Genomic DNA, 72,089 nt, shown 5'->3' with positions numbered 1-72,089 from the left:
CTTCCTCATCTGTAATGTCTCCTTTCTTTGACTCAATTTATGTTTAAGGCACAAATGTTTAAAAGCATTATGTCTTCTTAATGAATTGACCCCATTTATCATTACGAAATGATATTTATCCATTCTTTGCTCTGAAATCTACTTTGTAGACTAATGTAGATATGACAGCATCCTTTTGATTAGTTTTAATACAGTATATTATCTTTCCTTTCTGTTTGTGTCTTTATACTTAAAGTGAGTTTCTTGTAGGCAACTTATATTTGGGTCTTGCCTACCACTCCAAATCTAATAATCTTTGTCTTTTAATTGTGATGTTTATGCCATTTACATTTAATGTGATAATTGATAATTGGCTTAAATCCATTATCTTGCCATTTGTTTTCTATTTTTCCTCTCTTTTTTGTTTCCTTCTTCCTCTTTTTCTGCCTTCTCTTGCATTAACCGAGTGTTTTTTACGTTTCCTTTTTTAATCTTTCTTGTTACAAACATTCTTTTCAAGTATACACAGAATATTTACCAAGATAGACCATATTCTGGACCATAAAGCAAGTTTCAGTAAATTTAAAAGGAGTCAAGTCATACAAAATATGTTAGTAGTGTTTGATTTCTACTTATATTGGTACTATAATTATATATTATACTACCATCTTATAGCATCAAAATCAGATCCTTATGGTCCATTCAATGAAGTTGACATCTATATGTGTGGCAGATGCTTAGGGCCCCTTTGGTCTTGACACAGAAATGAGAAGCTAACAGAAGGTGGAGGGGATTAGGAAGAGTTACTGAAGGGAGACATTAGAGGATATGGGTTTCTTTGATCTTGGATTTCTTTGATCCTCTGAAACACTGCTTCTGCAATGATTTTCTGCCAGTTAAGTATCAGGTGATTCAGATAGCTTCCAGGGAAGAATATAAAGGAGATTAGAATTATATGGAAAAGCCAAAGGAAACATTATTCAAGTCTATAAAATCCCCATGGATATGAAAAGGGTTACTGGGATTGCCCCACAGACCCCTGAAAACTAGAACTATTTCTGCATTCTGCCTGTCTTTTCAATGTAAATACCGCAGGATAAAGGATTAGAACAAATGAGATGAGATTTAGTTTTACATTTCACTCAGTTCAAATTATAAGCTTTTTTGAATAAATGTATGGATGAAAAGTTGTCTGGCCAGGTAGATAGGATAGCACAGATCCAAAGTATAGAATTGTCTATGGAGTGACTGGTGAAATTAGGGGTGATTGATAACTGATTCAGAACTGGATTTCTATTGGTGTGACCTAATGAGACAGGTGTGATGTAAAAATAGACAATGCAGTTCTGGGTATGTTTTTGTAACTCATCACGAACCTTTGTGGCCAGTTCACCTCTAGGGAAGGCAAATGTAATCTATGAAAATTTTTGATTTCAGTGATTAGATTTAGATTTGGTCATTTAGCAGAAGTTAGGAAATACAAATATTTCTTCTGGGAAGTTGATAATAGCATACACCTTGGCTTAAAACAGGCAACAGTACCCAGTAACACAATCATTAAGCACAAAGGCCTGCCTACTTCTTTTGCTGGTGCTTTCAGCTCTCCAACCCAGCTCTTAGGAGGTAGGAAACGTGACAACAGGAATGCATCCACATTTTATGCAGCTGGCAGCACAAGGACATTTTATACACATGCTACCAGTTTCCATTCAGTGGAGATCTAATCTCAGTATCTTTGGATTCTTTTCCATAGTTCATTACGTTCTAATCAGTTATGGCTCTTATGAAAAAGAACTCCTCTGAGACTCTCAGAGTAGAACAAATCCATAAATCAAACACAATGGAATTTTATTATTGTTTTCTTTTTGTTTTTCTCTCCTGTCTGCACATCTCCACTGGCTTGGAAAAGAGATGAGCTATAAAACATCTAGGCTAGTGCAAACCACCTGCTTGGGAACATTTTCAGCCAATATTATGGAGAAGCATTGGGACCAGAGAACTATGCCCCATCCAATGCAATCTGTTATCTCATTTATTCTTAGAGAGAACTTCTCATAGATATTTTATCAACAACACCTTCGGCTACCCCGTAAATTCAGGCATCAGAGGCCAATTACATAAAGTAGATGTAAAAGATATGGAACACAGAATTTCTGAATCGGATACAACCTGTCTCCCCTCGTTAACGTCCCTATTTCTAGATAAAACTTATTGGCCTACAAAAACAAAAAAAGTGTTTCTAAGTAAATTAATTGTATAAACACAAGTCCCTGGAGAATGATTAAACTATTTAGGAGACAACTCTTCAAGATTTGCAGAAGTACTGCTTCTTTAAAAAAAGAGTCATGCTTATCACAGATGTCTCATCTCTTCATTAAAGCAGATCCCCTAAGGATCTTTGCTAGCAATGTTTTGTTGACCCAATTCCAATGACTCTATGCATTTGAAAAAGAATTCCATTTATTTTGAAATATTCGGCAATCCATAATCCCAGAATAATGATTTTATTGAGTTGGTTTGACATTACAGCTTCAACTTTTACTGACAGGATCGAAGAAATAGCTTTATTATTATAAAATCCAAGATTTTCTTCAGAACACCTTCCACTTATTTCTCAGTGTCATAGAGATGATAAATTTACTTCAGAATTAATTGATGGCAAACATTTAGTTCTCCTGAAGGATTTATATCAAACTTCCTTGTGAACAGTGAAAGGTATATAAGGAGCATGTTTTCTTTTTGCTCTGGTCACAAGTGATTTGAGAACCAATTTCACAGCTAAACTTATGTTTAAATAGTCTCTCCAGGAGATTCCTGTGCATGGGAAAGTTTGAAAAAGCATTGCTCTGCATTATTTATGACAACATCTTTACTAGGGTGTTTTCTTCACTCTTCTTAGGGGACAAAATTTGACAATTCAAATCTGATGCTGTCATGCCACTATCTTTTAAAGCTACTTGTTATGGACTGAATGTGTCCCCTCATAATTCATATATTGAAGTCCTAACACTCTGTCCTTGGAGATTGGACCTCTAAGGAATTAATTAAGGTTAGATGAGGTCATAAGGGTGGAACCCTGATCCTATAGGATTAGTGTCACTTTAAGAAGAGACACTAGAGAACTCCCACCCCAACACCCCATCTCCTCCATCTCTTTCTCTATTTCTTTCCCTTCCTGCACACAAAGAAGAGGTCGTGTGACCACACAGTGAGATGGGTGGCTGCCTACAAGCTAAGAGAAGAGACCTCAGGATGAAACTTACCTTGCTGGCACTCTGGTACCTTGATCTTGGACATTTCAGCCTGCAGGACTGTGAAAAATAAATTTCTGTTGTGTAAGCCACTCAGTCTGTGGTATTTTGTTATGGCAGCCCAAGCAAACTAATGCACTACAGTACTTTAAATCCATTTCATGCTGGACAGTAACAAGTTAAAAGAGTTAGAATATGAGGATTTTATTTTTAGTTCAATTATTGTCTTATCATTTAACCTTAAATTCGCTTTTCCACTTCATTCACCTCAGTGATTTGCAAGATATCTGAATTAGACAATAAGTTTAATGAGCTTTATTTCTTTTGTGTGTATAGATTCTTCAGGGTTGGAAGAGAGCTTAATAATCACCCAGGAAAAACATTTCATTTTATAAATGAGAAAACTCAAGTCTAGAGAGCTGATTGATCATAGGAACGAGAGCAAAGCCCATATCCCTGGACACTCAATCCTGTTGATCGTTTCCTGATGCCAACACATGGCACCAGCTCCACGTTCTTGATTGCCTACAAGCTAGCTGGTTAGAAGACAGCTATATTCAATCCCATGCCATTATTCAGTGTGACTTGTCTTACGCGGAACCCTAGCCACAATGTAATTACACTGTGATTTACATTTTAAAAAGGAAGTCCAACAGACCTGAGTTCACATTTGGCATTGTCCCATAATAACCATGTGACCAGGGCAGGTGCCCAGCTTTTATGAAGTTCAGATTCTTGTCTGTAATAGAGAGGAAGCAATACCTGTGTCATGAGTTGCTTGTGGGAATTCAGTGGACCATTCTCATGAAGCACCCAGCATAGAGTCTGGGGTGTTCAATAGATGTTGGTTGCCTGGACCACGTATTTTCTTTTCCTATACAATCAACTATTAGCAAGGGGTAAACTTTTACTTGAGTTCCTGTCTGGTCACTTTCTTTCCTATCAGTATGGTTTTAAAGAGCGTTACCTGACTGGCCTTGGAAGAAGTAAAAGAAGGACAGAGAATCTGAGATAGACCTGCTAGTGACTGCAGCAGTCGAGATTGGAAATCAGGGGATAATTGCCAGAAGCAGGAAGGAGGGGAATTAAAACTCAGATTGGGAAGTCCCTGTATGAGATGAACTCATAAGCAATCTGAAGGTCAGTCACTTACATGGAAAAAGAACAGTTGCAGGAAAATGAATTTCTCCTGTGTGATGTGGCTCTGGATGTGATTTATGAGGGAGCTCCAACCGAGGATTATTTGATAAGCTGACTGCATGGTGCCTTGGACCTTTGATGAGGCAATTGCATAAAGGCATGTGATGCGAACATGCCATGAGACAGAAGTTAAACGTAAAGCACAAGAGCAGCTGCTGCTTTTTTATTAATTTACAAAAGTTCAAGTCGTGTGCAAGTTCTCAGATTTGGTTCGAAGCAAATAAATCTGTTATCTTGAGGTGAGTTGCAATTTCCCAGGAGAGAAGGTAACCCTTGAATTAATATTTTTTCATATGCTAGAAAGATATTTTTTCATTTAAATTTTGATCAAAATACTAGATGCATATGTTTTTAAAAAATCAAATAGTTCAAAAGTTATTTAACAAAAAAGGAACAGGCTTCACCTTCTGATCCCCAGTTCCTAACCAGAGAGGCTACAACTTTTTCAGTCCTCCTTTTATTGTTTCTCTTCCAGATAATATGTTTATAGTAATACATATATATGGAATCTAAGAAAAAAAATATCATGAAGAACATAGGGATAAGATGGGAATAAAGACACAGACGTACTAGAGAATGGACTTGAGGACATGGGGAGGGGGAAGGGTAAGCTGGGACAAAGTGAGAGAGTGGCATGGACATATATACACTACCAAACGTAAAATAGATAGCTAGTGGGAAGCAGCTGCATAGCACAGGGAGATCAGCTTAGTGCTTTGTGACCACCTAGAGGGGTGGGATAGGGAGGGAGGGAGGGAGGGTGGGAGGGAGGGAGATGCAAGAGGGAAGAGATAGGGGGACATATGTATATGTATAACTGATTCACTCTGTTATAAAGCAAAAACTAACACACCATTGTAAAGCAATTATACTCCAATAAAGATGTAAAAAAAATAGGTCATAACTTATCAGTTGTAAAGCATATATGCTGACTTGCTAATATAAAAGAGGAAAATCTTGGTCACTTTTTCTTCCCTCTCCTTCCAGGGTCACTGTACATAGAATGCAGCAGGAACTCCATAAGTCCTAATTTTTGATAATTATAGTTTGTGTTTTTATCTTGGTTCTGCTTATAATTTTAAATGATATATTTAAACCTCTCTTTCTTCTTGCATCAACATTAGCAGATGACTGAATTTATACCATCAAAGTTGGGCCCTTTAGCAATCACATCCTTTTCTGTATTTCCTCTCCATCTTGCCCTCCATACTCCAATTTCTATAACCTAAAACATCACTTTCATATGGTGAAGATCAAGAACTCAATCATGGTGTTCGCTAACCAAAGTGAGGGCTTCTTTACTTTTTTCTATAGGTTAATTCTAAAACTTGGAGTTTTGTAAATTAATATATTATGTGTGTACACACACATAATATATTATATATATTATTATATTACTATATATTATATATATATATATATACACATATGTCCTATCCTATCACGACTATGTACCATTTTCAGCCTGCAGAGCCCTATAGTATACTAAGGTTTTGTTTCCTTCTTGGGAATAATGCCACTAAAGAGAAAAGATTCCTTGAATGTAGATTAACTAGGTTTCTCTCTCTCTCTCTTTCTTGATGACTCTATTAATGGCTCAGAAACACTCGCATTTTATTCTGCCTCATATTTGGGTCCTGAGTTTCTTCCCCCGACTTGGATTTCCTTCCTTCCTTCTTTCTTTCCTTCCTTCCTTCCTTTTTTCCTTCCTTTCTTCTTCCTGGTGATAAAACAATAATATGTCTTGGGGCTTCCCTGGTGGCGCAGTGGTGGAGAGTCCGCCTGCCGATGCAGGGAACACGGGTTCGTGCTCCGGTCTGGGAGGATCCCACATGCCGCGGAGCAGCTGGGCCCGTGAGCCATGGCCGCTGAGCCTGCGCTTCCAGAGCCTGTGCTCCGCAACGGGAGAGGCCACAACAGTGAGAGGCCCGCGTACCGCAAAAAAAAAAAAATTAAAAAAAAAAAAAATAATAATATGTCTTTACCATACCCTCAGGCTTGTCCAGTCCATCAACAATTCCATCTATTAGAGCATCTAGTTCCGCTACTGGAAACTTGCTTCCTTGGATCCTTTCAAACTCCCTTTCCGATATCATTCCAGCTGCCTCCTGGCTTCCATCCTGGAACTTCTGTTTTTTCTACCCTACAAACAAAAGCATGGAGGGGAGAGTTAAATGGCATATCTGTTCCAAGGACAAGTAAATGCTCAACTAAGTTCTTTGCTCTGTTCCTCCTCTCACTGCCTACTTTTATTCTTCCGGACCTCTAGTATAGAGTCTGTCCTGGGTTATTCTCAGAAGGCCAGCTTCTCCACCACTGTATCCCTTCCTTAGCATATTGTGAGCTGAGGCTTTCTCGGTTTTATCCATCAATGTACCTTTTATCTGACTTTCATCTACTCATAATGTATTGAGACCTCTCAGCCTCTAACGATAGCGTTCCACTCACACGCCCCTTGCCTCAGTTTCATGGGGATTCTTTATATTTTATTTGGATTTCTCTGGTGTCTCACGGGCAGAGTTGGTGGCAGTCAGTTTGTCTCCCTGATGGGGAGAAAACAGAAGCTGGTGACAGGTGTTGAGTAGAGATTAATGAGCTTGTCAGGTGAGGAGCTGGTCAGGTCCTGCTTGTTTTGTTGATTCCAGACTCTTTTTACCATTCTGTCTTGTTCCCAGCCTTCATCTGGCCATTTTTCTAATCACTTGTTCATGGAGCACACAGAACGTGAAGTGAGCAAACGTTGGGGGAATTCCTCTTGCCACGATTGCTATTATTATTTTTTTTATTTTATTGGGGTATAATTGTTTTACAATGTTGTGTTAGTTTCTACTGTACAGCGAATGGAGTTCCCTGCGCTATACAGCAGGTTCTTATTAGTTATCTATTTTCTACATATTGGTGTATATATGTCCACGATTGTTGTTATTTTGTTCTATCGTCAAAGTTAACATTCCACTGACAACGGGAAACTGGTGATTAATAAAAATCATGCCTGCCTCCTGAAAGTACAGTTAAACATTTGTATTAATTAAAACAGTCACTTGGAGACACTTGAAAAAGTGGGCAAGTGTGTTGCTTTGCATGGCAATGAGTAGAGCATGGGTTTTTAAATAGTTGTTCAACAAGAAATATAAATGTGTATGAAGATTGTCCTTTTTTGTTGGGTGGGGTGGGGAGGGGTGGGCGAGTTGCCAGGGCTGCTTTTGGTGCAGAATTCTGAGAATCAAAGTGGAGATTCACCTGTGGTGGAGACACCAAGAGAACCAGAAGGTATACATGGTGGGAAATACAGTCATCTGGGGTGCCAGTTTGTGTGGCTCCCTTACACGGGCATGTTATGAAAATAAAAGGGTTCAGTGTAGAGTAGTAAGTCCCAGGGTCCTTGAGTCACTGACTATTTTCTTCTTTGGTGCCTCCCTGCCTCTACTGTGCCTAGGACTCCAAGGAGGGAAGCATCTTACAGTGAACAGAGTTCAGGCTTTGGACTCTAGACCTTCAATGTCTTCATTAGCTGTTTCATCTTGGGCGACTTTCATAAGTTCTCTGTTCTGCCGTCCCTCATCTGTGAAACACGAAGTGAGGATAAAATGATGAGGGAGGAGGGAAAGTGATCACCATTAAAAATGGCCACTAACACTCAATGCGTGTTTTAGGGTGGGAAACAGAAAAATAGAAGAAAAAGCATTGTCTAGATCCAAAAATCACTCAGAAAAAACTCTACACCTCATCTTTTAAGTTTCCTAGAATGATGAGTGATACCTGGGACTGGATTGGCTCTGGACACTGGATCTGTGAGACCTGTTCTAGAGCTATTAGCTTGGGGAGGTCTTGGTTAGTTGTTCCTTCAGAACAGCAGGGTTACATCTTTTTGACCTTTCAGGGTCTCTCTCCCTCACGTGGCTGGGGGTAGTGTGAGGTGAATGAGATGTGCAGAGGGTAAAATATAAGGAGGGGCTTACGTCTCAAGGTGACACCTAGTCCAGGACCGGTATCACCTAGCTAGGACGCCCACATCCCTCCTGTCCTCAGCACGCACAGGTCTGTGTTCTCGTCATTTGTATGAGCTTCCGCTCGTAACAAAAGGAAGGACCTTTGCACAAACAGGTCCTAGTGTCCAACAAGGACGGAGCTCTTTCTATTTATTTGAAGCTTTTAAACAACTTAAAAACAAATTTCTGGGACTTCCCTGGAGGTCCAGTTGTTAAGACTCCACGCTTCCAATGCCGGAGGTCCAGGTAGAATCCCTGGTCGGGGAGCTAAGATCCCACATGCCGCGTGGCACGGCCAAAACCAAAAACAAAACACCAGATTTCAGGTTCAACATTGACTCATGCTGTGATGACTCTGGGCAAGTTGCTTAACTCTTCTGTGCCTTGGTTGGGGATAAAATGGGGCTAACAGGGCTGTGGTGAGGCTTGCATGAGTGAACGGCTGTGACGTGTTTAGCATCGTGCCTGGCACTCCAAAAACGCTCAGAGTGGCAGCTGCCTAATAAAGGCAACTAACAATTCAACCTCCTTCTAGAGAATTAGATTTCCAACCCCGACCCTTAAGATCGCTGGGTGATTCCCTATAATATTATAGAAAATTCCACTTCAAGGTAGGAAGGAGCTGACTGTTATTGTCCACGTGCTATGTGACTGGGGATATCTAGAGGCTTTGCCTGTGCCCACTTCTTTCCTCCCATAAGAGGTAAGACTGATTTTTCTAAGGAGGAGCCCAGATGTTGAGAAGTTAATCAAACCCTCCAGACCTCATTTTACAGAACGGGAGGCACCAAAAGGCAAAGGAGCCACCCTAGGTACGCGTGCCCGCCCGCGCATGTGGTCTTGCTGGTCACACCAATTTCCTGAGTCACATTTTGGAAAATGGATCTATTGAAAGAGTTTGGGTAGGGGGGATGCCCCTTGGAGGAATGAGGGAGAATAGTTCCCAACTTCACCATTAAATGACATCCCTTGTTGCCAACTGCTACCGTCCAGGACAGATGGCCTGCCTTTCCTATAGGACCCAGGCAAGGTCTCCAGCCCAAGCAAAAATTTAGACACTTGTAGGCACAACTCTGTGTGTGTGTGTGTGTGTGTGTGTGTGTGTGTGTGTTGGGGGGAGAGAGAGAGAGAAGGGGAGGGAGAGGGAGAGAGAGGGAGAGGGAGAGAGGGGGAGAGGGAGAGAGAGAGAGAGAGAGGGAGGGAGAGAGAGAGAGAGAGAGGGGGAGAGGGAGAGAGAGAGAGAGAGGAAGAGAGGGTGAGAGGGAGAGAGAGAGAGGGAGAGAGGGGGAGAGGGAGATAGAGAGAGAGGGAGGGAGAGAGAGAGGGAGAGAAAGATAGAGAGGGAGAGAGGGGGGAGAGAGAGAGGGAGGGAGGGAGAGAGAGAGAGAGGGAGAGAGGGGGAGAGGGAGGGAGAGAGAGAGGGAGGGAGGGAGAGAGAGAGAGGGAGGGAGAGAGAGAGAGGGAGGGACGGAGAGAGGGAGAGAGAGAGAGAGAGGGAGGGAGGGAGAGAGGGAGAGAGAGAGAGAGAGAGAGAGAGGGAGGGAGGGAGAGGTAGGTAAGTCGTTAAAGAAGTGGCTCAGCTAAATAAAGGGTCTCATTTTGTGCGTTATTTTTATTCCTCAAATGTCTGCCTTTCCTCTCCCGCCTCGAGGTTCCTACTGAAATCTGACAATCAGAGTTGAACTTCTCTGTCAGCTTCCATTAGGCAAATCAAGCAGGAAAAAAGAGAGCGGGAGTCTGGCCTTGGCAGGGAGCTGATTCAGCAGTGCTAATCTGCTGGGGCTGGTGGGGGCCAGCTACCGAAGAGTTTAATTAGTCGGCGAGGTGCTGTCTCCGCCCCTGGCCTCTCCTTCCTCTTCCCTCCACCCTCCAGCCTCTGAGATGAATCTCTTTCCCTGCCTTCTCTGCCTCTAATTTCTGGGAATGTAGCTGGAGCAGCACATAGTGGGGGGTGTCCTTCAAGGGCGTTTCCTCCAGGGGAACGGATGCGCTTGCATTGGCGGTCTCCCTCCCTCCAGCTCTTGGCTCACCTACTGTGAGCAGAGTTGACCCCTCCTGGAAAAACGAGGCTGCAGTGGGGCTAAAGCCACCGCAATTTCTTTCGCAGGGGACTAAAAAACACCCCATCTCCCTCTCTGATCCTGCCTTCACCTTGCCTCCTATATTGGTCATGCAATCATTCATTCAAAAACAAAATTACTGTGTCCATACTGGGTGAAGCATTCTGGCTGAGATGGGGGTAGGATTCAGAGATGAGGTCTCTTCCCTCAAGGAGCGTAGGATCTAGAAGGGGATGCTGAATGGAAAGAGGGGAGAGGAACAGGAGACAGGTGGTCGTGGTCTAGAAAAGTTAATTGGGGCCAATGGACCACAGCCAGCCAAAGGACAAGATGGAAAATAATATGTGAAATGAGGTTAAGAGATCTGGGAGCTCTGGGAGTTTGGAGGAGGATGACCCACTTCTAGAAAAGAACACTTCAGGAAGTGTCCTTGGAACTGGGTTTTCAAGGTTGAGTAAGATGTAATCAGGTAGAGAGGGGCAGCAGCTGATCCCCCATGGGAAGCTGGTAACATCGCAGAGCATCTCACACTCCATCTTGGAGGTCACTAAAGTTCTTCAGCTATAACTGCTCCCCTGAGCTCTGCCCCACCTCCTAGCCTCAGCCACTCCTGCCTCTTCAACTGCTCCAGCGTCACAGCTGGACACAGCCATGGTGCCCCTTCTCCCATCCCCATCCTTGCCAACGTTAGGTCACCGAGTTGATGTCACTTCTGCAGGCTTCTTGCAGCTCCTCCATGCCAGTTATCCACACTGAGGCTGGGCATGGTCCTCTCCACAGCTGTGATGCTGTGATGCTGTGATGCACATCTTCTTTCCATTCTCTTCATTCGGTCCTCAGTTTCTTACAGCACCGAGAGTTTCCTAGAATCTTACAGTCACTGTCTTTAGGATTTTGGATCAGTTCTCCTAAGATGAGGTTCAAAGATGGTAAGAGCTACACCAGCCTGAAAAACGCTTCTGTTTGCTACCAAAAAGCCGTCATCTCGGGTCTGCATCCCACGCTGGCATCTCTATGATGTGGTCTGGGGGAGGAGGCTCGGGGAGGCGCTCTGCTTTCCAATCGTGTTTGAATAATCTCAGTCTCGAGTGGTCATAGACCCAAGGACTCTTATCAGTCTCTACCCACCAAGCCTATAAAATCTTCAGGCAAACTGTGCCATTGGTGGGCGGTTGCTTTGTCAGGTACTACCAGTTCTTGTGATATGTCCTACTCAGGGCTACTATCTCTCTATTTAATTGAATCAAACTAAGCTGGGGGGTGACCAGGATTCATTGGAGACCTAGCCACAGAGGCTGGGTTCTCTCACTTCTCATATGCCTTCTGGAAATGCACCCAAACGTGCACGTGCGCACACACACACATGCACACACACATACACAAGACAAGGCTGCTGCTTCTTCCTCATGGCAACTTTCAACTTTTCAAAGGCGACAATCATTTGTTTCTAGTTCCATCTCATTAATTCCAGGCTACACATTCCAATTTCTGCTGGGTGAAACCATGCATCGATGCACACAGGTGGAAAGGTGAGCCCCCGCCCCGTACCTCTTGTCTCTTCCAAATCCCTTCCCTACACACCATGCTACTGCTTATTCTCTGGGGTGTTCAATCCCTTTCTCCAAACAACTGTGGATATTAACCTAGCTCTGCAGGTCTTATGATATATTTTTAAGCATAAACGAGATAAGATGTGATAAGGCGTTCAAAAAGCACAAAGCACTAACAAATATGAAAGATCAACGTCATCATTAAAAACTTGGCAGTCTTCAGGGTAGAGATGGTTATTCCAAGACAATACTGTTTCAAGGTACCTGGATGGTGCCTCCTAGAGGATTCTGACCTTGAATTAACGTCACTAACAATGCAGAGGAAAGAGCAGGGTCTTGATGCAACCCCAACTATGGAACCAGCAAGCTGCTAGCCTCAGTGCCCCTGTCTGTAAACTGGGAACAAGTGGAGCATCTTGCGGTGTGTTCATGATGGACTGCAAGAAAAAAATAGGTGAACCTGCCTGGTCAGAGCAGTTGAGCAGCTGCCAGGCTTCAATGGAGAATGAGTTCCATTCATAGCAACCCAACGATGAAAGGAGGGAAAGAATGAGATTCCAAATAAAGCCCTGCCTGTATCCTGAGAATAATCACTGAACTTGGGGCACTCATTAGACAAGCCAGGGTCTGTTTGGTCTTTCATCTCAAATAAAAGTCTGAGACACAGGGATATCATTATCATGTGTAGCTCATCAGAAGTCAATTCCGGATTTGCAGGTAAATAGAATAAACCTCAGTGAGGGTCCCTTGGAGGAGGATGCCCCAGCAGCACAGACAGTATACACGAGGTGGTGGAGGTGGGTCGTTCGTCTGAGAGGGCAGCCTCGGCAGCCTGTGACTGGGCAGAGTGGGACATTTCCATTTTCTTTCTCTGCATGAATCCGGATTTTGGCTGCCCTGGGCAAGCATGCCGAGGGAGACAGAGGAGAGGGATGGGCGGCAACACAGCAGCGTGCTAGCAAGAGCCGGGGACATTTTTACCCTGCCATCCCCTCATCCACTCTGGCTACACAAAATGAGTGTGAATTATGGGGGCCCGCTGAGCTTTTGATTTCCCTAGGCTGCCATCCCAGCAGCCACTTTCCTGGAAATTAAGTGCATGTTTCATCTGCTTGCAGAGGGAATAACAGTTACATGTTTGCCTGTCACTCTGCCACCAGCGGTCCATCACAGCCCCTCCTCCCTCCCCAATTCTGAAGTAGCCCTTTCAAAGGACACACGCATCCCTCCCCTGGAGGCTGGCTGGGATCTGGAAGTCTTCCAATTAGAGATGCTGCTTCTTTCAAAGGACAGGACTTAGGTGGAAGAAAGCAGTTAGGGAGAAGGTTTTTTGTCCGTTTCATTTATGTGAGTTATTGTTTCCTTTTTCTCTCTTCTCTTCTCTCCTTCCTCTCTTCCCCTCTCTTTTCCTCTCTCCTTCCCTCCCTTTCTTTCTTTTCTGATGGGAAGTTTAAAAAAAGACTACTTTTTTTCTTTCTGCCAGCAAGGTGAGCTTTTTAAAGTGGTTCTTCTGGAACTTAAGCACTCAGGTAGATCACGCGGGGGTCTTGATGAAATGCAGATTATGATTCGGTATGTCTGGCGTCTGACCTCAGAGTCTACAGGTCTTACGAGCACTCAGGTGATTCTGATCCTGCATGATCACAGGGTCCAGGAACCACACCTGGAGTGGCAAGAGTCTAATCACCCATATGTCATGTTATTTCCCCAATCGAAAACCCAAGGTAACTCCCTGTTGCCTATTGAATGAAATCTAGACTCCAGAAATCAAGAAAGGCCTTTCAGCTTCTGGTCATTCACTCATTCATTGATTCAGTTAGTCAGCAACATTTATTAAGTGCCTGCTAAAGGCTGAAGCCCAATATTCCTTTCCAGCCCCATCTCCTACCACTCCCAACCATGGCTTCCACGTCCTGCCCATCTTCACCTCCCAAACATCACGACTTCCCACCTCTGTGTCTTTACCTCAAGCTCTGCTTTCAAGCCCTTTCCCCTCTGTTCTGTTTTTCAAATTGCTCCTGACCCTTCAAAAAGCCCTTTAAATGTTGGCTCTGCTGCGAAGTCTTCCCTGAAATCCTCCAAATACTTCTTTATCTCAAGGAATCATGTACAAAATCCTGGCACAGCACTTGTCACCTTGTAAGGCAATGCTGGGGTTTTGTATCTGTAACCTCCATTAAACTGGGATTTTCTTAAGAGCAGGGTAGCATTTTCCTTTCCTTCTATCTGCCCCTAGCACCAGCCAGAAACAGTCAGATGCTCAGTAAGGGTTTGATAAATGAACGAATGAATATTAGGAAAGAAGAAGTACCAACTCCCTTCTCGTCCTCTGGTGGAAGCACACATACCTAATATGAAGAAGGCTTAGAGGAAAGAACAGAAATGTACAAATTGTTCTCAAAGTTTTATAAAATAAACTTGTATTTTTGAAAAGTTCTAGATTTACAGAAAAGTCGTACAGATAGTAGTACAGAGAGTTCTCATATATTTCACACCCAGTTTCCCCTGTAATTAATATATTACATTAGTAAGGTATATTTGTCACAATTAATGAACCAATATTGCTACATTATGATTAATGACATTCCACACTTTACTGCAATTTCCTTTGTTTCTACCTAATGCCCTTTTTCTGTTCCAGGATCCCATTGTAATAATCAACCTTGATAGTCTGTAATTGACGATTTGACATCTTGAAATCACGGGCCAAAGCCGTTGACGTCCCTACCACCCCTGTGGTTTTACAGCCTACAGAAATCATATTACTGACCTTCCAACACAAACTCCAACATCTGTGTTTGCTTCCTGCTCAGTAGGGGACATCCCCACCAGACGAGTCCCCACTTCTTTATGTAGTAGTAAGGACTCTGGTCTGCACTTTCCTCTCATTCCTTCTGCTTCCTGGATGACCCTGGTGCTTCCTCGTGTGGTCCTGTATGACGGGCGTGCCCCCTCCTCTTGGGAATCGTGAGGCATAAACTCTTCTTCCAAAGCAGCTGTCTCCATGTCTGTCATCTTACCACACCTGATTAAAACAAATCCCAGGTACATTTCAAAACAATCGGTGTGGCGAGCCAGGTGGCTCAGTGACCGATAGTGATGACTTGCCTCTAAACTGCTCTTGGCTTACAAACTGAATTCGTAGAATGGCTGGCACCGGCTGTAGGGGCACCGTGGGCGATTGACATTTTGCATTTTAGCCACCACTGCCTTTTGCTGCGTCTGCTGAATTCTACTTTGGTTTGCCCCATTGAATTTTTTTTTTTTTTTCGGTACACGGGCCTCTCACTGTTGTGGCCTCTCCCATTGCGGAGCACAGGCTCCGGACGCACAGGCTTAGCAGCCATGGCTCACGGGCCCAGCCGCTCTGTGGCATGTGGGATCTTCCCGGACCGGGGCACGAACCCGCGTCCCCTGCATTGGCAGGCGGACTCTCAACCACTGCGCCACCAGGGAAGCCCGCCCCATTGAATTTTTGTAGGACCTGAAGGGAGAAATCCCAAGACTCCTGCATAGCTTAGGGTAGCTGTAGGCTGGGCAACTTTCCCAGCTGGCACTCGTAAGATGCTTAAGATGTGTGTAGTGTCTGGGCAAAGGTGGCCGGGGTGACTTAGGGTAATTGGGTAGCTGATAAGACAAAGGCACCTCTCAAGGGAGTGGGAAAGGCTTTCTCAAGGTGTTGGGGGTGGATCTGATCCATAGACCCAGCAACACAGGGAGGCCAGGCCTACCCGCAGGATTGCTGTAGACTGGGCATTGTGTCCACTCTTTTTCAAATTACTTAGGTGAAACCCCCCCACCCCAACTTTATCAAGGGTGTTTCACACATTTGTAATTTAGTTCACTTTTTTCATCACATTCCACATTCTATCCTAGGATCCCCTGACCTCCTAAATGATTCTTTTTACTTGCATACATTATGGTTCACTCTGCGTTGTAAAGTTCTATGAGTTTTAACAAATATATAGTGAGTGTCATGCATGAACCATTATAGTTTCATACAGATAAAAAATTCCATATGTTTCATCTGTTCAGCCCTCCTTCCTTCCCCTATGCCCCTAGCAACCGCTGATCCGTTGACAAGCCATAGTTCTTCCATTTCTAGAATGTCATATAAATGGACTTATACAGGATGTAGCCTTTTCTGACTGGCTTCTTTTACCTAACAGTGTGCATTTAAGATGCGTTCCTGTCTTTTTGTGGCTTGCTAGCTCATTCCTTTTTATTGCTGAATAATATTTTATTGTATTGACGGGTCACTGTTCGTTTATCCACTCACCTATTGAAGGACATCTTAACTGCCTCCAGTTTTCAGGATTAGGAGTAAAGCTGCTATGAACATTTGCATGCAGGTTTTTGTGTGGACATGTGTGTGCAGATTAGTTGTGTAACAAATTTAATTTTTACCAATAAGCATTTAGTGAGGGGTAAATATTTAAACAGTTTGCTCAAAGCTGCTTGAATGGCCTATGATTCTGGGTATGTAAAGAGAGTTCCAAATCACTCTTTCACTCTTGTGTTACCCCAGGAGTAGAATAATAGATCTAATAGTTGTCCAAGGAAGGAGAAATAAGTTATATAAATCATGTGAGAGGATTTGGTCTTGAATGCTCAGGGGGACACAATAGTTTAATTCATGAGTTACCTGGTTATTTTGAAATTAGCTATTTAGGAAGCAGATTTGGGGGGGGGGTGGTGTTGAAATCTACTAATTGATTCTTAAAATCAGTTGTTCCTATAAACACAAACTGGTTTGGAAATTGGCAACTGACATCATTTATTGTCAAGTAATATGGCTCTTCTCTACCGAACTAATTTCCCCTGCAGCCAGTCTGTCTCCTCCATGTCTTATGAATGCATTCCTTTCTTCCAACCATTTATCAACCTGTTATACCCACTCCAGGGCCTTCTCCTCTCCCCTTACTAATCCGATGCTGACTAAATCCTTCAGGATTTGGTTCCATCCTACCTTCTGTCATTAAATCATCTTCAATTGTTTTATTCTCAATGTCGCCTTCTTTTTAATTACATACCACACAGGTTGGCCCTTCTGTTAAATAATTGATGAATGAATTAAACATGTATTCAGAATCCACTATATTCCAGACTTTTTGCTTAGTCTTAGGTGACAGAGAATGTTTTCATAAATGGCCTGTATTCACTTTTACTTTTCACTTCTGTATCTTGCATTTTAGTTTTCTTTTGCAGTGAAGTGAAGTGATTTCCACAGGTAGGAGTATCTTTTTCTCCTGCATCTTCAAAAATACCCACAATGGAGATGTGTGCATTATAATAATGGCTAACATTTATTGAGTGTTTACTAAATGTTGGCACTGTTAAAAGCTCTACATATATCCATACATGTCTTCATAGCCTCTCAACATGCTTACCATATAATTGTCTCCATTTTACAGGCTAAGAGCCTGGGTCAGAGAACGTTAAGTAGTTTGTCCCAAATTATACAGCGCTTAAGTGGCATAACCAGGATTTGAGCTCAAGCAGCCTGACACAGAACACTTGGTCGCTCCCATTTCCATTCCCCAGCTGCACATACACAGCTATCTTAATCACTGTGCCCTACAGTCTCTGGCCAAAACGATGCTCAACACTAGATGATTTTGCAGTTTGTCATGCTTCATGGAATCAGTCATGTGCAAACCCCACTGTGACTTGTACACAGAAACCCATAAAAAAATAACATACTCAAGAAAATGAGAAAAGAAGCCACGGACTGGGAGAAAATGTTTGCAAAAGCCACATCTGCTAAAGGACTGGTACCCCAAATATTACAAAGAACCCTTAAAACTCAACAATAAGGAAACAACCTGATTAAGAAATGGGCCCCAAACCTTATTAGACACCTCACCAAGGAAGATACACAGATGGCAGATACAGACACACCTCACTTTATTGTACTTCACTTTATTGTGCTGTACAGATGTTGTATTTCTTAGAAACTGAAGGTTTGTGCAACTTTGTGTCGAGCAAGCCTACCATTTTCCCAGCAGCATTTGCTCACTTTGTGTCTCTGTGTCACATTTTGGTAATTCACACAATATTTCAAATTTTTTCATTATTATTATATTTGTATGGTGAGCTGTGATCAGTCATCTCCGATGCTACTGTTGTAATTGTTTTGGGGTGCCATGAACTGCATGCAAATAAGATGGCTAACTTAATGGACAAATGTTGTGTGTGTTCTGACTGCCCTATCCACTGACCGGCCGTCTACCCATCTCTCTCCCTCTTTTCAGGCCTATCTAGTCTCTGAGACGCAACGGTATTGAAATTAGGCTAATTCATAACCCTACAATGGCCTCTAAAATGTACGGGTGAAAGGAATCATCACATGTCTCTCACTTTAAATCTCAAGCTAGAAATGATTAAGTTTAGTGAGGGAGGCATGTAGCAAACCAATATAGGCTGAAAGCTGGACCTCTTATACCAAATAGTTAGCCAAGTTATGAGTGCAAAGGAAAAGTTCTTGGTGTAAAGTTAAAGTGCTACTCCTGTGAATACACAAATGACAGGAAAGCAAAGCAGCCTTACTGCTGATATGGAGACTGTTTTAGTGGTCCAGATAGAAGATCAAACCAGCCACAACATTCCCTTAAGCCAAAGCTTAATCCAGAGCAAGGCCCTAATTCTCTTTAATTCCAAGAGGGCTAAGAGAGGTGAAGAAACTGAAAAGTTTAAAGCTAGCAGAATTTGGTTCATGAGGTTTAAGGAAAGAAGCCGTCTCCATAACATAAAAGTGCAAGGTAAAGAGCAAGTGCAGATGTAGAAGCTGCAGCAAGTTATCCAGATGTTCTAGCAAATATAATTAATGAAGGTGGCTACACTAAACAACAGATTTTCAATAGACAAAGCAGCTTCTATTGGAAGAAGCCATCTAGGCTTTTCATAGCTAGAGAGGAGAAGTCAATGGCTGGCTTCAAAGCTTCAAAGGACAGGATGACTCTCTTGTTAGGGGCTAATGCAGCTGTTGACTGGAAGTTGAAGCCATTGCTCATGTACCATTCTGAAAATCCTAGGACCCTTAAGAATTATGCTAAGTCTACTCTGCCTGTGCTCTGTAAATGGAACAACAAAGCCTGGATGACAGCACATCTGTTCATAGCATGGTTTACTTAATATTTTAAGCCCACTGTTGAGACCTACAGCTCAGAAAAAGAAAATTCCTTTTAAAACATTACTGCTCATTGACAATGCATCTGGCCACCCAAGAACTCTTATGGAGATGGACAGTGACATTAATGTTTTCATGCCTGCTGACACAACATCCATTCTACAGCCCATAGATCAAGGAGCAATTTCGACTTTCAAGTCTTATTATTTATGAAATACATTTTGTAAGGCTGTAGCTGACATACATAGTGATTCCTTTGATGGATCTGGGCAGAGTGAATTGAAAATCTTCTGGAAAGGATTCACTATTCTAGATGCTATTAAGAACATTTTTGATTTATGGGAAGAGGTCAAACTGTCAACATTAACAGGAGTCTGAAAGAAGTTGATTCCAACCCTCATGGATGACTTGAGGGCTTCAAGATTTCAGTGGCAGAAGTAACTGCAGATGTGGTGGAAATAGCAAGAGGACTAGAATTAGAAGTGGAACCTGAAGATGTGACTGAATTGCTGCCATCTCATAATAAAACCTTCATGGATAAGGAGCTGCTTTTTCTGGATGAGCAAAAGCAGTAGTTTCTTGAGATAGAATCTATTCCTGGTGAAGATGCTGTGAAGATTATTGAAATGACAACAAAGGATTTAGAATATTACATAAGCTTAGTTGATAAAGCAGTGGCAGGGCTTAAGAGGATTGACTCCAATTTTGAAAGAAGTTCTACTGTTGGTAACATGCTATCAAACAGCATTGCATGCTACAGAGAAATCATTCATGAAAGGAAGAGTCAATCAATGCGGCAAACTTCACTGTTGTCTGATTTTAAGAAATTGTCTGGAATTCCCTGGCAGTCCAGTGGTTAGGACTCCATGCTTCCACCACAGGGGGCAAGGGTTCAATCCCTGGTCGGGGAACTAAGATTCTGCATGCCATGCTGTACGGCTAGAAAGAAAGAAAAAGAAAAAAGAAAGAAACTGCCACATCCACCCCAACCTTCAGAGCCACCACCCTGACTGGTCAGCAGCCACCAACATCGAGGCAAGACCCCCTCCCAGAAAAAAGATTTTGACTCACTGAAGGCTCATATAGAGGTTAGCATGTTTTAGTAATCAAGTATTTAATTCAGGTATGTTAGTTGTTCTTTTAGACATAATGCTATTGCACACTTAATCAACTACAGCCTAGTGTAAACATAACATTTTTATGCACTGGGAAACAAAAAGATTTGTGGGACTCGCTTTATAGCAATTGTCACTTTATTGCGATGATCTGGAACTGAACCCGCAATATCTCTGAGCACATGAAAATATGCTCCACATCGTATGTCATCAGAGAAATGCAAAGGAAAACAACAATGAGATACTCCTATGCATCTATTAGAATGGCTAAAATCCAAAGCAGTAACAACTCCAAATACTGGCAAGAATGTGGAACAAGAGGAACCCTCATTCATGCTGGTGGGAATGCAAAATGGATCAGCCACTTTGGAAGACAGTATGGCCACTTCTTGAAAAACTAAACATACTCTTACCACATGATCCAGCAATCACACTCCTTGGTATTTACCCAAAGGAGTTGAAAACATATGTCCGCACAAAAGCCTGAACAGGGATGTTTATAGCAGCTTTTTTCGTAATTGTAAAAACTTGGAAGCAACTAAGACGTCCTTCAGTAGGTGAATGGGTAAACTGAGGTACATCCAGGACAATGGACTATTATTCTGCACTAAAAAGAAATGAACTATTGAGCTATGAAAAGATATGGAGGAACCTTAAATGCATATCATTAAATGAAAGAAGCCAGTCTTTAAAGGCTACATGCTGTATGATTCCAACTATATCCCAATGTGGAAAAGGCAAAACTATGGAGACAGTAAAAAGGCCAGTGTTTTTCAGGGGGTCGGGATGGATCCAGGGAAGGAGGGATGAACAGGTGGATCACAGAGGATTTTTAGGGCAGTGACGTGACTCTGTATGATACTATATTGGTTGATACATGTCATTTATACTTTTGTCCAAACCTACAGAGTGTGCAATGCCAAGCGTGAACCCTAATGTAAACTGTGGACTTTGCGTGATTGTGACATGTCACTGTAGGTTCATCAATTGCAGCCAGTGTACTCTGGGGAGAGACGCTGATCATGGGTGAGGCTGTGCACGTGTAGGGGCAGGGAGTAAGTGGGAAACCTCTCTACCTTCCTCTCAGTTTTGTCGTGAACCTAAAACTGCTCTAAAAAATTAGTCCTTAAAAAAATAGATGATTCCTCATTGTATCCCAAAGTCTTCCCAGAGATACTCCCTGACCCGTATCTCTGAGTGAGTTCGACTCCTCTCACCGGTAGCTGGGTGCCCACTTCACCTTGTCCCTGGAAGGAGTTTTCCTGTTGCTTTGGGCTAATTCTCAAGCCTTTCTTAGAACTTTCCCCAGAGTATCTTCCATGTACATGGTGCTGGAGTGGGTGGAGACATATGCATTTATTTATCGATTCAAACATGCCCAATTTATTTAAGTTGTACCGTCTGCCCTGTGGCCTCTGGGAATGTGTGTAATTCTCAGAGGCAACCTTTAAACTAAATCAAACTGAAAAATTTATCTTTAAGTAACAACTTACAGATCTAATAACCAAGGAAGGCTGCACCCGAGCACAGATGTTGTAAATCTATTATCTAAGTATCCTCTGTCCTAACACAATTTTCCCTAAAGCCTTTGAAATGTTAAGTTTCTGCCAGACAAGCACAGATGAATTCCAACAACTGGCCTGATGGATTTTTCACAGTTTTTTTCCATGAGTCATATTGCATGCTAGAAATACCCTGTAAGGAGAAGGCTATGAATGGGATGAGTCTACTTAGCCAGAGAGTATGAATCACAAAATCTGGGGTTATAATAAGGTTCAGCCTGATGTGGGATGGTCAAGTTTGGGGGTAGGAGAGTCTAATGCCAGTGTATTGAGAGGATGTCGGATGGGATTACCAGGTCTTCTGCTTAGAAATGCCGACTTGTGGTGCAGAAACATTTTCTACGGAGGACAAAACCAGCAATAGCTGGGCAATCTCAGAAGCAATGTCCAGTCCGGGGGCCAAAGCAATGTGGAATTAAGCAAGGTTGTTAGAGATTCTATTGATCATGTGGAAATTTAGAGTTGAACCTCTATCCTAGCAGGCCAAGAGGAAAAATCAGGAACCAAGGACAAAGACATCATGGGTGGGGTGGGGGAGGGGGAGGGAGGGAGACCATCATCTTACTTATCCCTGTCCAGGACTGACACCAGGTAGGAAGGGCGGGACCAATTCCAGAAGCCAGCCTAGTAGAGAGAGCCTGCCAGTTTCTTCATGTATTTCTTTGATGCTGAGCCCGCAACTGGAAATAGAAGGAAGGACCACAGTACTCAGAGAAGCAGCCAGCACTGGCTAAATAAGCCACTGCTTTGGTGTCCAGTAGCTTCATGCTCACGCTCTTAAGGAAGGAAAAATCTACTATAAATATCTCTTGGAAAATTCGATAAGGAATCAGCATCAGCAGAGTCAAAGTGAGAACTGTTATTCCCAGAAAATCAGATGCTTCTTTGTAAGATTAGTTACTGGGATTCACCAAACCCTGGCTTTGAGCTGATGGAGAAAAATTGTGAGGGCTGTTCTTCGCTTTTTTTTTTTTTTTTTTTTTTTGCGGTTGCGGCCCCTCCCGTTGCGGAGCACAGGCTCCGGACGCGCAGGCTCAGCGGCCATGGCTCACGGGCCCAGCCGCTCCGCGGCATATGGGATCTTCCTGGACCGCAGCACAAACTCGCGTCCCCTGCATTGGCAGGCGGACTCTCAACCACTGCGCCACCAGGGAAGCCCTGTTCTTCCCTTTTCCCAATAATTTAGCCCATGAGGCGGCAGCCCCTTGGCTCCCAATGTCACCTAGACATTACAGCCACCTCTACCCTCCCTTTGCCCTCCCCTCTTCACCATACCTGGTGGGATATTTTGCAAAGTGCTCGTTACCAAACTACGCTCTCACCATTGGGCTACGAAAATTCTAGTTTCTCCAGATCCTCACCGACGTGTAGTATTGCCAGTTTTTTCCCCCCTTAACTTTAACCATGTTTGAGATGGTATCTTATAGCTCTAATTTATCTTAAATCATTGTTAAGCAGTGATGTGGAACAACTTTTCGTTTGTTTACCGGCCATTTGGAATCCTCTTTTGTAAAGTACCATCTCAAGAATTTTGCAGTAGCATGTTTGTCATAAATCAGGTGATTAATACGTGTGACTTTGTTTCTGGGTGCTCCATTGTATTCCATTGGTCTGGTTTGGATCTAAACTTGTGCCTATACCAGCTGTACTTTTTAAATTGAGATATAATTGACATATAACATCGTGTAAGTTTAAGATGTACAATGTGCTGATTTGATACATTTATATATTGCAATAAGATTCCACCGTAGCCTTAGCTAATACCTCTAACATGTCACTTAATTATCATTTTTGTGTGTGTGGTGAGAATATTTAAGATCTAGTCTCTTGGCAGTTTTGAAGTATAAAATACAGTATCGTTGCCTATAATCAAATGTTGTACGTTCGATCCTCAGAAGTTATTCATCTTCTAGTTGCAAGTTTAACATCTTTAACCACATCGTCCCAATTCCCCCCGTCCCCAGCCTCTGGTAATCACCATTCTATACTCTGTTTCTACGAGTTTGGCGTTTTTTAGATTCCATGTTTAAAGATACCGTATAATATTTGTCTCTGTCTGACTTATCTCACTTAGCATAATGCTCTCAGGATCCATCCATGTTGTCACAAATGGCAGAATTTCCTTCTTTCTCATGGCTGAATAGTATCCCATTGTGTGTGTGTGTGTGTGTGTGTGTGACACTTAGGTTGTTCCACATTTTGGCTGTTGTGAATAATCAATGATCTTAATAGGCACAATTTTATAATAAATTTGATATCTGGTAGTTATAGTTTCCAACTTTTTTCTTCTTTACAATTGCCTTGGCTGTTCTTGGCCCTTTGAATTTCTATCTAAATTATAAATTTACATTCTTAAAATATGTGTTCAGTTTTCTGACATAGTTACCCTTTCCACTGTTATTTTTAATACTTCGCCACCTAACTGTGTTTCTATATGGGGTCATTTAATATCTGCCTAAAACACTCTCTCTAGAATTTCCTTTAGGGAGCATTTAATGAGTAGCAATTTTCTCAGTTTTTGCTTGTCTGAAAATGTTTTTAGATCACTCTTAGTTTTAAAGGATATTCTCACTGGGTATATAATTCTAGGTTAGAAATAATTTTCTTTCGGAACCTTAAGAGGCACATTCCATTGTCTTCTGACTTACATAATTGCTGTTGGCAAAACAGCTCTCAGGCTGTTTCAAAAAATAAATATTGTTTATGCCTTTGAAGGCAACATGTCTTTTTTATTCTAACCTCTTTTAGAGTTTTACTTTGGCTTTCAGGAATTTTATTATGATGTGCCTAGTATGGCATTTTTTGTATTTATGCTTGTAGGGAGCTATAAAGCTTTTTGAATGTGTTTTTTGTTTGTTTATTTGTTTTGCGGTACGCGGGCCTCTCACTGTTGCGGCCTCTCTCGTTGCGGAGCACAGGCTCCGGACGCACAGGCCCAGTGGCCATGGCTCACGGGCCCAGCCGCTCCGTGGCATGTGGGATCTTCCCAGACCGGGGCACGAACCCGTGTCCCCTGCATCGGCAGGAGGACCCTCAACCACTGCGCCACCAGGGAAGCCCTGAATGTGTGGTTTAATGTCTTTTGTCGGTTTGGGAAATTTTTCAGCCAGTGGGCTAAAAAGCAGTACTTCTGTCCCATTCTCTCTTTTTCCTCCTTCCAGTAATCTAATTATAAGTATGTTACACTACTTACCATGTGTTATATGTCCTGCACGCTACTTTCCATCATTTTAAACATTGTTTCTCTCTGTGCTCAGTCTGTATAGTTTTCTACTAAGTGACCTTCCAATATACGAATCCCTTCCTCTGCTATGCCTAACCTGCTATTAAACCCTTGATTTTCAATTTTAGCCTTTACTATTATTTTTTGTTCTAGAATTTCTATTTTGGTTATTTTTATAGATTCTAATTCTCTGTTGACATTCTCTGTCTTGTAACCTATTTTCCTAAATATATTACTTTAAAGTCCTTGCCTCACTATCTGTGTCACCTGTAGGTCTGATTCTTCCATTTTATTTTTCCTTTCGGCTTTTGGTCACTTGCTCCTGCCTCTTGGCTTGCATAATATGTATTTCTTTTATTGAATGCCAGACATTTTTATGAAAAGTTGTAGGGTTCTGGATAATTTTATATTCTTCTCGAGCAGACTTAAAGTAACTCTGGCTAGTAGGTACAAATGCCTTCATTTAATCAGGGACCGAGATGATGGGAGACTAGATTTAAGGTTCTATGTGGGCTTGCCTATGTTTTGGTTCATACTTGCTCCTGGAGCATAGACCCTTAAGGTCGCAATTAAAACTCACCCGTGAGTGCTTAGCCAACTTCTTAGCTCTTCCTGAAGTCCAGTATTTTTCAGAGGGGACCTGAAAAAGAGAAAGGTCACCTTCTTCTCTGGATTCAAGAGGGAGAGTATTGTATTTAGAGTTAGAAACACAGGTTACTTACGAAGGGTCCAGGGTGATGTCTATGGGAACCTTGATGATCTTTACAATCTTGTTGAAATAGAATGTCAATCCTCCCCTGACAGTGAGGACTTGAACACAAGTTTGGCATTGCCACTCTGGGAAGTATAGGCAGGACTCCACACACAAAGAATCTTGATGGTCCCCTAACCAACCCACTCACTTTACAAATGATGACACTTGGGCCAGAGAAGGTGGATGGGTTTCCTGATATCACATATGACCTGGTAGGTTGAGAACCAGAATCAGAATCCCTCACCCCAGCCAGGGGTCTCTTACTCTCTGCAACATCGTGTCACCTCTAGGCTGTCCCATCTACCATTTTAGCCTTGCCATCTGGAAGCCTAGATTTTAAATACAATTCCAGGGGTGACTTATATGGATACTGGGAGTCATACATCGTCCACCCCCTTATGAATAAGAACCAATTAAAGTATTATGTCAAAATAATTTATGGACTGTGTCAAGGCAAAAATGAGAAATTCGATTTGCATAGAGCACTGTTGATTAGCATGCTGTACCATTGCTCTGAACACCATTCAGGATGGCGTTCAAGAAACTCTGGGATGAGAGGGAGATAGAGAGGTTCACAGTGCACAGAGAGTCTCTATTTGTGAGCCAACTAAAACATATCACCAACCCCAGCTGCCTCTGTCACCCCACCCTGTTCCCCCAGCACGACGGCACTGACAGATCTAAATATGAAGAAGAAAAATGTCTCCGGCAGCCTGTTATTTTGCTGCCTGGATTGTGTCAGGGAAGTGTAAATATAATCACATTTTATCCGCCAATCTGAAATGGATTTCAGGGGAAGGGATCACAATGTTAGGAGAAATCTCTTTCATTGTAGCATGCCTTGATTGAAAATAACTCCCTTGTTACCATCAGTAATGTGTTCAAGGGAGAAAAAAGCAGGGCAGTTCATGACAGAATTACTAGGCAATTCAATCAAAACCCCATGCCTTGCTTTGCAGGTTATGTGGGAGACAGGTAAGTCCAAGGTTTACCTCAAGAGCATGTGGACTGTTCTGAAAATCTTCATTTAAACATCGGTATCTCTGGTGGTTTACGCCGAAAACCATTGCCGAAACACTGTCCTCTCCAATGCAGACCTTTAATATCTTGGCTTGGCCAGTCCTATGCCCATCAGGAGAGCCTTTTAATTCCAGAGCAGGATGGAAGGGGCCCCCCTTGTTCCCTCTGAGTCCTAAACATGCTGCATTTATAGCATAATCATTCATCGCTTTGGTCTTACTTTTCTATTAAATGAATATATCTATACAATTGTCAATCAGACCTTCTTTTCAACATTTGATAGTCAGGATGAGTTGAAATAATTCATTCCCCAAACAGAGGCATCTGATATTTAATTGGACTGTGGAACCTTGTGTGTGTGTGTGTGTGTGTGTGTGTGTGTGTGTGTGTGTGTACACACACATATATATAAGCATGTATTCATTCAAATGCTAAAAATATTTAAAATCAGTACGAAGCACATTGACGGGCTTTTACTCTTTCTCTGCTACAATAGCCCTAAGAGCATAGCTACTGACCCCCAGAGAATAAGCACCCACTTAAGGATGAGAAAATGCATGAAGGACCATTCAGATTGTCCTTGCAGCAGCTCCCAGAGATCAGGCAGTCTGTTCCCAGCTGCTCACTGTTGTCATAGCACATGTAACGTCGCTTGAATTAAGAGCAAGGGAGAGCGGCAGAGATCACCTTAGGTGTCTGCCAATAATGTGACTTGACATTTTAAGCTGGTCTCCTATTACTTTTGAACTTTTCACTGAGAAATATCCACACGACACCTCCTCAAAATTGTCAAGGCACAAATGTAGCCCTAATCCTCCCCACTCAGGCATTAAAAGGGAAGGAAAACAGAAGTATTCATGACACAGTTACATTCTTGGATGAAATTACTGATCTAAATTTAGAACTAGGCCAGGCTTTGAGGCTTGCCCTTCATTCGAGGTCTAACGCATGAAAGACCTCGTGTCGGGGATTTTTTCAGGCTTGCTTGGAAGGGGGCATTTAACCCAATTTGATCTACAGTGAATGCATCGGGAGCTGATTCTCTGCCGCTGGGGGAACCACGCTGCCTGCCCTGTGGTTTCTCGGCACTTTGAGAGAGATTCTCTTTGATGTCAGTGGGAGCTCTATTTCCAAAAAAGAAGCAGACAACATAGAAAAAAGGAGAGCCAGGGTCTCTGTTTCAGAAAATTTCTCCCCCGGTTTGTCAGCCAGTAACACCCACTGTGCCGAGGGCGGTGGCAATGGCACTACTTGGAGACGGCTGGATGGGGGTTGGTGGGGTGACTTTTCCTCCTGATGAGGGAATTCGGATGGGATTCGCAGCTCAGCCATTGTTAAGGCCAAACCTCTTTCAGCAGAGGACAATTAGGAGAGTCATCACTTGAGGCCATGTTGAGTTTTCTATCTCAGCTACTTCACTAATGAATAAAAGAACAATTCCCTAAAAGCACACAAAGTCAGTGTCCATCAGCAAAAGAGAGTGAATTTGAATTTCAAATATCTTTTCTTTCACCCAGAGCCAACTGCTCAGTCAGCACAGCGTCTTCAACCCGCCCCCCACCTCAGCCACACCCATAAACACCCATAATCAAGGCCCTAGGTAGGGCTTAAATTAACAAATGATTGCCCTTGACAATGTCATTGAAAACAGCGGGTTCCTCTCTGCTGTACAAGGTGCATCAATTAGCTTTTGCTGCATAAAATATTAGCCCCCAAATTAGTGGCTTAAAACGCTACCGTGTATAGGTCACATGGGTGGGCAATTTGGGTTGAGTGCAGAGGGGGCTGCTGGGAGCTGCCTCTGTTGTCATGGACTGGGCTTGCTCAAGCGTTTGTGGGGAGCAGGCCAGCCAGGGCCTCGCTCACATGACTTGGGGTTGGCTGGCTCTTGGTTAGGGGGACAGGGTAACTGGGCCAACATCTGCATCAGTCACCCAGCAGGCTAGCCCTCGCTGATTCACAAGCTGATGGATGCAGGGTTCCCACGAACAGCAAAGAGATAAAACTGCAAGTCTTCTTGGGGCCTAGGATTTGAGAGTGAGCGGTGTCATTTCTACCACATTCTAGCAAGTCGGAAGACCAGCCTGGATCCAAAGAGCGGAGAAATAGACTCAGCTCCTTGACGGAAGCTCTAAAACCCCATGGCCAGTTTCTCAATCTAGCACACAAGGATTGCTGAGGTTCATGTTTTAATACAATAAATCCCATACATACGAACCTTCAAGTTGTGAACTTTCAAAGATGGGAACATGCTTGCGCATGTCCAGTCACGTCAGGCATGAGTGAAATTGCAGCATTCCCTCCGTCTCCTGTTGCTGACGATCCTTCAGCTCTACCATCTCCTACCCCCTCTCCCTCCTCCAGTCAGTAACGCTTCTTGCCTGTTCACTCAGTGCCAGCCTCTGTATGCCAGTTGTTGTACTGTACTACTGTGCCTTTCAAGGTACTCTACTGTAAGATTAAAAATGTTTTCTTTGTTTTTGTTTGTTTTTTATGTATTATTTGTGTGAAAAGTATCATAAACCCGTTACAGTACAGTACTATATAGCCGATCGTGTTAGCTGGGTAGTTGTCGAACTTACGAACAAATTACAAATGCGCTCTCAGAACAGAATTCGTTTGTATGTAGGGGACTTACTGTACCATGTAGTGTAGCTGAGAGTGTCTCATGAGCAGGGACCAAGTCTCACTTGAGCTATGATTCGTGGCTACCCAGCCTGGCAGAGAAAAGAGACTGAACAACTGAATGCTGTTGAGTGAAAGCAAGTTTTAAAATATATACCTTACAATTGTGATGTAGCGCTAGGAAAATAAACACAGAAAATGTCCTAAGTCAAGGTAACCTTGATTACTCGTATTGAGATAGAAACAGCCACTGGCCCCCTATCAGGGTTCTCCTTCTAATTGCCCCCCAGCCTCCAAATGACAGAGGAGTCATTTTAAGACTTCACCATCTTAACCATGATTAACACACCTTTGATTAACACACCATGATTAACACACCTTTGTTAATCAACTATACTCCAATATAAATAAAAGCTTTAAAAAAACAAACAAAAACTTAGTGGGTGAAAACAATGCAAAATTATTGTCTTGCAGTTCTAGAGGCCCTAAGTCCAAAATGGGCTAAACTCAAGGTGTCAGCAGGGATATGCCCATTTCTGGAGGTTCTAGAGGAGAATCCATTTCCTTGCCTTTTCCATTCCAGCTTCTTGAGGCTGCCCACATTCCTTGGCTGAAGGCCCCATTCACCTTCAAAGCCAGCAATGGCAGGTCTACTATTTCTCACATAACATCATTCTGACACTGACTCTTCTGCCACCTTTTCCCCATTAAAATTAAACCTTTATTTCTTAACAATTGGGCTCACCTAAGTTTTGACTTTGGGCCCACTCAGATGATCCGGTATAATCCCCTTATCTCAAAGTCAACTGATTAGAAACCTTCATTCCTTTTGTAACCTTAATTCCTTTTTATTTTTTATTTTTTTGCCAAGTAATCTAACATATTCAGAGGCTCTGGGGATTAAAATGTGGACATAATTGGAAAGCCATGATTCAGTCTACCACATTTGGTCTGCTTAGCTTCACACTAGAATGTAGAGTTTTGTTTTTTTTTTTCGGTATGCGGGCCTCTCTCTCTGTTGTGGCCCCTCCCGTTGCGGAGCACAGGCTCCGGATGCGCAGGCTCAGCGGCCATGGCTCACGGGCCCAGCCGCTCCGCGGCATGTGGGATCTTCCCAGACCAGGGCACGAACCCGTGTCCCCTGCATCGGCAGGCGGACTCTCAACCACTGCGCCACCAGGGAAGCCCTAGAATGTAGAATATCTCATTCCTAGATGATGTTCTTTGCCCATTTACAACATTTTCCTATTAATGAAGAGCAAGATAATTTCTTTTCTTTCTTTTTTCTTTTTTTGATGTGGACCATTTTTAAAGTCTTTACTGAATTTGTTACAACATTGCCTCCGTTCCATATTTTGGTTTCTTGGTCGCGAGGCATGTGGAATCCCAGCTCCCCAACCAGGGATCGAACCTGCACCCCCTGCATTGGAGGGCGAAGTCTTAACCACTGGACCGCCAGGGAAGTCCCAAGATCATTTCTAAATATCTAACTGCTATTTCCTTCTTCCTGCGGCTAAGGTGCCCTCAGATCTGAATTTTAAAAGGTCTGGGCCTCCATGAGTCAAGACTGATGTTTTTTTTTCCTCTGAAATCACCATTTGGCCCTAAATATAAATATGGCTAAGGGGAAGTTTACATTGCACCTTGGAAAACAAGTTTCAGAATCATGCAAAATGAAGTAGGGTTGGGGATATCAATCTGCATATGGAAGAAGGAGGGAAGGAAGGAAGGAAGGAAGGAAGGAAGGAAGGAAGGAAGGAAGGAAGGAAGGAAGGAATGTATATTAAGCACCTACTCTATATCACTCAGTGGAACAAGTCTACGTATTTATTCATTCAACAAATATCTACTGAACTCCTTGATTGATACCACGTGTCCAAGTCTAGGCTCTGAGGATACAACCCTAAATGAGGTAAATAGAGTTCTTGCCCACAAGAAGTAGTGGAAGATCTAGGCAATAAACAAACACACAGATAATGTCCTATGGTGAAATTGTCATAAACATATCAAGAAGGGCAGGGGAGTAGAGAGTGTTGGAAGATAGATGGCTTTGCATTATTGCCCCCATGGCTCTGGAGGCCGATGCTCCTTCACCAAGGCTCAGGATGCCAGACAGAGGGATGTCAAGTGAGGAGTGCTGTGTGATCCTAGCGGCCATACTGTCCAGTGTTACCTGGTCTTCGTATGTAAAAATCTCTGCACGTGGTACTTCTGCTCCCATGGCCAGTCCACAGACACATTATGACAGCCTCAACAACAGGACAGTATCATCTTGCATGTGCTTCCATCTCCAGGGAGCTGCTGGGAGCCCACCTCTCTGGTCTTCTCATTGAAACTGAAGCTACTCTTACATGCAGGGACAGAGTTATACAAATAAAGGGGCTCAAGTCCTTAAAATACCCACTGCTCATCCATCCTGTTTGCATCTCTGGACTTCCCAAATCTATTAAAACCCTCTGAGGTGCCAGTGTGAAGAACTCAACAGCATCAGCCCGGCCACTCTGTGGACAGAAGGCAGGAAACCAATTTACAAGGGTGCAGAGATAGTTTAAGGCCATTCCAAAGGGAGAAGGCAGGCCATCTGCCATGGCCCTGGTTCCTCCCTGGAGGGGAGAAGATAATGAGCAGTCACAGCTGCTCAAAGGGGAAAGACCACCAGGTTTCTCTGCTGCCCCTCTGTGCAGCCTTCTTCTCCAGGTGCTCTGCAGCCCAGGTGTAATGGATTTCAATGCTGTCCTACCTCTTCTCTCCTCTCCTATGCACAACCTTTGCATGGGAACTTGCAATCCCTTTCCTCACCACCAGGGGTAGAGTATATTTTCTGCCCCATTGATATTGACTGGGCTTGTCCACCTAAATTGCTTTGGCCAATATGATTTTAACAGACACATGCAAACAAAGGCTTGAAGCATGCCTGTGCGTTTTCCTCTTGTATTTGTGTCATGGCCATGAGAACTTGCTCTGAAGCCTGCTGGTCCAACAAGGATGAGAGCTCAGTGGAGCAGCAGGAGCAAATCCACAGCTCAGAGCAAAGATCAGCCAGATGAGTCCAGATCAGCTGACCCCCAGCCAAGTCCCGGCACATGAAGAGAATAAACGAGCATTGTTTTAAGCCAGTGAGTTCCAAGCTGGTTTCTTACACAGCATTATTGTTGCAATTAGCTGACTGATACACAGGGGAGTGCAGTTTCTCCTGGTATAAATCTTGGTAGCAATAACAAATATTCAAACTAGAGCTTTGAAGCCATCCGAGGGAGATTCTTTTGAGAGCAGCAGCTGAACATGGGGCCAAGTCAGTCCTGAAACATCAGCTTAGAGTCTGCACAGAAGAAGTCTTATTTACTAGAAAACACCAGTGCTGCCTCACTCCAAAGATCTGGGGTCATGCCTTCTCTAAAGCCAGCAGCTCTGCTCTGCATTTGACCCCTGCTGGACGGAGTTATTTTGGATCTGTTCTTGTGACTCTGGGGCTTAAAATAGTCGCTGCTGAGCCATCTGTCTTGGGATCCATCTCACTTCTGAAACGTGTAGCAGCTGTGGCTGAATTGAAACCAGCTCCTGTTAAGAAAGTGAACAATCTCTCAGCTTTTCTCCATCCTATGAGTGTGCCCTAGGGAGAAAATAAAATAGAGGGCATTTGGCTGCCAAAGAAGGATAAGAGCTTCAGAAGAGAACCTGGGAGATGCTTGGTAGATAGAAAATGAAGACTGGGACGGCTGCCAGAGGGTCTGGAAAGGAGCCAGGTTACATAAAGTTCAGACAGAGATGCTGCCAGCTGGAGGTGCAGGAGTAAAGGGGTAAAGGAGAACAGTCAGAGCATGGCCCTTGGGATAGCAGAATAGCGAAGTGTGGTGGAAAGGTTACCAAGTCCAGGGTCAGAGGCCCCAAGCCGAAGACTCAGTCCACCAAAGTTGTCACTCTGGAATCTTCTGCAAGCCTCTGCAACTCCCAGCCTGAGCTTTCTTACCATAAAGATGGACTGAGTGATACCTAGCTCAGGTTGAGGATCGACCAGAATAATGCAGACAAAGACTAAATAAACTGTCTAGACCTAAGCAAAATGTAGTCAGTCACACCCAGGTCTAGTGGTCATCTGTCTGTCCTTTTGGCTGTTTTTTGGTATATTTCCAGGACTTAGCTCAAAGTCTGGTGTATACATGTATGCACACACACTTGTGCACACACACACACTCAATAATTTAATTGTTAAATTAGTAAATGCCATTAATACATGTACGAAGAAACGTGACTCAAATTCCTGGCAACATAAGAAACAGCTGTTGTCTTTATCCTGAAACCTTCGCAAGTTGCGTTCCAATACAGAATAGTTAATGACAGACAGTCGACTTGCTTGTCTGACACCCGTGGTAGAGCGACGAGAGCCACTGTTGCCCTGATGAGGATCCCAGCCCACAAGAAAAAGTTCATTGCCGGTGTGGAGCTGATGGGAACCTTGTAATAATGAAATGGGGCAGGCTGCTGGGGAGAATGCCCATCTTCCATCTCTTTTCCTAAGGCACATGTCTTCATTGTAGGCATTTCCACATGGTGTGTACACGGGCCCTGGAATTGGACACACCTTGTGTTGCCACTTAAAATCTGTATGATCTTTGCAATGTTGCTTAATCTTTTCTCTAGGATTCATTTTCTCCTCTATAAAATGAATACTAAAAATATACTTACTTCAAAGGGTTGTTAAGAGCAGGAGTCAGCAAACTATAGCCTCAGGCCAAGCCCAGCCTGCTGCCTGTTTGTCTAAATAAAGTTTTATTGGAACATAGCCAGATTCACTTGTTTGCATATTGTCTAAGTTTTATTAGAACACAGCCAGGTTCACTGGTTTAAATATTGTCTAAATAAACTTTTATTGGAACACAGCCCGGCTCACTTGTTTACATATTGTCTATGGTTATTTTTATGCTGCAGAGTAGCTGGGACAGAGTTACTGAAACCTGAAAGAGTTACTCTTTGGCCCTTTAGGGAAACAGTCGGAAACAGTTGGCTAACTCCTAGTTTAAGGATTAAATGAAGTAACAAATGTAAACCTTTTAATACAGAGTCTGGAACACAGCTACAGTCATGAAATATTGTTGGTATAAAATGGGGATAAATAGAAATAACTACTTTTAAGTTTTTGAAGAGAGGGTTTGTTGACATAAGTCCAAGTGAGGGATGTGGGTCCAGGCCCCACAGGAGTCAACAGAGGCGCCATAGGAGCCGATGGGAACCCCAGCTGGGTTGGCACAACTGGGTGTCCACATCAAAGGCAGAGGAAGAGGGACACAGACACCTCCTTAGTCTCCAGGAGAGAGACCAGGGCAAGAAGGGTTGGGAATCATGACACTGAGTCTGGGGGGGGTGGGGATGGTAGGTGTTTTGGTGAGAGTTCTTGGCAGAGAAGGGATTAACCCATTACATAAGGAGTATTTTTAGGGAACTGCAGGGGAAAAAAATGCTCTCCCAATTGGAAAGCTTATGTGGTGTGTGAGCTACTCCAGACGCCCTAAAAACCTGCTGGCTTCACAGGCGTGCTTCAAATGCCTTTCACTGGCCACTCTCCCTTTACACTCGCAAATAATTTTATCTCTTTCGGTCCACAACAATTTATCTTTTTAATACTCTCTGTTAGTAAAGCTGTGCTTGGCCCAGTCAGGCATTTCCAGTGCTGGCTTAAAAATTTCAGTGTCTCACTCAACGAACTTTTTAACAGGAGGGAAAAAAAAATACACAAGAGAAGAATGTTTAAGTAGGCTGACTGCCAGGCAAAAGGGAGCAGAAGAGTAGAGTCAGAACTTCTAAAACCCTTTCTTCAAATAAAAAAACAGGATCATGCGAGCATTCTGAAATGGGCTGGATATTAAATTTTCTCATTGCAGATGCACTCAGTGCTACCAATTTTATCCTTCCTGGACTTCAAGTAATTTGGGGATTGAGTGTCCGTCACAGCCACTGAGTCCTGTTCAAGAATTATTTCTTTGCTTTATGACTAGGATGTCTTAGTAGCAAACTTCCAGAGTTATTGTTTTATTATAAAAAATAGACATAAAGATCAACTGTTGTCTGTTGCATTGTGCAAAAGGTTTTTCACCTCCAAAGCGTCATTGAATCCTCAGAACCAGTTTTCAAGGTTTAGAGAGAGTCAAGAAGAGAATGAGCACCTTTAGGCTATACGGCCAGGTCAAAGAGTCAGTGGCAGAGTCACAATTTGAACCAAGTCCATGGGAGTCCAATCTCAGTGTCCTTTCAAGTTCACAAAACTACGTCATGAATTACAGCATCCAATGTTGCCCAGAACACAGCAGGGGCAAGTGGAAACAGATGCCTCATCTGGTGGAGCAGAGGCTTCCGAGAAGGAGCACATAATTCTGGGGCATCTTGCCACGTCAGACTGACCTGCCCACCCACCCACCATTCTGAAGGGCAGCCCCCAGGGATGAGTCTGACCACACACTGCGTATCAGTAAAAATGGGCATTGTCACTAAGGTTCCAGTCAATAGCCTTGACTTGCTCTCCATCTTAGGTTTCATCCTCTTTCCAATGAGCCTGTAGGTTGATGTTGCTTCTGAGCAAAGAGTCAAGGAGGACACTTTTGAAAGGAATTCAAACCAAAAGCATATTTTGATTTTCCTGTACTTGGCAGAGAGGCCACGAGGCCAAATGTGAAAAGTCCAGGTCTTTACCGCTAGAAAGAGGAACTTCTTTATGTGGACTTGGGATCTGAATTTCACCTCATTCTTGGGACTCTTTCAGTCCATGACTCTTCCGAGGGCACCATTTTCTTTTTTTTCTTTTCTTTTTTTTTTTTTTTCCGGTACGCGGGCCTCTCACTGTTGTGGCCTCTCCCGTTGCGGAGCACAGGCTCCGGACGCGCAGGCTCAGCGGCCACGGCTCACGGGCGCAGCCGCTCCGCAGCGTGTGGGATCTTCCCGGACCGGGGCACGAACCCGCGTCCCCTGCATCGGCAGGTGGACTCCCAACCACCGCGCCACCAGGGAAGCCCTCGAGAGCACCATTTTCTAAGCTCTAGTCCCAGCGTACACTCAAGTCCATTTCCTTGGTTTCCTTTTATTATATAATACAGAAAACAATCTGGGCTTCACAGAAGGCAGTTCAAGACGCACAGTCATAATGTGTAGGTTTCTACTGTCGTCTCCTGGTTCCTCTCTTTGTAGACATGTGGACTGTGGTTACAAGACAACTTATTCTGTCTCTCTGTCCCTTTAAACTTTATTTCACGAGGGAATCTTACCCTTGTTTTCTCTGCTCACTCTTAGACAATAGAACATCTCAAAGTTATTTTCAATTACAAACACAGATTGATTCAGAGACTACAATGTTCACACCACAATTTAAAGAGAGACTGTGAACTTGGCTGGAAGCCCGAGGTAAGAAAGGGGGCAGAGGGGTCAGTATTCTCAAATTTCTCTTCCTGCTGCTTCCACTCTGTATCCCCGTGAACCCCCTTGAACCTCCTGCCCCGGCCCCCTCCCACCCTCACAGCGTCAGCCTCCAGGGACTGCTGTTGGAGAAGGAAAGGGCAGAGGAGGTGTAGTTGTCTGGCTTTTTGTTCTCTGGGTCTGTTCAGATGTGTACAGTGCTGCTTTCTCCTTTGCGGTGCACTTGGAGACTATTGGCTTGGCGTCCTTGACCTGGGCACCAGGGTGGATGTATCTATTCTAGGTTGTGACTTACAATCTTTCTTCAGCCCCTGGGCATCCAGCCGTGGTCCTCTGGCCTCTTTCTGCTGACACTCCTTGGCCCCCTGCGCAACCTGATTGAAAAGGATCCAAGATGACCCCGTAACTGCCTTGTCACCTATGCCTGCTCCACGGGAACACTGGCATTCCCCATGGCCCTGCAAACCCTGTGCTGGCCAGTCCCAATGCCACTCTTCCCAGGCTCCGCCACCAAAGCAGGTGGTCAGCCCTCCCAGCACCCCCCACCCCGGGATATCCTGGGTCAGGAGTCTGAAGCAGTTCACAGCCCACTTTTCCATTCTCAGACAGCAGGCTCCTATGTTTCCCGAAACAGGGATGCCTTTGGAAGCTCTGAAGGGTGCTTTGAAGCCCCTTTTCCCTCACCTCCTCTGAAGAGGCAACTCAGCATGATAGCTGTCCTTTGAAAGGATATCCTTCCAGAGTATTCCCCATCATACCTTACCCTGCCCCTGTGCGTACCTGGATCTGCTAAGCCATAGAAGAAGTTCTCTTTGTTTCCTTTTAAATAGCGGCATCTGCAGTTTAGAAGGAAAGCTACCAATTGTCACAAAGTGGAAACAGAGGCAGAGAGTATCACTCTACTTTCCTGCTCCCCTCTTCTCCCCTTTTCCTGGGAAAGTTGCCATCTTGCTTTGTATGATGAAAAGTTCTCCAGACACCCAATCCTTCAGGAAAGAGTCCAAAAAATAAAATTCTCATCTACATCCCCAACCAGACCCCTCCCCATCGATTCACTGTCCGATCTGAGCTGCAAGCTTCTCCCCCGTGGATCTGGGCGTTGATGCTATGGAAGCCTTCAGGGGAGATCCTGCCTGCTTGACCCTGCCCCCAAGAGGCCAACCATACAATGAGAATGAAATGCAAAATGTAGATATCGGGGAGGTCTAAAGAGGCTATAGGCGGGAAAGCAACAGAAGCTAGCTTGCAGGAAGGAGAAGGAAGTTCCTGAGAGAGAAAATGCTACAGATGGAGGAGTCTGCCATGGTAGTCCAACCTGGTCATCAGGGCCTATGGTAGCAGGAAAGAAGAGGTGCAGGGTGATATGAAACACTGTGTCTCTAACAGTCAGTGCAACTCAGCTATGGCCCCACCTGTCCCCTCTCTTCTCTCTCAACATCAAAATAAATAAGAAAAGGGCAACATTTCCCTGCAAGCCAATGAGGAAGGTCACTGTCAGATCTGGAGACATGTGGAGGTAGAAGGACAGGCCACACTGTCACAGCCAGAAACTTCAGAGTTTAGGGAAGGATCGGCACACCCTTGTAGATGGCCCAAGCAAGGGTGGTGAACCAGCCAGAGTTAGAGGCTGCAGCAGGAATTCCTTGTGAGACAACTGTCCCCTCCCCTCTTGGTGCGCCAGAAAGATACAAGAGGGCATGCAGTGAGGCCATACTGCTTGACAAGTGAGGGTTATTGTTCCAGCTGACTTGGAGACAAACATTGAAAATGACCTTAATTAGCATCTAGAAGCTTGTAGGGATGAGCAGAATAAACACATCTTAACCTCAACATAACGTCTATAAATGTACTATTCATTTGATGAGAATTATACATGCAAAGTATTAAGGGGAGTGGGTCGGGGTGGTCAGGAAGGGATGCTGGCTCAGCTATTCAGTGGTTGATGATCTCATTCAGTGGTTCTCAAAGCAGAAGTGACATCCTGGGACTTTCAAAAGATAAACAAGTCCTGGGCCCCCTACCTGGATCTCTGATTCAATGGTTCTGGATGAGTCCCGGGCAGATAGAGATTAGAAAAAGCTATGCAAATGAGGCTGATTCATACCCCTGGTTGAGAGCTGCTAAATTAAGTCTTGGACAAGTTTACATTTCTTTTCTACCTTTTCTATCTGCTTCTGTGTGACTCGTGACCATTTAATTTTTTTTTTTTAACACATCAGTAAGAGAGGACCAGGGAAAAGGAAAAGTACAAACTCCAGGGCTGCTCAGACTCTTGTAAGTGGTTCAGATAAAGTTTCAGTGTCTGAGGAAGATGAGACTGAAGATTCAAGAACCGTGTACTGTGAGTACATTTTCGTAGTCCATTTACCAAATATAACCAGAACTCGCGCCACAGAAGGAAAATGATTTTAAAAAATTAAGAAGCATGGAAATCAAACCACTGTGCTATTAGGAAATGTCAGCTGATGGATAATGAGTTACTAAGTGATTGTTTCAGAAAAAAAAAAGGTAGATACATTTTCCTCCTCCATCACATTTAGATAAGTAGAAATATTCTAAGTTTTCCGGGGTTGGAGCACAGGTAACAAGATTGGCATTTTGTTTCTGTAGGGCAGCAGTGGCTCAGAAAGCTGGAACAGTCAGCCATCTTAGAGAAGCAGGCTTAGATGTGAACTACCAGTAGCATATCTGCCTGGATGGCAAGGACGTCTCCACAGGCTTAGATTTGAATTACCAGTAGAATATCTGCCTGGATGGCAAGGACGTCTCCACAGGCTTAGAGTTGAATTACCAGTAGAATATCTGCCTGGATGGCAAGGACGTCTCCACAAAAGATCCTGACATCATTTGACACTTAGATTTAGATGGCCTGGAAATCTGTGCCACATCAGAGTGACAAAGGCCAGCTTCTTGGTGTCATCTGGGGCCTGGCCAACTAGACATTCCTGTGGTTCTGGAGAACGACCTTCTGCTTAGGAGTCAGTTCGCTGGAATTTGATATTTATGTAAAGTGGCAACCTGATTATATCCACTCAGTCTATTCAAATCTTGGGGAAAGCAGATCGCCTACAGAGACCAAATATTGGCTCTATGAGGACAGGAGACACAGGCAGACCAAAAAGACAAACGGGATGCAATGTGCTCTAGATGCAAACAGACTATGATTCATTTCCTTAACACCTGGCTAAGTTATTCCACCAAGAGTCTCAGCTTCCCTCATGAGGAAACAAGGACTGTTCACAAAAAAGTCCGTGTGTTCTCCCAGACACTTGATGGGGTTCTGCTACTCCCGTCCCGTGTCCTTTGACATCAGGCATGGTCAGGTGACATGTGAGCACAAGAGAGTCACGAGCACTTCTAGGGAGTTAACAGCCAGTTTGCGGTCCATCCTGCTTTTTCCTCTGTGCCCCTGGGACTGGCAACAGTGGCTGCTCCATTACCTAGATCCTGGAGTGAGGAAGCTTGGGAGGAAAGCTGCCAGCTGAACAATCATCAGACATGTAGTGGCAGTGATTAAGAACTGTTATAAGCCACGAAGATTGGAGGCATGTTTGTTATCACAGCATCACCTAGCTGATCCTCACTGATCTGGGAGTCAGTTCATTTTCAAGGGTGTAGAAAAGAATTGAAGCAAAGTCTGCAGAGCACCTGGAATGATATTGGCACAGAGCACGTAATTAACTTATTCAATCTTAAAATGTATGTTAAGACATCATACACCAGATGGTGTACTAGATGCTGGGGACACACTGATGCATAAAACAAAAAGTGGCCTCTGCTCTCATCTGCTTACCGTCTAGAGATGATTCATATCCCACGGACATCGTCACTGTTGCATTTTATAACAGGCTCGAGTTGCATAAATGCTGGAGCAGGGAGTTTACCTATAGAGGAGGCTCTAAGAAGACATCAAAATGCACCGTGGTTGCCACATTCATTCTCAAGAGCTAAAATCATACTGGGTACAGGGCACAATATTTTTGTGGGGGCCTGGGTACTTGGGTACATATTGCATTTTGCAAAAGAATATTGATGATAGCTGCTAGTTATTTGCACTTGCTATGTTCCAAACCCGGCGCTAAATGTTTTCCACACATTATCTCATTTAATCGAATCCTCACAAGAATGCTATGAGACTGGTGTTACGATGCCCCTTGGATTATGAGCAAATTGAGGTTTAGAGACTAAACTACTTACCCAAGGGTACAGAACAGTTAAGTGGCAGAGTCTGAACTTGAATCCAAATTTGATACCAAAAAAAAAAAAAATGCAAGTCACAGGCCTATTAGACTATTTCAACCAGAAAGAAAAAGAGTTAGACTACCAGTTTTTTTCTATACAGTTACACTTTAAAAATAGGCTTGGAATTCAACAACTGCCTCTTTTGCAAAAAGTTTATCTCACACAAGTTGCATTCGTTTGGCTGGATGTATTTTTCTGTTACTGTGTTGTTGTGTTTGGAACCCTCGCCATCAGTCTTGGCAAACTGGTCTCTGCACAAAGGCAGCGAATGGATAGATCAGATCAGGATGCTGTGCTTGTCAATCTTAAGGGGAAAACTTGGCCCTGATAAAATCCCCTGAGACGGGTTGCTTAGGACCACAGTGGGGAAGGCAAATCTCTCAAGTTACAGAATAGTTCAATAAGGCTGTCACCACTCCCCTACCACCCTCCACCCCCCAAGGTGTCTGGAATGCCCCCACCCAAGAGCCTGGAGCAGGATGGATGCCAGGAGCTCATCCTCGTCCCCTGTGGCCGGCGGATGATTCAGAGCAGGCGCTGTCAGATCCTGTCTCTTTGAGATCCCAGTGTCATCTGTGCTAGGTGGTTTCATTCTGGGAGAAAGACAGCCACCAGCAAGGGTTCTAGAAACATTATTTCTTTCCTCGTTTGACTGACAGGAGCGAGGTGACAGGAACAGTGGGCTTTCACATAAAATGATGCCTCTGTCTCTGTGTTATTCCAGCAGCAGAGCTGGGAGTGCTGCACTCACAATAACTCATCATGTCCAAAACAGAGCTCATTATCTCTCCCTGCAAGCTGCCTCCTTTCCCCTCCCCAGCATCCCCTCTCTTGGTTAATAGCATCACCATACACGGAGTCACCCAGCTGGAGAGCTAATAAGTAGGCAGGAAGGAGAGGAAAGGCCTTGGGATATGGAATTACAAGAGCAGGATTTAACCGGCATCGTCACAATGGAGGGACTTTGGGCAATTTACCTAACCTCTCAGAGCTTCAATTTCCTCTCCCAACGGAGTTTTGATGATTATAATAATGATTGCGATGTATAAGATTTCCCCTCTGTCCAGCCTTGCTTCAGGGTTTTGTTTTGTTTTTTCCCCTGCTTAACCTATACAGTTAACTTTCTTTTTTTTTTTCCCTCTCTTTTTTTTTTTTTCAGGTTACTTTCTTTAACTGTAGTGGCCAATTTTGCCTGGCCAGGTCTGAGCCCTGTGGCCCCCTCAGTGGGCTTGTCATTAACTATTTAGTCCAGGGCACTTCCCAAGGACTAGCTTGTAGATTCAGCTTTCCCACTCACCTGAGTCTTTTCACTCCACTGTAGCCATGGGGACCTTCTACTTTTAATAAAATGCACCAATTTTCTGATTATAGAGATAATATACATTTTAAAACGGAAATTATAGAGAAGTATAGAGAACAGAATAAAAGCATCTCATGGCATAATACTTCAAAGACAGCTACAGATGCTATTTTGTTAACTCTCTCCCTGTAGGTGCTTACGAGTGCTTAACACCACTGGGACAGGACACCTCACTTGCAGGAAGCAATCCGTCAATGGGCGGAGCAGGCAAGAGGGACAGTGGTGGGAGCACGTTTCTCTCAGCTAAGGAAAGACAGGACCTACTCACATGGGCACCAAAGAGTCCTGAGCAACTTCACTGAACAGCAGGGAGGTTTAGTTCTGTCCCTAATAACAGCCTCCACCCTTCCCAGCACAGAATCCTTACACAAATTGTATGTCCAGAAAAAAGCACATTTCAGTCAAAGACAAAGTATAGGGCTTCCCTGGTGGCGCAGTGTTTGAGAGTCCGCCTGCCGACGCAGGGGACACGGGTCCGTGCCTCTGGTCCGGGAAGATCCCACATGCCGCGGTGCGGCTGGCCCGTGAGCCATGGCCGCTGAGCCTGCGCGTCCGGAGCCTGTGCTCCGCAACAGGAGAGGCCACAGCCGCGAGAGGCCCGCGTACCGGGAAAAAAAAAAAAAAAGACAAAGTATAATATAAAAGGGACCAAGACAAGAACTGTATAGAAACTATATAAGAAAAAAGGTCAAAAGTGGGAGAAAATGGCAAATGAGAAACGCATAGAGAGAAACGTGGTCTTTGAACTGAGGACTAGTGGCACTACAGTTTCATTCATTAAAGAATATTTTAATAAAGTATCAATATTTAAAAATAAAGCTCAAAGCAGAAATGTAAGCACACAGAGAATATATGGTACCGTAACAGAATGAGCTGAAACTGAAGCTGGCAGAAAGAAGTGAACAAGAAGGAAATAGAAGAGAAAAATAAAAATTCTGAGAAATACAAGCTAAATTAAAGAAAAGATAAAGAAGAGTTAGTATAGTTGAAAGCACAGTAGTTTATTATGGAGGAAAGGGTTGAGAAAATCAAGCAAAAATGAACTTAAAAGAAGAACCAAAGAATATACATATATTCTATACACACATATATGTATATAATATTTTTCTCTATATTATCTATCCGTATTGTGTTATATCTATCTACCTACTTACATATCTGTGACGAGAATAAAGTCAAAAGAAGAAGAAGACACTAAAATAATGAAACAAAAAAATTACAAGATTTCAGTCCAAGAAAACTTTCTGTAAAATAAAGATCGAATCCACATAATGAAAGCACACCATGCTCTCAAGAAAAACTGACATGGAACTATTAGCACCAAGAGATATCCTAAGAAATAGTGACCATTACAGAAAAAGAAACAATCCTTTGGGCATTGAATCAAAATATCAAGGAAGCTGTAAAAATCATTGGATTGGGGCTTCCCTGGTGGCACAGTGGTTAAGAATCCGGCCGCCAATGCAGGGGACATGGGTTCGAGCCCTGGTCCGGGAAGATCCCACATGTCACGGAGCAACTAAGCCCATGCGCCACAACTACTGAGCCTGCACTCTAGAGCCTGCAAGCCACAACTACTGAGTCCATGTGCCACAACTACTGAAGCCTGCGTGCTGGGAGCGCGTGCTCCGCAACAAGAGAAGCCACCGCTCACCACAGCTAGAGAAAGCCCACGTGCAGCAATGAAGACCCAACACAGCCAAAAATAAATAAATAAAATAAATTTTTAAAAAACTCATTGGATTGGGCCTCAAACTTTTCCATATTCAGTGCTGGAGACAGTGGAGTCACACTCCCCAAATCTTCAAGGTAAGAAATGAAGACCCAACCATTTTATACCCAGTATAACTTTTAAAGTACAAGGGCAAAAGAAAATCATGCTAGTACTGGCATAAGGATCAACATATAGACCAATGGAAAAAAACTGAGAGTCTAGAAATATACCCTAGCATTTATATTTGATTGATTTTTGACAAGGGTACGAAATCAATTCAATGGCAGAAAGACTAGTCTTTTGATCTAATGCTGCGGGGAAAACAGGATATCAACATGCAGAAAAATGAAGCTGGACCCCTAATTCACAGCACACACAAAAATTAAGTCAAAATGATCAAAACCTTAAATGTAACAGCTAAACATAAAACTCTTAAAAGAAAACATAGAGTTAAATCTTCATGACTTGCATTAAGAAGTAATTTCTGATATATGATACCAAAAACACAAGCAACAAATGGAAAAATAGATAAATGGGACTTCATCCAAATTAAAATTATTTGCGCTTCAAAGAACACCACAAAAAGAGTGAAAAGACAACGAACAATGGGAGAAAATTTTTGCGAATCATACACAAGGGGATTAGATCTAGAATATATAAAAAAACCTCTAACAACACAATAATAAAAAGATGAACAATCCAATTTAAACACAGGCAAAGCATGTAAATAGATATTCTTCAAAGAAGTTATACAAGTGGGCAATGAGCACACAAAAAAATGATACTTAACATCATTGCCATCAGGGAAATGCAAATCAAAACCACGATGAGATACCACTTGATCACCACTAGGATGGCTATAATAAAAGAGATAGATAATAATGTGTTGATGAGAATGTAAAGAAACTGTAACTCTTGTGCATTACTGGTGGGAATGTAAACTGGTGTAGTCACTGTGGAAAACAGTTTGGTAGTTCCTTAAAATGTTAAACATAGGGGGCTTCCCTGGTGGCGCAGTGGTTGAGAGTCCGCCTGCCGATGGAGGGGACACGGGTTCGTGCCCCGGTCCAGGAGGATCCCGCATGCCCTGGAGCGGCTGGGCCCGTGAGCCGTGGCCGCTGGGCCTGCGCGTCCAGAGCTTGTGCTCCGCAATGGGAGAGGCCACAACAGTGAGAGGCCCGCGTACCGCAAAAAAAAAAAAAAAAAAGTTAAACATAGAATTACCATATGACTCAGAAATTCCACTCATAGTTACATACCCAAGAGAAATGAGAATCTACATCCACACAATAACTTGTACATGAATGTTCAAAGCAGCATGGTTCACAGTAGCCAAAAGGGGAACAACTCAATGTCCATTAACTGTTGAAAGGATAGACAAAATGTGGTGTATGCATACAATGGAATGTTACTCAGCATTTAAGCGAAAGAAGCCATCACAAAGGACCACATAGTGTATGAATTCATTTATGTGAAATGTCCAGAATAGGCAACTCTATGTAGACAAAAAAAAAAAAAAAAAGCATCAGTCGTTACCTAGGGCTGGTGGGGGGAGCGGGTTGGGGGAGGGTGGGAAGAATGTAGTGTGACTATTCCTAGGTACCAAGATCCTTTTTGGAGTGAGAAAAATGTTCTAGAATTGATTGTGGTAATCATTGCTCAACTCTGTGAATATACTAAAAGCCATTGCATTGTCAAGTCAAATGGATGAATTGTATGGTATGTGAATTATAACTCAATAAAGCTGTTATAGGAAAAAGAAGAAAACCATTTTAAAGGGTATTAAAACTTAGAGAATATAAACCCCATAGGGTCTTGTTAAAGAAATACTAGATGATTAACTTCAGCCAACAAATGAACGGTAGCACTCTGGTAAGCAGACTGGCTGTAAACATTGAATCAATCCAACTGTGGGACGAAGCTAAAAAAAAAATGTGGTTTCAAAACTCTGCTTAAGTATTACAGATTATAATACAGTAAATAAAGTAAGAATCTCTCGGTCCATTCTGATGTAAATAAACAAAAGGAGAAGAAGGAAAAGCTCTACCTTATAGTACAATTCAAACTAATAAGTATAAAAGGATTGATGGAAACAAAATCACTATTTGGTCCTTGGATATAGTGGACCTGTGGTCACTGATTCAGGCAGGTATTGGTTCAGACATGCTAAGGTAGGTGGGTAGCAATATGATGATGTACATAGTATTGGTATGATCTCAGAATATACCCCCATGAGATAATAACCAGTTACAAAAGGGAAAATGATGTCATTATGGTAGAGAAACCTGGCATATACCAGCCTGACCAGGTGATCAAGGTTAATATCACCAGTGATGGGTAGCTTGAGTTGACATCGTGTGTACGTAAAGCACTGTGCTGAGAACACAGCATCATTTCTGTGATATCCCTGCCAGGAATGCACAATCTGGATCTGGTGTTGTGGAGACGTCAGATAGACCCACGCTGAGTGTCATCTGACAGCGTGTGAAGCCTGTACTCTAAAATTGTGGAGGATGTGAGAGACAGCAAGATAAGGGACTGTTTCAGGTTGGAGGGGACTAACAGACACGACAATGAGATACAGTACATGTCCTTGGATGGTGGCCTGGACCATAAAGGAAAAAGAGACATAGTTGAGAAGTTGAGACAGTTGGCAAAATTTGAATGGCATCTTTGGATTGGATGGAAGCAGTGTGAAAATATTGACTTTCTGATCTGGAAGCTTGTATGGTGGCTCTGTAGGAGATTATCTTTGTTTTAGGGGACACATACTAGAGTCTTTACAAATGAAGGGATTTCACGTCTACAGCTTGCTCTCAAATAATGAAGAAAAAGAAGTGTGTGTGTGTGTGTGTGTGTGTGTGTGTGTGTGTGAGTGTGTGTGTGTGAGAGAGAGACAGAGAGAGAGAGGAAGGGAGGGAGGGGAATATGGAGCAATGCAATGAAATGTTAACACCTGGGGAGTAGGGGTGAAGGAGTTACGGGAGTTCTTTGAACTTGTTAACTCTTCTGTAAGTTTGTAATTACTTCCAAATAAATTATTTTAAAAAGTAGAATATAAATGTTACAAACCCTGAAAATGTACAAACGTTGCCATGCAATCATCGAAAATCGAAAGGTGGTTAGCTCTGGGTCTGAACATGCTATTCCTTTTTCCTGGGACCCTCTCATCCACATTTTAAAGTGATGGATTCTCTTGTGTCATTCATGGCTCTGCCCAAACATCCTCAGGAGAGGATGTCTCTGACTACCCTTGCCTCTCTTTTCTTTGAGACACTCATCACCAGCTGGCATCATACTAGATATTTAGATAACTAGCACTTGGTCTGCTGGGCTTATATTCTGCTATGTCTCTTTTTATTTATGACCCAGGATGCTATTAGGAACATGCACTGCGTTTAGTTGTTGTGTCTTCATCTCCTCCAGACTTTGGTGCTTAGAAAACTGTCTGGCACCAAATAGGTGCTCATTAAATATCTTTTATTGTCGAAAAGCTGGGGTGAGGAAGGAGGGGAGAAAGCAGAGCATGAAGTACTCTGATTTCTCCTTTACAGCCAGTGGGACCAACAGATAAAATTTAGAGGGAAAACTGCTGTTTGTGTTATTTGTAGCCATTTGTGTAAGAAAGAGACTAAGTAGGTGGAGGGACTTCCTTGGTGGCTCAGTGGTTAAGACTCCACACTCCCAATGCAGGGGGCCCAGGTTTGATCCCTGGTCAGGGAACTAGATCCCACATGCATGCCACAACTAAGAGTTCACATGCCACAACTAAGGAGCCCATGTGCTGCAACTAAGGTGCCCTTGAGCCACAACTAAGGAGCCCTCGAACCACAACTAAGGAGCCCACCTGCCACAACTAAGATCCAGTGCAACCAAATAAATAAATAAAAAATTTTAAAAACAGAATATATATTTTTTTAAAAAGGAAGTAGGTGGAGAACAGGCTCCATTTGCGTCGGCTGTAGAGATTTAGCACATCTCCATCCTCCTGGACTAGGAAAGAACAGGGCACTCACGTTTCCCCACACACACCCCTTACTTCAAAGAGAATGTCTGGCTGACCCCATCCCATTTTAGGGCAGGCTATCATACTTGTGAAATCCATAGATCCAAGAATCGTACTGCCTGGGCTCAAATCCCAGTTCAGCCATTTCTTAGCTGTGTGATGTGGGAAAGTTACCTAACCTCTTTCTTCCTTGGTTCACTCATCTGTGAAATGAGGACAATAGTAGTACCTATCTCATAAAGATATCTGAGGAGAAAATAAGATGTAAAGTGCCTAGAACAGTGCCTAGTCCAGAGTAAGTGGTAGCTGTGACTATTGTCAAAAGATTTGGACCTTTTTGTTAATATCTTTTAATCAAACCACTATGGGATAAGTGACTTCCAAATATTAAATAGACCCCATTTTTCCTCTAGCCTAGTCCCTCTAACGATGAAATTATTCCAGGATTTGAAAAAGAAATACAAACTACCGTTCAATGTGTCCTGCGATATCATTCATGCAGAGACTGCTATATGCCCACTTTCCTTCTCCTTGTTTTCTTGGGCACACAGGGAGGAGTGTGTGGCTGGGATCTGGACAATGGGATGTGGACAGAGTGCAGCACACTGCATGATGCTCCAGGCCTCTTTCTTTCCCTCGTGTTTGGCCAAATGCAGAATATCCAGTAGAGAATTCTGAGGCTCTAGGGGATGGAGGATCTGAGTCTCAGAATGATCCCACTCACCCATCTTGGGCTGCAATCTGAGTGAGGAATAACCCTTTACGGGTTTAAGCCACTGAGTTTAGGGGCTTGTTTGCTAAAGCACTTAACCTGACCTGGCAGAGCAATGCAGAGTGAGCCTACAGTCTTCAAGGCACCGTTCTAGGCTCCAAGGATACAGCAGTGAATAGAATAAATAACGTCTGTGCTGTCATGGAGTTTATATCCCTCCTGTTACAATACAGATCATAAACCACTATACGAATAAATGATATGCCAGGTGGTAATGGTAATCCTTGCTAAGCAAAAGAAAATAAAAAAGAAACCAGGGCAAAGAGGATGAAGATTCATACAGATAATAGAGGACCATGTGAATAGTGATAAAACAAGGCATGGGACAGAGTGGACACCTAATTTTATGAGGAAGTTAGGCTGAGCAGAACTCTGCACTTGAGTAGGAAATTGAGCTCTGAGCTTCCTGAGAAGCAAAAGAAAAGGCAAGGCATGTTGAATTAAGCAGTTAGGGTTATGGGAATAGGGGTGTGTGTGTGTGTGTGTGTGTGTGTGTGTGTGTGTGTGTGTGTGGGTGTGTGTATTAGATAAAATGTTTTTCCAGTAGCAAACCCCAAAAGGAATTTATTTCAATAATCCCTTCAAGGACCTCAAGTTCAGAGGATGGAAAAGGTATTAACGTTCTGAGTCGTGCGCAAAGAATTATGGATGAGTTGGGACAGAAAGTGGTGACTTCCCGGGAGGAGAGCTGGGGACTTATTGTGAGGCTGAGCCGGCGTTGACCAGCCTCTCTCTGCCTCAGTGACCTCCAGTGATTTCCTGCAGTGAAGCTTTTCTAAATGCACAGGCTGTTAAACTCCATTGTGCTACTTTGACATCTGGAACAAATCCTTTTGTCATACACCGTCAGACTTTAAACAAATCAGAGCTAATGAGTTATCCAGATGCCGTGAGTTCGCCCCAACCAATAATTACTTTGTTCACTCAAGGGTAGTATAGAGGTAACAGGCAGAAAGATCTCTCCTGTCCCACCTTGCAAATATCTGACTTGTCTGATGTTTACAATGTAACGTATTTATTCTGCCAGGTCTGCCCTATATATCATCCTGTCCAGAAGCTCTACACCATTATGGTGTGGAAAGAGTCTTCGTTTTGGAGCCAAGCCCAGCAGAGTGTCAGTCCCGGATTCTCTCGATCATTACCAGAGTGAGCAAGGGCGCACCAGGTTTCCTCACCGTGGGCCCCAGTTTCCTCGCCTATACGCTGGAGGTAATAGCACACACTCCATAAGGTGGGATTACGTAAGAGTTTAATACAATGTCTGGCACATTGTAGGAAATCAATAAACATCTGTTCCCATTCTATCCTCAAACCACTTTTAATTAGTGTGCCCTTTGAGAAAATGGTCAGTGATTTTTTTTTTAATAGGACGTTATTTGGTAAGTTCACTTTCAGGATAGTGATTTGTTCCTTTTAATTTAAAGCCCATTAATCAGAGTAATGTGGCCTTCCCTCTACTGGATGCCTCTCCGAAGTCTCTTTCCCTACAGCTGACAACAGAGAAAAGGCTATTTGGGATAAAAGGATGCACACACTCCTTCTCAGGCTGGTTGTTGGGGGGGTTGGGGGGCGGATATTAGGCCACTGGATTATATTTGCGTGTCTGGTCTCTGGAGACAAAGAACATGGGAAGGGTGGACCTACTTCCAGCTACAGTAGCCCAAAGCCATGAGCACCTGTAGGAGAGGAAATAAACCAAAGATGAGGCACCTGGAGGACCGGATGAATATGGGTGGGACATCAAAACATCCTCCCAAAAGGCAATCTGAGATGCAGATTTGGGAGCGCGCAGAACTAAGCAGCATACGTGGGAGAGGCAGAGGCGATTGGCCAGGGGGCGGGTGTCAGCACAGACAGGAGCCAGCAAGACAGAGAAATGGCAGCCGTGGCCAGTGCATGGTCTTCCCAGACCAGCCGCCACAGACAGTGGCTGGAGGACTTTTTTTTTTTAATGGCGTATAATTGCTTTACAATGTTGTGTTAGTTTCTGCTGTACGACGAAGTGAATCAGCTATATGTACACATATATGCCCTCCCTCTTGGACCTCCCTCCCACCCACCCCCCCATCCCACCCATCTAGGTCATCACAGAGCTCTGTGGAGGACTTTTTATTTATTTATTTAGTTAGTTTTGTTTTGGCTGCATTGGGTCTTCATTGCTGCGCACGGGCTTTCTCTAGTTGCGGTGAGCGGGGGCTACTCTTCGTTGCGGTGCATGGGCTTCTCATTGCGGTGGCTTCTCTTGTTGCAGAGCATGGGCTCTAGGCACACAGGCTTCAGTAGTTGTGGCTCGCAGGCTCTAGAGCGCAGGCTCAGTAGTTGTGGCTCGCAGGCTCTAGAGCGCAGGCTCAGTAGTTGTGGCGCACAGGCTTAGTTGCTCCACAGCACGTGGGATCTTCCTGGACCAGGGCTCGAACACGTGTCCCCTGCATTAGCAGGCGGATTCCTAACCACTGTGCCACCAGGGAAGCCCAGGGGGACTTATTTTTTTAACCTTTCTTTTAATAAGTTTTTAAATATAGGTATTATAGGAAAAACTACAACAATCAGAACTATGTCACAATGATTTGAGAACACACAAAACCCTCCTAAGTACGACCCATCACCCAGCACCCAACCTCTATCCTCTTCTCCCTCCAGGAAAGTAACTGATTCCCTGACTAGGATATAGAATATCTTAATAACTCTCTCGCTTTTCTTTATAGTTTTGCCACTTTGGCGTGCATACTCATACACAGTGGATTTGTTTGCCTATTTCTTGAACGTTATATAAAGAGAGTCATACACTATGTATCTTTTATATCTGGTTTATTTTGCCCAACATGATGTTTGTGAGATGCACTCACGTGGTAGCAGGTAGCAACACGTCATTTATTTTCATTGCTGTGTGGAATTCCATCGTCTGGATATTCTGTGGTGGATTTATTCATTCTGTTGTTGATAGACATAGGGATTGTTTATGGTTTGGGGATACAACCCAAAGTGCAGCTATGAATGTTCCCATGTACATTTTTGGTGCAAGCAAATACATTTCTATTGAACGTGCATGCATGTGTGTGTTGCCTAGGAGTGGGACTGATGGTGTATAGGGTGTGAGTGTATTTGTGATTAGTTGACAATGCCAGCTCTTTTCCAAAGTGGTAAAATGGCAATACCATAGAATATCTGATCTCAATGGATCTTCCATAGATAGTTCTTTGAAAAAGGTCTCAAAGCTCCCTCAAGTCTGCAGCAGAAACATTTTCCTGACCTAATATACATCATCCTGCTTATTGTAGCAGCCCTCTCAAACCGTTGGATGCCACATACGTTCAAAGAGTGATATTGCTGTTGGATTAGAATAAGAACTACTTCTACTGGGATCAGTTTGGTATATACATATACCAAATAATATAATTCAATATACCATAATATTTTATAATTATACTAAACAATAATAGTAAATATTATATAATACGTATGAATGGACCAAATAGTAAATGATACAATCACTGGCTATGTATATTGTCAGACTAGGTCTGCCTCACTTTCTCATTATGAGAAAATGTTGATACATCCCACAGAATAATACTAAGTATCCCTTTCCTGATCGTCCTTCCCATGCCACGCCTCCACCCAATGTTAGGAAACAACAAAAAATATGTAGCAGCAGCTAGCAAAGATTGTTACTTGCCCCAGACCCAGAGAAGGCAGCTTTCTGTTCTATTGGCTCGGTAGCTGACTCTTTCATTTAGCCTTGTCTAAGAGGTAGGAATGTACTCAACTACCCATATCCAAAACTCAGGAATTTGGAGTTATCTTCCCATCAGACTTGGTTTTGGCCTGAGAGAAGCAGGCCCAAGTCTAGGATCAGTCCAGATAGGGTAGGCTTTCAAGATAGCCACCAAAAAAAAACTAAGACAGCAAAAAATAAAAGTTAAGCTACATAATGAACACCCTAAAAGAAAGCATAAGTGAAGCTTTTGGAAGAATTCTGCATCATGACAATTAAGGATAAAAGATAGGAAGACAGGAAGAAAGCTTTCCCATGAAATAGATTTATTTAATGAAGTGGAAAAAATTAGAAATAAATAACTGCTTTAAAAAAATGAGAACCAAATGGATACTTATTATTCAATGGCAAAAGATAAAATAAATAAAATGAAAACATCGTTATTGGAAATCCGTTGGCTGCAAATATTTAGGCTGTGGACCCTTTCCCTAGAGAAATGAGTACTTATAAATAAACATAATATTTTGAATTTGATTTTAGGAGATTCTGAAATTCTCATAAACTTCTGCTTGGAATATAAAATAGTAAAACCACTTTGGAAAGCAGCTTGGTAGTTTCTTAAAAAATTAAAAGCACTCATGCGATGTGATCCATAGCTATTCACCCAAGAGAAATAAAACCATATGTCCACACAAAGATCTGTATGCAGATATTCATAACAGCTTTATTTGTAATAGCCCAAAACTCAAATCAACCCAAATGTCCAACAGCAGGTGAATGGATACACAAGCTGTGATTTATTGTATAATGGAATACTGCTCAGCAATAAAAGGGAATGAACTCTTGATACCTCTGTAAAGTACAAGAATCTCAGAAGAATTATGCCAAATGAACTCTACTGCATATTTTCATTGATTTAAAATTCTAAAAAAAAGTCCAAACTCCTCTGCAGTGACAGAAAGATCAGTGGTTGCCTGGCAAGTGGTCGGGGGTTTAGGAAGGAAGAATTACAGAGACACGGGAAGTTTTGGGGCTGACAGAGATGTTCATTATGTTGATTGTGGTGATGGTTTCATGGGTGTATGCAGACATCAAAAGTTATCACGTTGTCTGCTTAAATGTGTGCAGTTTGTTATACGTCAGTAACTCCTCAATACAGCTTTGTAAACCATTACGCAACACAGTCCTGACCACTTCCAATAACAGTGCACACATTTAACACCTGTTTGGAACACAATTTTGCAAGATGCATCATAAATTCTTACTATTACTGTTATTACAATACAGGTGAAATGTACAAGAATCAACCCAAATAGGCAATGATTGGGCAGTTTGTGGTAGGTGGTGTTATTCCCTGACTTGTCTTTTAGAGAAATGCCTGCTTGGAAATGTTACAGACGCACCTATCAGGGAGCGTCCACTTCTGTGGATGCAGCGTCTTATATGTCAACCATTTTGTTCATGTTTACCTGCAATCACAGATTGTTGTGTTTGATTGACCCTTTGTTCCTTGTGTTTAAAACAGAACAGATAAGTTCTTTAATTACTCCTTTAGGGACAGTTAATACATTCTAAGTGTTTCCTAAGCTTGGGAAAGTGATTGAGTGTTTCTGGTTAATACTTTTATATTCAAGGTTAATTATTGTTTTTTGATGATATTTTTAAATTTATTAATATCCTTAATAAAGTTGGCAACCATTGGTTGGTTAAGGGGACAAAACTATTAGTATGAAAGCTAGATTGTCAATGAAAGATAAGTCTATTCATTTCTTGGTCATAGACAACATGGGCAGACCCTATAAAATAAAAAATGCTTATCCTGAGTACCTTCTCTTTAACTCAATGATATAAAGAAAGAGCTGTAAACAGCCTGGAGCTTATTATTTCAGCAAGACTGAATAACAACAAAGAAGACAGGGCAAAGGACACTGAGTACAAAGAATTTGGAGAGTGGATGGGAAGGTAGCCTAACTGTTCCTCATTGAATGTGATGAACTGCACATAGAAATTTACTGGAAGGGAAAGAAGCAAGAGAATGCAAAAGTTTTTGGCATTTCACAGACCTTCTCTGAACCTTAAATTTTAATGTTATCCTTAAAAAACGATGCATCCCTTGTTCTGCAAGGGAGGTGAGAACACGCAAACTTCACATCGGGCTTAAGCTGGCTTTCTGCTGATTGAATTCCACAGAAATCAGTAGAGATGCATTTAACAGTCTGGAGTGATCTCAGGGAGTCCTTCCCAAGAAGATGAGCGAAGAACTGGTACATCCCTTGAAGAGGGTTAAAAGGGAGCAAAGCAAAGCTACAGACATTGAACTAAATGCAGGTAAGAATTTCTGACACCATCACTCAAAGCAATGGATGTAATAAGATAGAATGAAAATCATGGAACTGCTAAAACAGCAGAACTATGAAGGTAAGGGTAATACCGTTCCACGTGGCTCCTTCCTGCCTTGCTTAAAAAAGTTATTTAGTAAACATCAACAGTGCTCACAGCATGTTAGGTAAAAAAATGGGGAGAGAGAGAGAAAGAGAGGGAAAGAGAAAGTATTTGACTGTCATAGTTTACCTTGTCATTCTCCTGCTGAAAAATGGCTAATTGGCCCTTCACTGAATAAAACAGTAAATAAACACCTTAGCAGGGATAAAAATTTGTTCATATTCTGTCCCCAATTCACCCATTTCTCAATATATGTCCTTCTCCACTATCTAGTCTTTGGATTTGATATATCAGGATAAGCATGGTACATAATCAGTTACCTAGTTCCAAGTATTAAGTAGCAATACCAGACATTAGGTTCATTACCGCTAGTTGCTATCTCACACACACAACACACACCCACACCCACACACACGCCCCCCCCAACACACCACTATCTCAGTGACTCAATGTAAAAAATCATCCAGCACTTCACCACTTCGTTCACGCAAAGTCCAGCCAAGATATTCCTGGTTGGGTGGCTCTCTGGACAGCTGTCCTCTAAGTATTGAATCTGACTCATACTCTTTCCATTTTGATCGACTACATCCCTTAGAGTCTCCTTCCAGCCTTCTGTTCTCCTGACTCGCTGGCCAAGAGAAAGCAAGTGAATAGTCTTTCAGAAGATTTTAGGGGCCAGCCCTGGAGGTGGTCCATACATCACTTTTGTCCACATTCCCTTGGTCAAAACTAGTCGCATGAACCCATCTAGAAATGAGGGGATCTATCAGTTACGTGTTGCCATATAGCAAAACACCCCATAACGTAGCTCATGTACTTAGCTCGCAATTCTGTGGGTTGGCCATTGATGCTGGATTTCACTGGGCTGACTCACACATCTTTTGGTTAGATGCTGCTTCTGGTGGTTGGCTGGCTGTTGGCTGGAACAACAGGTATGACCTGGCCATGAATCTCTCATCATCCACCAGGCTAGCGCGGGCTTGTTCTGTGGCAGCTCAGACTTCTAGGAGTGGAAAGAGAGCAAGTTCCAGTGTGCAAATCCTTTTCAAATCTCTCCTGGGCCAAAGGGAGAATGAATTTATGAATGAATGAATGAAACAATCTGAAGAGTAAAAAGCTAAAGCGTAAATCTCAAAATATGCATGGCCTTTAACCAAGTAATAGCATTTCTGGGATTCCACCTTAAGAGAACAATCCTAAATAAAGGGCAAAGTGTAATTTTTAATGGTAAAAGTTAAAGACCTCATGATGCAAAGGTTATGTAACCCATTCAATGGAACATTACACAGATATTAAAATTGAGAAAACAGGGCTTTCCTGGTGGCGCAGTGGTTGAGAGTCCGCCTGCCGATGCAGGGGACGCGGGTTCGTGCCCCGGTCCGGGAAGATCCCACGTGCCGCGGAGCGGCTGGGCCCGTGGGCCATGGTCGCTGAGCCTGCGCGTCCGGAGCCTGTGCTCCGCAACGGGAGAGGCCGCAACAGTGAGAGGACCACATACCACAAAAAAAAAAAAATTGAGAAAACAATATAAAATTGATGTAATACATTGAATGATGTAATAGCATCAAAACATCTATGATTTAAAAGAAAGTTAAAAAACAGGATAGTATATAACTATAGCAATGTTAAGGAAAATATTTATAATATAGAAGACTTCCATTTAAAAAACTGAGCACAAAACACTAACAAACATTAACTGCGCTTAGCTGCATGGTGCGCGCAGCGATAATTAGTTTTGTTTTAATCTTCACTTTTCTTATTCTCTAAATTTTCTTTAAGGCGCAGTTCTTGTTTTTATGGTGAAAAATAAACATGAACAAAGTCAAAGCCCTAACACAGTGTTTGCTACAGTGAGAATGGCCACCGGGGGCTGAGGGCTCAAGGCGGGGAGGAAGGAGGGTGGATCTGTCAGCACCCCCTCCCTAGCCGAGGGGTGAGATGTGTGACCGGTTCCATCGTTGCCCCCTTCCTGTGTAATGATGGTGTTCCAGGTGGCGCCACCTGCCTCCGTGCTTAGAGACGCCTTCTTAGTGATGGTGGCACTTTTTCTCTGAGTCATTCACACTGTCCCTCTGTCTCCTGCTATTAAAGCGACTGGCTTTCCGACACGTTGGTCTGAGTTGAGGGCACCAGGCTGAGCAGAATCACCACTAGCACCTGCGTGCTAATTAGAAAAAGGCACTTTGTGGGCAGGAAGAGCCCAGAGCCAGGAGGTGGGTGTGATGAGCAGACCCCAGGCTGGATTTCAGCACCCTCTCCACTCACCCTCCTGGTTGCTTTCCCACCTCACCCCTGCAGGGTGCAACCTCTCTCTAGCACCCATGTATCTGGGTAAACCTAGTTATGTTTGAAGCCAATGAACTCAGCGGAGTTCAACCAGCTAAGGTGAGATGTTCATTCCATGCCATCATTTCTACCTAACTCTGGATGTAAATGTTTGACTGCACTTAGACTTAAAGGTTCTAGAAGATAGATAGTGGGAAGCAGCCGTATAGCACAGGGAGATCAGCTCGGTGCTTTGTGACCACCTAGAGGGGTGGGATAGGGAGGGTGGGAGGGAGACGCAAGAGGGAGGAGATATGGGGACATATGTATATGTATAACTGATTCACTTTGTTATAAATTAGAAACTAACACACCATTGTAAAGCAATTATACTCCAATAAAGATGTTAAAAAAAAAAGGTTCTAGAAGGCAAGGGAGACTTTATCAGAAACTTTACTCCCATAAACTCAGATCAGGGTGTTACACAAACCTTCCCAGTTGGCCTGCAAAATACTGCGTATTTAACTGATTATGCAAACAGCAAGAAAGATTCAATTCATAGCATATAAAAGCTCGAAGGGAATTTCGTAAAACCATCGAGTTTATCTGATCATAAAGAAGACTAAAGACTTCAGGAGATTAATAATAATAGAAATACCATTAGAATGGTGATAAATAATAATAGTAACAAAATAATAAAAGACTAAAAGATGAAAGACTTGACAAGTAAATAGAATGTGTGGTCCTAGATTGGATCCAGGACCAGAAGAAGAACAATTGGGAAACTTTGAATGAGGTCTGTACATTAGAAAACAGTGTTATATCAATGTTAATGTCCTAAATTTTGATCATTGTAGTGTGGTTATGATAGATATAGCATTCAAGGAATCTGGATCAAAGGGATACAGGAATTCTTTTCACTATATTTGCAACTTTTTCTTTAAGTCTGAAAAAAAAGTAACAAACACACCCACACAAGCATAGTCCCTCCACATCATCTTGCAGATGATGACATTGAGCCTCTTAGTCATGGGCTCAGAGTCAGAGGGCAAGGGGGCAGCGACAGAGGGAGATGTCTCTGCTCTGCATCCTCATGCAGGGTCCACCCTCTGCAATGATTCAGGCCAATGAGGCCCGTGGATGGGAGGATGCTCTTGGAAAATAACCCTCAGTCATTCTTTTTCTGAAGTCTTGGTCTACTCAGTATGTTCAGACTCGGTTTAAAGGCTCCAGAAGCATGGGAAGGAGGGTAAGGGCCAATCCTCTGCCCTATCCAGGGCTTAGGCACCTCTGAGGACCAGTTCCCTCAAGGCACTGGGCTTTTAGGAAGTCTATAGTGTGCTGACATCCTTGCTGCCTGAGAGAAACCCTCAGAGGGGCTGTGTGGAGAAGGTCACTGCAAGGTCATTGGACAGTGGTCATTACAGTGTTTAGCAGAGTATCTAAGGGATGCTGGAGCTGGACACAGAACTGGGTTCTGCCAAGTTCTTTCAAGGGTTTTGCTCCCAGCAGGAGAGGAATTCAACTCACTGTACAAAATGGTAGTCCTTGCTCTTTACCCAGAAATGAATGCTTCTGCTAGATGGATGGCAAACGAGGGGTCCCAGTTGGGTGTCTCCATCTTTCCCACAAGTGCATGAGCTGGGGGAGAGGGGATGGAGTAGGCTTCACCCAGATCACACAGACCTCCCCCTGAGGTCTTTCGGTGTGTGAGGCTGCAGAAGGCCAGGTGGCCTCGTCCAGTTCAGACCATGGAACCCAAATCTTGATAGGGTCTTTGGTTGGGAGAAGGAGAGGCACATTTATTGTAATAGTCGTGCCATTCACTCACAATGACTTGTTATCCTGAGTCTTCACGGGTCCAGCTGGCTTATTCTTAGGTACACCGGTCTTTGGAAAGCAAATGCTCCTTACTTAGACTGTCAACAAATATTGATGTTTTGAGCCTCCTTTCTACCTGGTGAATCCAATTCCTGATCGTGTGTGTGTGTGTGTGTGTGTGTGTGTGTGTGTGTGTGTGTGTGTGTGTGTGTTTGTGTATTGGCTCATTTCCTGTTAGCCACACCATTTATAGGCACTGAGAGTTCAGCTTTTCCCCTTTATTAAATCAGTAGTTATTCCCCTTGTAGAGGTTCATCTTCAAAAAAGTGTTGTCAGCTCTCAACATCTCCTGTTTCCTCACCTCTTCTAGTTGTCCCTCCGGGTTTATCACCTTCAAAACATTTCTTGACTGAATTTTTTTAGTTGAGCTATGGAAGGCACAGGGATAAATGCATAACTTTAATCCGTCTGGTTTGACTGTATTGTACAAATGTAGAATTTTCAACCATCGAGGGTATAACTGTACAGCCGTGCAGACCGTTCATTTACAAGTCCAGGAGCATGGAGCACATAGACTCTAAGTGGTGCAATGTCAAAGCCCCAGGGAAAGGAACACATCAGTCATTGCTTCTGGGTTCAAATCCGTGTGTGGAGAACTTGCTGAAGTACAGAGGCTGTTTGGACCCCTTCAGCGATCGTGTGGTCGGATCACAGTCCTTTCTGAAGGTCAGGATGAGGCAGCATGCTCTTGGATGGACGTGAAGATGGCCTGGGCCATCATGAGTGGCCTGTTGGTAGCATAAGAGGACATTGGTGGGGGACATTTCCTGAGGACCCCACAGCCTTGCCCTTGGTGCTTTGAGTGTGGGTATTGTGCACCTAGGCACCCAACTGGTGACGAGTGGAAACTGTGACAAACACATGAAAGAATCAGAGCCAATAATAGTTCATGGGGTTCGCTGAGTGGTCTGTGATGTGCTGACTCCCCCTCCTGCATCGTGGACTGACCCCCCAGCTCCCAGCCCAGCAGCCGGCCCTGCACAACCCATAGCCCCTGAGGCCAGGACTAATTTCTCATCTTCCTTGCCTCCTTGAGGGAATTTCCCTGGAGAGTCTGTGACTCTGAATCAGATAGGAATTATGATAATAATAGACATTTATTGAGTGTTTACTTAGCATCTGACCTCTAACTCTTATACCACTGCCCCAGACAGAGGATGTTAACTCCACTCTAACCTTCCAGTCCAACCAATTTAATTTAAAAAATTCTATGGAGAGATTTCCCTAGTGGCATAGTGGTTAAGAATCCGCCTGCCAATGCAGGAGACATGGGTTCGAGCCCTGGTCTGGGAAGATCCCACATGCCGTGGAGCACCTAAGCCTGTGCGCCACAACTACTGAGCCTGTGCCCTGGAGCCCATGAGCCACAACTACTGAGCCTGCGTGCCACAACTACTGAAGCCCGCGGGCCTAGAGCTTGTGCTCCACAGCAAGAAAAGCCACCGCAGCCTGCGCACTGCAAAGAAGAGTAGCCCCTGCTCGCCTCAACTAGGGAAAGCCTGCACACAGCAACCCCCAAGTCAGGAGTCACTGCCCCATCAGCCCTGTTCATTTTCATCACAGCATGTGTCTTAACCTGAAGCTGTCTTGTTCCTTTGCATAAGTGCGGCCTCCCACTGGAATGAAAATTGCCCAAGAGCAGAGACTCACCTGTCTTGTCCTCTATCCCCTGAGCCCCGAGTACCTCCTGGCACACAGTCTCAGCGAATATGCCGAATATCTCATTTAGTCCTTCTTATAATCCCATGAGCTACGTGCTGCTATGCTCCCCATTTTACAGACGAGGGAAGAGAGGCTCAAAGAAGTTCAGTGAGTAGACTGTACAGCTCTTCAGCTGAGAATCCAGGCCTGTTTGATGTTGTAGCCAGTGCTCTGTCTGACTACTGCACTCGTCTGTGCCTTACACTGAGATGGCATCCCAGTCTGGTCCGAGGCTGTGCAGTGTCTCGCCCCCTCCCTGCCCATTCCTAAGCAGGAGGAATTTCTGCTTCTCTGCCCTCATCCCTCAGGCTTTCTCTCCCTCCCCTTGTGCTCAGAGCTGCACACACACTCAGAGCTGCCTTGGGCCATTCCACATTTTGGTCAGACTTCCTGTCGAAGTCAGGATGCCTGGCACTGTGTCTCCTACCTCCAAGTCCTGGACCGCTCTGTCCCCTTATAGTGCTAGCGTTTCCCAATGGCATGTGTTCTCCGATGCCTGTTCTGCCCCTTTAAAATGAAGTGTGCTTTTGAGAGGATAAGGGGCATCCTGGAGGCTGGGCTTTGGCATGTGTTTAGGGTAAACCTGATAGCATTTGCATCGACAGTCAACTCCCTTCTTGCACAGAATGGCTGAATGCCACAGCATCAATCCTGTATTTGATCTCTACATCACAGACTCTTAAGTTTGTTTTTCCTCTGGGGACTGAGATCTCAGTTTTGATGATGGCCTTTTTCCAGCTTCCTTTCCATAGAGAAAACAGTCTAAAAACCATTCAAATGTTTATTCGTTTCACACATATTTCTAGCCCCAACAGTATCTACCAAGGATGCTAAGTGATATAGATGTGTAAGATAGGACCAGTCTCTCCTCACTGGCATGGTCCCCAGGGATGGGAAATGTATAATGCCTTCCCCAAGGGAGTACTCATTTTTATTTTCACCCTTGTACTGGATCACTCACTCCACCATCTCGACCTCTTAAATTCAAGAGAGCTCCCCTATGACCATGAAGAACACCCGAGGTTACATGAGAAACATTAGCTGGTGCATAAAGCTGTCAAACTCCCAAGAAGAACTGGCCCAAAGCAGACACTCCACAAGACAAAGATGGAGGAGCACACAGGAAATGAAAGGAAGCATTTTTCACCTTCCAATGTGGAAGAATGCCCAGTAACAGAGCCAGAAAAAGACCCGAGGAGGTCAATCAAGATGACTTGACATTCAAGTCAAGGTGAATTAGGTGGAGGGGAAAGAATAAGGAAGGAGAAAACAGAGATCAAAAACCCAACACCTATACCCAAATGTGATGACTGCATTTAACCTGGGGGCCACAGAGGATGCCCCTCCTACCCATGACTTTGGGATAATGAGGGAGGTGGGAACAACCAGGTAGGAGGGGTGCTGCATGCATTCAGCTAATTTGGGGGCTGTCTTTTTTTTTCCTGCTCCTGAAGCCTATACCTTAACTTGCTTGCTGCTTTAGACTCTCCTTGGACCAGCTGGCTTGCACCAGAACAGAGATCATAAAAACTGTCAACGTCAAGTGATTAAGCTCTGTGATTTTAAAGACTTTTCTCTTCCCAGGTTTTGCCACCTTCAATTGACATTTTCACTCTATGAGGCAAGGATGGGAGAGTGTAGGGGCCATATAAGAGCAGCACAGACTCCACTGCATGGGGCTTGAGCAAGAATTCTGAGACTGTATCTTAAACGTTCCCTGGCTGTCTGTGGTCCTTTGCCTCAGATTCCCATCCGATTAGAGAAGGCATCTGCCCTCCCTGATGAATGACTATTCTAAGGTCCAGAATTTTTATTTTGATAGAATCTCACTTACATGCAAGTTTATACATTGATCCTATTTTCAGGAGGTAATGTTTACACTTGGAAGGCCCACTTTCACATCATGCTGGTGGTTCGAAAGCAGAACCAGAGCATAAAAGAGAAAGAGAGAGAGACGAATGTGTCTTCTTCAAATCCACTTCTTGGGACCCAAGTCTCCAGAATAGCATTGTCAATCAGGAAGATAAACATAAGATCTGTGCTTTTCCCCTTCAAGGAGCCACTGGTGAGTGGCCTCAGTGGAGGGCTGCAATTGGCTCTTCCCTTCTAGGTGTCCTGTCTGTAATTGTCACTAATGCCAATTCATTAGGTATTTCATTAGCTAAGCTGAAACCCTATATCCTGATCTTTAGCTGAAAACATCTCTGAATTAGATCATGAAAATTAGAATAAAACTCATTCGCTGGTGGCAATTAATGAGTCATGACTAATTAAGGAAGAGGGAGTAGGGCGGGAGAGAGTGGCTTTCCTTCCAAGCTGCTGATAGTTAAGAGGAAGGGAAATTACACTGCATTTTGTGAGTTTGCTGGAGCATGACGCCATCACAGCTGGGAGCCACCAGACTTCCTGACCCAGCTCCTGGGCTTCTGGGTACCGCCTTCCTTTCAGCATTCAAGGGGAAGAATCCCGAACGTGGGTAGTGGAAAATCATCCTCAGTGTGGAGACCCAGCCCTCAGTTGGTGGTGTTCTTTGCTGGTATGCCAAGTAGAAGGCTCTTTATCTTCTATTAGGTATGGAGGAGACAACTCCAGAGGTATGACTCCAACTTGCATCTCCTTCACAAAGGAAACTGAGGCCTGAAAAGTTAGGTGGCCTGTCCCTGGTTACACAAGTAATGTCCTGAAAGATGGGGACCCCAAGTCCAACCTCCCGACTCCAAATTCAATGCTCTTTCCTCTAAACCGTGATGCCTGCCAACTTCTAGGCAACAATCCATACATCATTTAATACCGACTCTATGGGAGGTGGTGGGCAGATGATACAGACAGAAAGAAGGGTAGCACATGGTCCCTGCCTTTCGGGAGTAAAGTATAATGAGGAGATACTGTCAGGCAACAGGCATTTAGAAAACAATGTGCCCGAGAGAGGCAGGCAAACAGTACCCTTAGCATATAGAGGTCACAACCCTTTACTGCCTGGAAAAGTCTAGGAAGGAAATATTTCAATACAGAGATTTTAAGCATGAGATCATTAATATGTGTCTGAGATTGGATTCACCCTATAAATAGACTCTAAAAGAAGGAACTGAGAGCAAGAAGTTTATTTGGGAAGGACATGAACCCCAGAGAGAGAATAAGGAATAGACAAAGGGAAGAAAAAGCAACCCATAAGGATGTATTATTATTATTATTATTATTTTTTGAGTTACACGGGCCTCTCACTGTTGTGGCCCCTCCCGTTGTGGAGCACAGGCTCTGGACGCGCAGGCTCAGCGGCCATGGCTCACGGGCCCATCCGCTCCGCTCCGTGGCATGTGGGATCTTCCCGGACCGGGGCACGAACCCGTGTCCCCTGCATCGGCAGGCAGACTCTCAACCACTGCGCCACCAGGGAAGCCCAAGGATGTATTATTAAGTCAGCTATCACAGTTTGTGCATAAACTCTGGGAACAGGTACCAAATGAGTGTCTCAGAATTGTCTCACCTGAGGGGCGAGGGAGCTGGGGTATTTACGCACCCACTCCCAAGTCAGAGTTGAGTTCCACTCCTGATGAGGAATGTTGAGTGCTCGGCACTTTCAGCCCTCTCTGGCTTGGTGAAAGCCTCAGGCACAGACATAGACCCTGACAGTTGCAAGGCTGCCAGATACATGAACGTGTGTAAGGTCTTAGGGTTATAGACGAGGCACTGGCAGCGTCTGCTCCAGTGGGCAGAAGGGGCTGGCCATTGCCAGCAATGCAGCGGCAAGGGGGCTCCAGGGAGCATGGTGTGTTGAGAGCAAAAGAAGTAGAAAAATATTTGAAGCCTAAATTGCAGGAAGGAGAATGGGGGATGACAAGGACAAATGGGTATATAGGTGAGAGCATGGGGTTCTTTTGTGTCTTGTTTCATAACCTGAATGGTTCATATTCTGTTGTCCTGGTTGATTGGGTCTAAGACAGAGTAGGGAAGGAGTCTAGGATGGTTGTTGAATTTCTGGAAAAGGGTTTGGAGAAAGAGTTTGCCCACATCCTGGAGCAGCACAGACCAAGTCTAAGTCCATGCAGTTCTGATGGGATTGGGTCCCTACAGAAGTGTTTTGGGCCATTGAGCCCCAGGAGGAGGGAGCAGGTGCAGGTCACTCTCCAGAATCCCCAGACCTCACCAGACAGCCGTTCATGTCTAACTCACTCCACTTGGGTCTCACAGCAAGCCTGGGTCCTCAACAACTGTCCCATGTCACAGTTGGGAAACTGATGGGTTGCGGGAGCTGCTGCCTCTCTCTCCCACTCCTCGACCCCCTCGAGACCCCACTTGGCCACTCACAGGTCCCTCCTCCCTGTGCTCCCTTCCACCCAGGTATCTCACTGCCCAGTGACCTTCCACCAAGACCTCATTTCACTGAAAACAATATTCGCTGCCCTCTGAACTTCTTAGAGTTTCTGCCTGTTCTCTTTTTTTTTAACTTACATCCTGACTTGTCTCCAGCCCTGGCAAATAAGAGGATTACGCTATGTCTGCAAGAGTCCCTAAGCTTCGGTATTTAAGTGCTTCCTCCTCTAGTCACATCAAAAAGGAGGCGATGCAGTGGAGAGGCGGAAGAGGGAATGACCCCATCTCCTTAGACAATCGGGAAGCCTTTATGAATCTGTGTCATTTTAGACAGAGACACGGGAAGGGTAGGACTGCAGTGGGAAACCAAGAGATAGAGAAGAGGTTACATATGTCCGGAGTGAAAGGAAGTGACCAGATGACATCTAGGGTCCTACCCAAGCATGCAAGTTCATGATTCTGGGTTTCTATGGATACCTAGGAATCAAGTAAACAAAAATCTCTAGCAGAGTGCTCCCAGAACTGCCTGTGGGTGAGGAGGTCAGCAGGTGACAACGACATCATTTCTGAAACTCAGTAGCTCCAGCCTCTGTCCCACCTGAGTCCTGCTCTAGAGCTGAGAAGCCATGGGAGATTGTTTCTTAACCATCAATGAGTTTAACTTGCATGCAGTTTTTCAGGATTAGAAAAGACTCCTCTGACTATGACCTTTAGCCCCCTGACATTTAGTAGATGCTCAATAAATTCCAGATGGTGATTGTAATAATATTGATTTGTCTATAGAACTTCATGGAGAAATTCTATATGGATTCATCTACAGAATTTTCTGGAGACTTATGAAAACAAGTGAGATGATCCCCTGCATAAAATGATGTAGGAAGGGTTCTGCCCAGAGGCTGGGGAATGCACTGTTCAAGCTACGGAGCAGGATCTTGATGTGTGGTCCCTGAGCTGGCAGCATCAGCTTCACCTGGAATAGGGGTAAAAATGCACATTCTCAGGCTCCACCCCAGACCTACTGAAGGTGGCGCCCTGCTTTCTGTCTTAACAAGCCCTCCAAGTGAGTCTTGTGTTTGCTATGGTTTGAGAGTCACTCTTTATTTTGAGGAATTTATGTAATGCCTCTGTATAAATGGATTTTACTCAATTTATTTAGAAAAGAAAGGACGGGGAAAGGGAGAGGGAACGAGAAGAAGGAGGAGGAGGAGGAGAAAAAGAAGAAGGAGGAGAAGAAAAAGAAGAAGAAGGAGGAGGAGGAGGAGGAGAAGGAGAAGGAGAGGAAGGAGAGGAAGAAGAGGAAGAAGAGGAAGAAGGAGAAGGAGAAGAAGGAGAAGGAGAGGAAGAAGAGGAAAAACGAGAAGAAGGAGAAGAAGGAGAAGAAGAAGAAGAAGAGGGAGAAGGAGAAGGAGAAGGAGAAGGAGGGGGAGGGGGAGGGGGAGGGGAGGAGGAAGAGAAGAAGAAGAAGGAAGAGAAGGAGAAGAAGGAGAAGAAAAAGAAGAAGGAGGAGGAGAAGAAGGAGAAGAAGAAAAAGAAAGAAGAGGGAGGAGGAGGAGAAGAAGAAGAAGAAGAAGAAGAAGAAGAAGAAGGAGAAGAAGAAGGAGGAGGAGAAGGAGGGGGAGGGGGAGGAGGAAGACAAGAAGAAGGAGGAGGAGAAAGAGAAGGAGAAGAAAAGAAGAAGGAGGAGTAGGAGAAAAAGGAGAAGAAAAAGAAGAAGAAGGAGAAGAAGGAGAAGAAGAGGAAGGAGAAGAGGAAGAAGAAGAAGAAGAAGGAGGAGAAGGAGAAGAAGGAGAAGAAAAAGAAGAAGAAGGAGGAGTAGGAGAAAAAGGAGAAGAAGAAGAAGGAGAAGAAGAAGAAGGAGAAGAAGGAGGAGAAGGAGAAGAAGAAGAAGAGGAAGAAGAAGAAGAAGGAGGAGGAGGAGGAGGAGGAGAAGAAGAGGAAGAAGAAGGAGAAGAAGAAGGAGGAGGAGGAGGAGGAAGAGGAGGAGGGGAAGGAGAAGGAGGAGGAGGAGGAGAAGAAGAAGGAGAAGGAGAAGGAGAAGGAGAAGAAGAAGGAGTAGGAGAAGAAGAAAGAGGAGGAGGAGGAGGGGTAGGAGGTGGTGTTGGAGGAGGAGAGAGAAATTCTCTGGAGTTCCAGTCAAAAGACCAGGCATCACTGAATCTGTCATTAGAGAGGAAGAGTTGTCCAAGGAGTGAAACAATAAGTACAAGGGCAGCAGTATGGCTTCCAACCCTGGATCTGCAGGCAGTAAGCTTTGTCATTGTAGCCACGTCACTCAGCCTCTCTGAGCATCTGTGGGATGAAGGCTCCTGCCCACATGCTCTCTGGGAACGCATCCAGCCTGCCTGCCACTGCCCACAGGGTAGATGCAGGATTTGCCCTCGGCCTCCATAAATAGAACCAGCCCATTCCATTGATTCCTGAGCAGGTGTCCACCCTAAACCATAATATCCAGTCCATCGGGTTCAAAAACGTTTCCCAAACTGTTTCCCTCCATTCCACATCGTGGTCGAGACTGGAGCTCTTCTGCTCATGTGCTTGGCCTTATACATGAAGTGACAGCCCATTTGCTTCCTTATGGCATGATGCCCAGGGTTGCTCGCCTGGTCTGAGAGATGGACGGCAAACCATTTCAGCAGGTTATGCTTCCAAGTCCCTGAGCCAGGAGCCTCTGTCCGACAAGGTGATTGAGCCGGGGAGGCTGTGTGTTCAACTCCCGCGGGACTGCCTTTTTCATTTACATTTCCGATTTCCAGGCTTGTCAACAGCTTCTGCCTCTCTTCTCCAAGAGGAATGGAAACTCAAAACTAAAAGGTAAGTCCCCTTGAAAACTGCACGGAGGACTCAACAGCCTGGGCTGTGAGACTCCTATTTACCTAGAGTGATGGCCTCCTCGTGCTCTGGGTCACAAGGGTCATCTTAGGAGGCTGCCGCCCTCGGGGCGAAATCACAAGGAAGGAGAGTGGACCCCTCCCCCCAGCTGTGTCCTGACCTAATGGCTCCCTCTCTCAACAGACCACCCAAAGCACCCTGGGTCTGTGCCACTCTATTTTGAAAATTGAGATCTAACTCACTCACATTCTGTAGAAGTCACCCTTTTTATGTATCACCCCAAAAGGAAATGCTGTACTCACTGGGCAGTTACCTGCTATGTCCTCCTACCCCAGCTCCTGGCACCACTAATCTACTTCCTTTCTCTATGGATTTCCCTACTCCAGATGTTTCACACCAATGGAATCATATAATATGCAGCCTTTATGTCTAGCTTGTTTCATTTAACATAATGTTTGCAAGGTTCATTTATGTTATAGCAAGTATCCAAATGTCATTCATTCTTATGACTAAAAAATACTCCATTATATGAATAAACCACATTTTATTTATCCATTCATCAGCTGACAGACATTTGTGTTGTTTCCAATCTTTTGGGTATTCAGAGTAATACTGATATAAACATTTGTGTGGCACATTTTGTGTGAACATAGTTCAGTTCTCCTGGGTGTATATCTAAAAGCGGAATTGTCATTATAAGTTACCTTAGAAGTGGAGTAACTCTACCTCTAACCTTTTGAGAAACTGCCAACATTTTTTCCAAAGTGGCTGCACTGTTTCACATTCCCATCAGCAGTGTATGTGGATTCCAATTTCTCCGTATCCTTGCCAACACTCGTCGTTTCTGTCTTTTGAGAATAGCCATCCTATGGGTGTGAAGTGGTACCTCACTGTGGTTTGAATTTGCATTTCCCTAACGACTGGTGATGTTGAGCATCTTTTCATGTACTTATTGCCCACTTGCCTGTCTTCTTTAGAGCAGTGTCAATTCAAATCCTTCACCCATTTGTACCTTGGGTTGTCTTTCTATTTTTGAGTTGTAAAAGTTCTTTATATATTCTGTATACTAGACTTTTATCAAATATATGATTTGAGGGACTTCCCTGGTGGCACAGTGGTTAAGAATCTGCCTGCCAATGCAGGGGACACAGGTTCAATCCCTGGTCCGGGAAGATCTCCCATGCCGCGGAGCAACTAAGCCCGTGTGCCACAACTACTGAGTCTGCGCTCTAGAGCCCGCGAGCCACAACTACAGAGCCTGCATGCCACGGTTACTGAAGCCTGCGTGCCTAGAGCCCATGCTCCGCAACAAGAGAAGCCACCACAACGAGAAGCCTGCGCACCACAATGAAGAGTAGCCCCTGCTTGCCGCAACTAGAGAAAGCGCACGTGCAGCAATGAAGACCCAACACAGCCAAAAATTTTAAAAATATATATATGATTTGAATACATTTCCTTCCATTCTGTTGGTATCCTCTGAAGTTAAAAAGTTTTAATTTTGATGAAGTCCAATTTTTTTCCCTTTGGTTGCTTGTGCTTTAGGTGTCATATCTAAGAAACCGTTGCCTCATCCACAGCCATGAAGATTTACACTTAAGTTTTCTTCCAAGAGTTTTATAGTTTCAGCTCGTACACATAGGTCTTTGTTCCATTTTGAGGTAATTGCTTGTATAGGGTGTGTGGTAAGCGTCCAACTTCATTCTCTGGCATGTGGCTATCCCGCTGTCTTGGCATCATTTATTGAAGAGACCATTCTTTTCCTACTGAATTCTTGTGCACTCATAACTCCTCGTAAGTCCTGCCTCCTGTAATTTACTCCTTTGTGTGGGTTTCTCCAGTTAGTGTGGCTAAATGGTCAGTCCACTGAGGGCAGGAACTGGGGACAAATCTTTAGCTCCCCCATGAGGGCTACTGAAGCCCTCTGTGTGCACGCGTTAATTGAGTCATTCTGGAAATTGCTGCAGAGTGATGCCTCCCTTCTAAAAATGTTTCACCTAGAGGCCCTAAGTTTCCTAATAGCGCACACCAACGTGAATTTAGTTTAATGACGTTTAATGAAGTCCGATCCAGAAGCAGACATGGGGAAGAGTGGGGGACAGTGACTTCAGATGAATTTGTGCTCCAAACCTGATGGGACAGCCCGTGAGTGCTTCATGGGGAGGTCCTGGCAACCTGGTCCCTTCATCCTCACCCCCAACTGCTCAGAATGATCCAGAAACACCAAGGAGGATGGGCCGTCCCACTCAGCCAGTGAGATCAAGGAGGGAGGGGAGATTTAAAGGCTGTGCAAGGGAGAGTCAGGCAAGGACACGGGGGTGGGGGGGAAGTATTTAGAGACTGAAGAGCCTGCCAATAGGAAGGCCTAGAGGGACAGAGACGTGGAGGGCAAAAGGGGGTCATGGCGCTGGCGACCTGAGAGGTGGTCATTGCTCAGCTGCTCATGGAAGGTAGGTCTCCAGACCACCTACCTGTATGGGAAGCTGCCCTGGGAAGGCCAACTGACCAACAAGGAAAATAAAAGCAGCCTCTGCCCATTCCTGGCAACAAATTGTTAAAGTAATGGGTTTATGTTTCAAAGGTTACTTTCCCAGTGTTTGATCAATAAAGTGTTCTTTAGATCAATACAAATGCAATTTCGCTGCTGGCAGCCAATTACAGCGTACAGTGTATGTAGGAGTCATTGCCCAGCGATCTCAGCTCAGGAGCGCCGTCCAGGCACGGGGCTCCACCAGCAGTGGGCTGTGCTTGGGAACAAGGATAAGCAAATGCGATTACCAGCCAACAAGCTAGATGTCGGCACCATTGTCTTGGTGTCTGCATTCATCTCTTCACCCGGAGGCTTGCAGGAGAAGGAATCTGGCTCTCCGAAATTTGTTTCTGAAATGAGGTAATAGGAAGAGCGGAATTGCTGGTGTTTATCTGGCACTCGCCATGTGCCGGAAACTATTCGAAGTGCTTTCTGCAAGTTAACTTATTGGAATCTGTCGTAAACCCAGGGAAACAACCCCATCACCACCTTCATCTGATTGACAAGGATATTCAGGCACAGAGAGGTTGGATCACGGGCGCCAGGACACGCAGCTGATAAGGAGCCAGGCTGGGATTCGAACCCAGGGAGTCTGATGACGGAGGCTCTAAGCGCTGTACTGAGTCCTCCCTCAACCTGAGTGCCACCTGTAGTCCCTGATATTTACTTATTAGATGCTCACCACATGCCACACCTACCAGGCACCGTGCTTTATACTCTCACAAGGTTTATGTTCTTTATTCCACTGAACCCCTTTTCTATAGATGAGAAACTGAGGCTCAGAGAAGAGCAGTAACTTGCCCAAGGTTTTCTTGCCAGGAAGCAGCAGCGCCAACGTTTGCAGCCAGGCCTCCTGAGGCCGGTGCTGCCGCTTTACACTCACCTGCAAGAAGGCAGTCCGACGGCGCTTCAGCAGCCCCCTGGCGAAGGACCAGGGGAGCCAGAAGGAGGGAGCAAACCCTCGGGGGCAGAGACCCAGAGGCTCCCGGGGACCCCCGGCGATGTGAGCGTTCAGCCACAGGACTGCTTAGAGAAAGCCCACCCAACGCACATCCCTGCTCAGGCTCTGGCTCTGCTGTCCACCTGCTGGAGACTCTGAGTGTCTCGCTGGCTGAGCGACAGATTAGCCTGAGTTTGGTTTTCAGACATTCTCTGAGCCCTTGCTTTTGCCGTTGGCGCAGGCAGGCCTCCGAGCGAATGCGACTCCGGTTGCTGCTCTGCTCCCCAGGTGGTTAATCGTCACGAAGATGGAGCAGGTAGTGAGTCAAGAGCCCTGGACTGGGAGCCAGAATGCAAGGATTCTGCTCCCAACTCAGCAGCGTGTGTGAGCTCACCAGGTCACACCGTCTTGTCTCTGAGATAATGAACTTGGACCAGTTCATCTCTAAAGTGTTTCCCAGCTCCAGCACTGCAGGAATCAGTGGAAAGGGAGAAGGCCAGTGCTGCTGAGGTAGAGATGAACCTTTCATTCA

Source organism: Leucopleurus acutus (genome assembly GCF_964270905.1).
Source record: "Leucopleurus acutus genome assembly, chromosome: 16".
NCBI classification, from domain to species: Eukaryota; Metazoa; Chordata; class Mammalia; order Artiodactyla; family Delphinidae; genus Leucopleurus; species Leucopleurus acutus.
This window is presented reverse-complemented; position numbering follows the sequence as displayed.